The sequence below is a fragment of the Sturnira hondurensis genome, unplaced genomic scaffold (assembly GCF_014824575.4).
Source record: "Sturnira hondurensis isolate 20B ecotype Veracruz unplaced genomic scaffold, ASM1482457v3 Scaffold0021725, whole genome shotgun sequence".
In the NCBI taxonomy this organism is placed as follows: Eukaryota; Metazoa; Chordata; class Mammalia; order Chiroptera; family Phyllostomidae; genus Sturnira; species Sturnira hondurensis.
In genome coordinates this window covers 220,354-292,442 of record NW_028094356.1, presented here as the reverse complement: position 1 = coordinate 292,442, position 72,089 = coordinate 220,354, and positions in this window count along the sequence as shown.

The window sequence follows — 72,089 nt, the reverse complement described above, 5'->3', positions numbered from 1 at the left end:
TACATAATTAACTTAGCCCCGTGATTTATATTTATGTAAAGTACAATTTCAACAGGACATTAAAAATATTCCAAGGAAATGCACTAAATAAACTAACTTCACATGAAGCATAGCATATAGAACATATTAAACTCAAGGTCCTCTATTTATAAACCAATAAGTTAATATTTTTATATGTGAATTGTAGGAATGTAGGTAATATAATGTAACTGTCAGCCAAGTTGTATTAATGACTATAGTATAGAGGCAGTTAAGAGAAATGGACAGTTGTATGAAAGAGACTAAATATGTATTTCTATATCGAATCAGTTTGTAGGCCTGGCTTTTAGGGTGGTTCTTATCCCACAGACCTGAGTCACCTTTTGGGGTCACATTGTCACTTCCTGGATGCATACTTTTGAAAAAGTACATTTTATTCTGTTGGAAGGAATGAATCTCTGAAAATGATGGCTATTTGGGCCTGGCACTTCAACGCAATCATTTGAGTTATCTATGTGTGGATTTATTTTCACAGCTGTATACCCTAGTTGTCCTTTCTTTATGAAGGACAGAACTCAGTTTTTGTATCAATGTGCATGGGACCCAGCTGGTGCCTTGTGCTCAGGAAATATTCAGTAACTATGTGATATATGAAAGAATTTGTCAGAATGAGATGCCCATATTCTTTTGTTAGGTTTCTGGGAACATGCTTGTAGTTTCCTGGGCAACCTTTCTAGTGTCTCCTAACCACTGCCCCATAAGGATGTTCTTCCTGGTGTATGACTTAAGCCACTGCCACAGTGACGAAACATTGTTTGTCCTTGCTTTACCGTCAGACCCCCCCAGGTGAAATATCACACATTCTTCAGTTTGTCCTCAAAGTGTCTCAAGTTCGGCCCAGAATTGGGGCATTAGATGCTCAAGTACAAACAAGTCAGCACTGGGCAGAGCTGTGTCAGGGCAAGGCTGAGTGCTGAGTTGGAATCAAATAATGCAATATACAGATAATGTATTATAGACTTATATACCTGAACCCTACATAATTTTATTAAACTATGTCACCCCAATAAATTTAATAAAAATAAAAATAATTAAATCCATGTGAAATACTTTTCCTATATATTCAGAATTACATTCATCAGGAAACAATTAACCATTATATGTAGACTTTTTGTTTTTTCTTTATTTTTACATTTAAAAAAACCCTAAGGTATAAGTTACATACAATAAAATTTACCCTTTTTAGTAATGTGTAATTGTGCAAGTTTTGGCAAATATTGCATCAGAAACCATCACGATCAAAATGTAAGGCAGTTCTTTCACTCCAAGTAATTCTCCCATGACCCTTCACAGTCAAACTCTCCACCAGCCTCCAGTTCTTTTCAACCATTGATCTATTTTGTCTCCCTACAAGTTTTGCATTTTCAAGAATATCATAAAAATGGAATTACAGGATGTGCAATTTTGTTACTGGATTTTTTACTTATTATACTGCATTTAAGATTTTATTCATATTGTTGTGTGTAGCATTAATTCATATATTACTGAGTAGCAATTTTATTTCTTTGTGTGGTTATACCAGTTGTGTTTATTTATTCTCCAGCTAGAGGACATTTGAATGGTTTTCAGTTTGGAGAAATTATGAATACAGCCACTATAAGTATTTGTGCACAGATTTTTGTGAGAGCAAGGACTTCATTTCACTTGTATTAATACCTAGGAATGAGATTGCCAGGTTAGAGTAAGTGTAGAATTAACGTTGTGAGTCTACCAAAGTGTTTTCCAAAGTGGTTGTGCCATTTTGCATTTTCAACAACAGTACATAAGAATTCCAGTTGCTCTACATTCCAGTCAGTGCTGATATTGTCAGACTTTTCAATTTTAGACCTCTTAATAGGTACTTAGTGGTATCTCATTTGATTTGGCCTGCCTTCCTTCCTTCCTTCCTTCCTTCCTTCCTTCCTTCCATGTTATTCAATTACAGTTGTCTCAATTTCCTCCCATTATTCTCCCCTGCCCTACCCACCCTCACCTCCCACATTAAAAATATTATAATGTCCATCATTAATAAATTAATAAACAACAAGTGCTGGCAAGGTTGTAAAGAAAACAGAACCCTAGTACACTTTTGGGGGGAATGCAGACTGGTGTAGCCACTGTGAAAAACAGTATGAAATTTCCTCAAAAAACTAAAGTTGGGACTGCCTTTTGATCAAGTGATCTCACTGCTGGGACTATACCCTAAGAATCCTGAAACACCAATTCAAAAGAACATATGCACCCCAATGTTCATAGTAGCACAATTTACAATAGCCAAGTGCTGGAAACAGCCTAAGTGCCCATCAGTAGATGAGCAGATCAAGAAATTTACACAGTGGAATGCTACAGAGCAGAAAGAAAGAAGGAACTACTACCCTTCAAGACAGCATGAGTGGAACTGGAGAGCATTATGTTAAATGAAAAAGCTAGGTGGTGAAAGACAAACACCATATGATCCCACCTATAAGTGGAACATAATCAACAAAACAAACAAATGAGAAAGATAGAACCACAGACTTGGGAATAAAGAACAAATGGACAGTGACTAGAGGGGAGATGGGAGAGGGATAATGGGAAAGAGAAGGGGAAGGGGTAAGCAAAGGAATAGAAATGGAGGATTCACGAGCATGGACAATGGGAGGGGAATGACTTTGGGAATAGGGGGGACAAGGTAGGGGAGAGCCATAGGGAAAAAGGCAGAACAACTATAACTGAACTACAACAAAATATAATAAAATAAAATGAAAAAAACAGAAGTATGTAAGATTTTATATATATATATATATATATATATATACATATACATATACATATATATATATATATAAATAAGTTAAAGCTACTGGAACATTTTTCTCTGTAGTTCACAATCAGTTAATTCTCTCCTGAATGAACAAAACTATTTTAACTAACACATATAATTGTTTTAGGGAAAATAAAATTCCTCTAAAAAAACCACTGAAGAGCAATTAGTAGCTTTATAAACAAATTTTATCAGTTCAAATCCTAAAAATTTAGTTGGAACACAAAACTTTTTAACAATTTATCATTTTGTTGTGAAGTTTCAGTGCAAAAAAACTTATTTATATTTTTAGTCAATGAAAATAAATCCTCATGTAGATTTCAGAACCCTCCTTTCTTAGAGCTGGATGGTCCTAGTCTGTGTCTATGACTTGATTTAGCCATTGAGAAAGTGTCCAGGCTTGGATGATAAAACACTTGGAGAAAACTCCATATTTGTCTGAAATAATAATTGCACAGCACTTTTGTTAGAGTAATAACATTAGGAGCCATATGAAAAGAATGACATAAATAGCTGTTGGGCTCATTTCACAAATATTCCATAAATTTTCTTCTCTACATTCAGTCAACATGATATTTGGCATCAGCAGTGTCAGATAGCTGGCCTGTCATCTGTAATGTGATACTTTCAAAATTTTCTGAAAGATAAAACTAAAATGTTACAAAAAACAATAACTGGTCTTTTTGTAACAGGGATTTAGAATGGGGGGGGCAAGTAGGGATTTAGAATGGGGTCCAGAACTCAAGGTGTCCAGGAAATATTAGAAAGATATATAAGTTGTACTCACCCCTTCCCCCCAGAGGTGTGAGTTGGGGGAAGGGACACATGGAGCAGGAACATGGAGAGCTGTTTTGTACAACAGCTTTGCAGCTAACCCATGGCATGGTCATTGAACATATCTATAACCTTTAACCGGTTGCATTGATATGTTTAATAGCTGTGGCCATGCTCGGAGCTAGGGGTATGAAAGTGACTTCCACCCAGCAAGCTGTAGCTAGGGGCAGGTCCCCCTGGTTACAGCACCTGCGTGAGAGCTTGAAGATGATTGGCTCCACAACATGGAGCCACACCTGCCCAGTAAAGCTGGAAGGATAGTGCTGGCAGGTATAGCTGATTGCAGGAGGAGTCAGAAGTGGGGCTGCATGGGAGGACTGGCATGGGGATTTAAAACCCAGAAGAGGCAGCCATGAGGAGAGAGCCATATGCCGCTTTGCAGAGAGAGCCATGCGCTTTGCCAGAGTTAAGACCCCTGCAGCTTGGATAGGGGAATCATTGTGTGACTTTAGCAGAGAACCCCCACACCCTGCATCTTCGCCGAGAAAAACTATGCAGATTTGACCAGAGTGGGGACTCCCACAGCTCTGGTAGAAGAGGACCATGTGGCTTTTGGGTGCTCCCTTTGGCCATGTGGCCTGGGAAGCAGGAAAGACTGCCTGGAAGAAGAGTGAAAGAACTCTTGCCAGTGGACTATGAGAAGGTGCCACATGGCTTCAGATTAATTAGAGATCCTGCAGATTAATTAGAGACACAGCTGATTGTGCTGACAACCTGAATCATGGATGCCTACTTCTATTCCTGAGTTACAGTACCCCAAATTAGGGCAGGGGGAGAAGGAAGCACTGTGGGTGTCTGTGGGTATTCAAAAAGACTTTGATATTTTAATGAAGACATTAGGTCACTACTTTAAGTCTGTATAACTTTAAATAAACATTTCCTTTCCTTTTCACAAGTCTGTGGCATTGAGAGATGTCTTTCCTCTGGCTGCGGACAATGCAAAACTAGTGGGGGTTCCTTTTGGTAGTAGTATGTTGTGTCCCCCTTGGCCCTGTGTGTGTGTGTTCTGTAACAGTCTTCGGCGTCCCTGGGTGGGCCAGTAATTGCCCCCCCCACCTTCGGTCTGTTCTGTAATGTTTCTGGAGTCCAGAATTCCAGGTTCAAATTTCATTTCTGCCATTTATTGTCTCTTAACCTAAGGAAAATTTTCAGTATTTCTATGCTTCCCAGTTTTTAAATTGAGACAATGCTTATAAGATATTACAGCTAAGTGACATAGATAAAAGCACTAGTAGAGTGCTTGAAAAATTATAGGTAATCAGTAAAAATTAGTTTACTCTAAATGTGACATGACATTCTCAAACTCTTGAAATATAAACAGTTTTATGGAGCTTTAAGTGAAATGCTTCCAGAGAAAGCAGCCCTGCACTGACAGCCACGGTGCTCAGGCCTGAAAAATGTAGGATAGGTATTGAGGAGGAATAAGTTTTTCTCTCTCCTCTTAGTTCTTCTGCCTAAGTCTTAAATTGACACAAGACAGATTAATAGGAAAAACAGTGAAATTTAATTTATATATACAGGAAAAATCTAAGACTAGGAGCCCAAAGATAAATTGGGCAGTTGAGGTTTGTGTGCTATTTTGAGCTAAAATGAAGAGGGTAGTGGCTGCAGGCTTCAAAGGAGGAAGGCAATCAACATGTAGGCGAAAGCAGATGTTTGGCGAACAGATCATTGCAGGGAGGGAGGGCGTCTTTAACAGTGAGACAGAGAGAACTCTGATCAAGCAGGCCTTGCTAAGTCCTTCCTTGTCTACCACACTAGTTTATACACAGGGATCAGAAAAAGTAGCTTTACAGTAGTGTGTACATAAAACACAGAGTTTATTCTTGTATTATTATTTAGTAATTATTATAAACCTACTGTTGCGTTACCCTGTATATTTTATTGTAGGTAACTCTGGTTAACTCTTTTTCCTGGTATAAGCCCCTTAATTAAATTCTTTTAGTTTTGGGGAAGGTCAGAAGTTCTTCTTGAGTCTATTGTTTCTTAGAAATGAAATAATTTTTATGTAAGAGAGATAGACTCTTGGGGGGTGCTAGCAAGTTCTGCTTCCCTATATAGGTAAACTTACCCCAATATCTGAAGAGGAACTTCAGTGTCTTTCTTCACTTGCCTATGTTTTCTGTACCAGGTGCCTCCAGGTCTGTGCCAGTGACCCTTAGAAAGTGTGAAGTCATCATCGCTGAAAAACTAAAATGAAAATAAAGACAGTGGAAGTAGTTATACAATGTGTCCCAAATAAATGATCTCATTAAGTAGTTTGACTTCTGGATGCTTTGAATTGCCTGGATGACTCTTCTGTCTCCAGAGTCACTCCTGGCATCAGATCTGTGGGATTGTGAAAGTATGAAGCTTCTTCTCAAAAGTAACCTTGTACTTAATCATCAGCTTGCCTCCAGATCTGCCTTTTGATAGACTTGTAATGAATAATCTTGTTGCAAAATCTCTGCATGTTGACTCTCTAAAAGACTCTATTGATTCTTTTCATGTACTTATTCATAATTTTTTGTGTGAATTTTGGGAAAATGCAGTCATATTTGAAAATAGAAGTAAGGCTATATTCAGTTGAAGACATGGCTATTTCATACAATGGGTTTGGGATCTTAGAAACTAGAAAATGGCTTGCTACATGGTATCTTATTAATACTTACACATAATACATGAACTATTTTTAAATATACTTAGTACTAAGTAAAAAACAAAACAAGAAAGAAAAAGGCATTTGTATCTGTTTGGTTCACAACTCACTTTCCAACAAGCATTTTGTGAGAATATCAATGAAAGACTACATGAAAACAAATTAGATTCTAAAACCAAATGTCTTTATGACTTTATGTGTGTTTTACAGATTTCTCATCTTGTTTAGAAACAAAATAATAAAAAATGTAAGTTTCTCTTGCTACTTTGTTGTGCTTGAATGGTGATTCATAAGAAATTATTCTTCTTTACGAGCAGAGGGAAGCAGAGCAGTATAACATTATGCTTTACACCTCACAAGTTGCCAGGTGGTTTAATTAATCAGAAGCTTTGTAAAATAATAAAGGAATCAGAAAAGTATGATGAACTATAATTAATATCTTAGATTCTTTGAAGTTTGTTAACAGTTCCATTGTGCTTTGAAAATTAATCTTTCTTATTGCTTTTTATAAGATGTATTCATTTTTCTACACTGCAAGAAAAATAAGAACTAATTATTACACTATGTAGAGAAAAGGGGGAAAATTGATCCTGTTGTGTGATCTTAGGCAAAAATCAGAGTTCACCATAGGTTTTAAGTTCTTTGTAAAATCAGAATGGTGGCCATCAGTTCTAAAACTTTCATCTATGAGGACAATCCCTGCAGAGGGAAATCTTGTGCAGGTATACACCATTCTTTTTTTTTTTAATCTTTTTTTCCCTCCAATTTTTTAATTTAATTATTTTTCAAGTACAGTTTTCTGTCTATTACTCCCATCCCATCCCACCCGCCATGGTCCCCTCTCCCTCCCATTTCCACCCTTCTTAGTTGTTGTCCATGTATCCTTTATATAGGTTCCTCTAAATCCCTCCCTTATTTCCCATGAAATTCCCTCTCCTCTCCCCTCTGGTCACTGTCAGTCTGTTCTCTATTTCAGTGTCTTTGGTTATATTTTGCCTGCTTGTTTGTTTTGTTGTTTAGATTCCTGTTAAAGGTGAGATCATATGGTATTTGTCCTTCAACACCTGGCTTATTTCACTCAGCATAATGCTTTCCAGTTCCATCCATGATGTTGCAAAAGGTAGGAGCTCCTTCTTTCTTTCTGCAGCATAAAATTCCATTGTGTATATGTACCATAGTTTTTTGATCCATTCATTTACTGACGGACACCTAGGTTGCTTCCAACTCTTGGCTATTGTAAATTGTGCTGCTATGAACATTGGGGTGCATAGGTTCTTTGGGATTTACACCATTCTTTACAGTTATGAATGTGCAGGCTGTATTTTATTAAATGTGATGGAGAGCAGCAAGTTGATTTCAGCGGTGATCACTGCATCACAGCTCTCTGGAGTGCACCACAGGACACCTTTTTAAAGATGTGACTGGGGACATAGAGGAGCACTGGAATTCTGGTTATTCCCATGAAAATAGAACCTAAATTAAAATTCTATTCTCATCTCTGAACTGCTCACAAGACTCTGAAAATCAAGAACGACACTGAGACATCTACTGAGCTTGGTAATAGCCTCTGTATTCCCTCTGTCCTTCTTATTAGAGACCCCTACCACAATTGCTTCTGAAGTGTTTTCAAATGATGAACCCCCAAACCCCACCCTGGAGTGGCCACTAAATCAGAATTGCCCAGGGTGTGGTCTGGGCATATGGTTTGTTTTGGATGATCCCTGGGTGTAAACATGTTTAATAAAATTCAGTGCCCACATATAATCTGGACATTTAAAAAGGAGAAATATTATCAAGCCTTTTTTAAAACAACCAAAAGGCTAATATCCTCAAGAAACTGGCCACATTCATTATTGTCATTTGTTGGAAAAATTTCACACTAACTGTACAAAATAATGCTGTGAGACTCTAGGCTGGTGCAAAGAACAATTTGCCCAATTATGTAGCAGATATAATAAATATCAGGCTACAAAATAAACTACCAAAACAATTTTTGGAGGAAAAATATAAACCATTAGTGAAATAAAAACTTAAAACAGAGTGCTTTTTATTATCTATAGGTAAAAAAGAATTTAGATCTGTTGACTATCTCCCCAGGTTCAGGCACTGTGACAGAAACTTCTAATACATGAAATAATCAATATAATAATCACAACAAGTTAATTCCCCATTTAAAGGATGAAGAACTAGAAGGTAACAAGTTAAAATTCTTCTTCAAGTTTTGAAATATATCTAAAACTAGGTCTCATCACGGTAAATTTTGCCAGATGTGATACCAATTCTGTCAATCCCCATTACCTGGAAATACATGGACAGAAGGAAAAAAATTTTCCTTGTGCAACAATCTCCGCTGTTGATGGCACATGCTGTTGTTCTTACAGAAAGTGTCTAAGAGAAATACTTTTTTTCTGTAACCATCCCAAGGAGGAGAAGAAAGTTCTGGTAAGCAAAGTGAACAGAGAGCCTTCCTACTTGCCCCATGCTGCCTGGGGACATGGAGTGGACTCCAAGTCAGTCTGGCTTTCCTGAGAGTGCTGTTTGGATGTGGGTGTGGGTGTGGGTGAGACTTGCTCAGATATATGGGCAGGCAACAACATGAGAACTGAGTACCGGGCTGTGAATGAAAGGCAGGGCAGAGAAGCTCGGGAGCCCTGAAGAAGCTAGACAATGGGGTATCTTTTATTGTAAAGGATCAGTTGAGAAGATCCTGAGTTGGAACCCATTTGGACAGAAAAGAAGAATAAATTTTCATTCTTCACTGTGAGGTCATTCAATCATTGCACCAAAGAGGAAGAGAATATTATTTATGTGTGATAAGAAAATTAAGCACATAATATAATGTAAGTGAAACTTGCTTTTACACATGTGTTCAAGACCCTAAATCAAGAGTCATCACCAGCATTCATTAGTTTATGGTTAAATGTTCCTATACCAAATATATTTTTCTTTTACAATTAAAGATATTTTGGGTGGATTTATTACTATTATTTTGAAAAGCTATGGGTCAGCCTGGCTGACTCAGTGCCATTATTCCATGAATCACTTTGCGTTTCTTAATACATGAGAGTGGATCATTTGTGACCAGGGTCACTTAGCAATAAAAGCAATTGGCTGTAAACAACCTCAACTTGCAGATGAGGAAACTCAGCTGAGAGAGAGTGATTTCCTAATGGGCTCAATAAGTTTTGGTGGCAGAGTTGTGCTTAAAGAGTGATGATTTCATCTCCAGGGATCTTACTATTTTCTTAGGGGTTTTCAACACATGTTATTTTGAGCTTAGAAACAAGGGCAAAACCCCAGTTTCCTGGATTTGGTGCTGTTGCTGCTTCTGCCAAGGGTTGAGTTTGTTAAAATAGTAGCCAACAATTTCAAGTGCCCAATGCAAAATGTACCTTCTTCATGGATGAGTCAGCTGCTGGTATAAAGCAGATTAAGCCAGGTGTCTTAGATGAGGACTGAGAAAGGATTGTCCTTTCCAGCATGAACACCTTAACCCATTTGATCTTGACTAGCATTTCCTCTTTGAAATTCATACAGTAAACTTAACATGTTTAAACTTAACATTATGCTTTATGCATCTCAATGTCATCACAAATGTCCCACTGAAAAAGCAATGGAAGGTGTCAGTGGGAATCCCTGATTTTACTTGACACCCCCATCATCTGAAGGCTGTAGTAGTAAAAGTCAACATTCTTCAAGACTGGGCACTGTTTTGCAAAATATAGTATCTTCTATTAGTCAGAATCTATCATATGTTCATAATGACACTTAATTGACATTAAATGGTTTCATATTCTAAGAATCTGAAGTCTTAAAATATATTTGCTTTTTTAATTTTTATTATTAATTTTTAAAATTCTTACCTAAGGATATGTTTATTGATTTTGGAGAGAGAGAGATGTGAGAAAGAAACATTGATTGGGTGCCTTCTGTATACACCCCAACCAGGGATTGAACCCCCAACCTAGGTATGTGCCAGGGGGGACAGGGGCATTGGGATCCAACCCGCAACCTTTCGATGCATGAAGTGATGCTCCAACCAGCTGAGCAACTTGGCCAGGCTTGTTTTATTTTTTATTGTGGAAAAAATACATAACATAAAATTCAGCAATTTAACCATTTTAATTGTACAGTTCATTGGTATTAACACATTTACATTGTGCAACTATCACAAACATCCATCTTCAGAACTTTTCCATTTTCCCAAAGTGAAACTCCATGTTCATTAAACACTAACTTCCCATATTCTCCTCTCCTCAGCCTTTTTCAAACACAATTCTACTTTCCATTTTTATGAATCTGACTATTCTAGGTACCTCATCTGAATAGAATCACACAGGGTTTGTTCATGTCTTCAAGGTTCACCCATATTGCTCCATGGGTCAGAATTTCCTTCCTTTTAAAGGCTAACTAATATTTCATAATATGCATATCCACAAATTATTTATTCACTCATCTATTGTTGAACAGACGGGTCATTTACAACCTTTGATGATCTTGATTTATGCTGCTGTGAACACGGGCATACAAATATCAAAAGAGTAATTTTTATATCTCATTCATTTTATAATTTAATTATGCTTAACTTTAATTTCAAATTGATAAAGTTCTGTATTAATTTGTCATCCAATAACTTTGGGCTAGTTCAACAAATTCATAAAAAAATTTATTTGCCTTGGTGTTAGGAAGTCTTTTTTTCTTTTTAACAAAAAGAGAACTTTAATTCTTTCTTCCTTCCATCTGGAGACCAGCAGTGGGTTCATGTTGGCTACTATTATTGCTGTTATATAACAGTCTTGAGTGGAAGAGTCATACATTGACAAATAGATTGCACTCCTCATAATGTCAGAATAACTCATACCATTAATATAAAATGAGTAACTTTTGTATTTATAAGATTCAGTAGAAATATACCTTCCTTAACCATTCATAGTTCCACTTCAGGTAAAATCAAATTTGCCACAAGATCATATACAGGAACACTATTAGTTTTCTAATTTGCAAGGTTCCTTTAATATTACATTTTATTACTTCTTTCTTGCTCTCCACCCACCAAAGACAATGTAGTTTAAACTATACTCCAAGGGCTGCTGAATGGTACAATTAGGACAATTCAGTGTTGGGAACTGCTTTAATAATACTTAGACCTATGAAAGAAAACAAGGGAAGTGTCAAGGAAACAAAAAATTCTCTCCAGAGAGCCTTTCCATGAAAGTAACTAAGAATGACAACCAGAATTTTCAGGCAGATAAAATTTTGATTAGAGTAATGATAGTTCTAACATTGTAAAAATTTCAATAAAACAAATACACATACTCAAATAAAATATTTTAATATATTTTATTGATTATGCTATTATGGCTGTCCCAATTTTTTGTTAGAGGTCAAGTTGACCACATATACAGTTTGTTGGACATTTGTAAATGCCTCCTTCTGACATTGTAAGTATGGCAAGTACACTTAATGATCACTGAATCAATGGTAATGTGTTTTCCCCCATTTCCCAGCCCCTTGAAGTTGAGATCACATGACTAGTTCTATTTAATGAATTACGAATAGAAACATGTAAATTCCAGGCCATTTCATGTAAGAACTGGGAGGTGAAAGTAGTAAATTCCAGGCCATTTCATGTAAGAACTGGGAGGTGAAAGTCATGCTTTTCACTGTCTGTGTTCAGTTAACTAAACTACAAATATGTTTGAAGAATTTCCTTCCCTATATAATTCTGAGTTAGAATTTGCTCAAAGAGAAACACACGCAAGGTTTAAAACTAGAAGTCATGTTGCCATCTGAAGGTCTTTGTGTTTAGATAGTGAAAGACTAATCAAAAAAAGTACTCTCAGACCTCTGTCTGTCCTTCTGTCTCCTGAGAATACTGGCAAACTCAGGTCCCCTGATTAGGTACAGAGGCAGCAGCCTTTCACATGCTTCTCCACCAGTAACTCTGTGTAGCCCTATGATGGTAACTCGATACCCTGGCGTGTCAAAGGCCCTTGCAATCTCCGACTTATCCATATGTACCAATGCTCAAAGTAGAACTATTTGTGACTTTCCTCTGATTTTCTTAGCAACAACATCACTTTCTCATCAAGTGAGAAATCTGGACTAATGAATAATCATAGGGAGGGTAGCTTCTCTTGAGTACTGAGAACTCCAACCAACATTTTCCTGTACAGAAAAAAAAATCCAAAAAACTGTGTGTTCAGACAGTCACTATAATTTTGAAGTTTGTTACCATAGGATTGCCTAGTCTAACTTAAGAAATATGTTCAATATATTATTGGATTAAAACCCAACTAACATAGAATTTAGCACTCTATCCAGTAGCTTAGAGAAGGTTTCAATTTCTCATTTATTTAAATTGCTTCTGTAAGTTGAGAAAAATAAAAAGATCTGGACATTTAAACAAACTCAACATATTTCAAAGGCACTATGGCCCTGTGAATTATGTGCTCACAATATAACCCACAAACCCCGTTTTCTAGAAGATTTGCCAGAAGACAAGCCACCTGAGGAGAAAGACCACAGCTCATTCATCTTCACATCAAAAGCATCCACCACCTTACACAGTGGACGGAGTATACACAGTAACCAGTGAAATAAGTGAAAATCTGAGCAACAGGCCTAGACTCAAGAGACATATTTAATATAACATACTTAAAGCTGAGTGAGAGAGGAGCAGTTTAAGAAAGTTGCTCATAGAAATGGAGGCATCTCAAGAATTGGAGAAGCATTTCACTAACCAGCTGTATGCTAGAGGAAGGCTCATGTGAGCACTTCCCATTGAACAGAACTGAGCATGATAAGAGAGTTCTTGGAGGAGTTTTACATGTCTCATGCAGTTTGGGTGGCATTCTTCTTCTTGGTGACACTTATAATTAGTAGTCAATAAAAGTTGATTGGTAATTGTCACTGTATAGTTAAAAAAAGAAAACGAATGCTGCATTTCAGCATGCCTTGCTCTCAGAAGATGTCCTCAGTGGCACCATGTATGTAAAGGACTACAGAGGGAAAAGGAGAAGGCAGTATGTGGCAACCTCAAGATGATTGCTGGAATAAGAAGTGGACTCTTGAGGTCCTAGAGTGCTGGGAAGGAAACTGGAATCCCCCCTCCCTGAGACAGAGTGAGGAGGAGAGATGAAATTGAGTTGGATAATAGATTGAAGTTTTAAATCACATTGGCTAGACAATTTATAAATGCATATAATTAGGCATCTCTATATCAGATCAGATGGTTGTTCAGGAGCAGGAAAAAATACTATGGCTTCTGGTCAAAATGGCGGCATAGGCAGGCATGGGTTTACCTCTTTATACAACCACATCAAAATTACAACTGAAATATGGATTAGCCATCACTCAGAGCTTTCAGAAATCGAGTTGACTGGAAGTCTGACAACTACAGAATTAAAGAAATCACATCCATCAAGACTGGGAGGAGGGGCACAGAAGTGGAACAGGTGGGTCTCTCACCCATGTGTGGTGGATAAAAATTTGGGAGGGCTATCTCAGGAGCGAGGGAGTTTTAGCTCCATACCAAGCACCCTAGCCCAGGGTTCCAGTGCCAGGAATATAAGTCCCCACAATTTCCAGTTGTAAAAAATAGTGGGGGTTGAGTTGGACTAAAATTCTAGAGCTTCAAACAGTTTCTCATAAAGAACCTATACATGAAGGGCAGCAAGATGGCACAGTAGTGAATGGAAGCCACATTAACCTCCTACCAGGACCAATCTGGAATTACAATTAAATTGTGGAGAAATTATCCAGAACAAACAACTGAAAGAGACTGAAAGAGAGAGAGGCCATATAATCTCAGACAGAAGAACCACCTTTGGCACAACCTGTCTGGTAAGGAATGTGGTGGAGACTTGAGAGGGTTGGCTGAGCATTCACAGGTGGCAATGCCAGAGGGATAATTAAGTGGCAGTTTAGATCCCCCTGAGAAGAATCGGCTCTAAACCTTAGGCTGGGATCCCTAGCCTAGAATATCAGAGCACAAAAAAATATACAGATAACAACCTACGGCCAAAAGCAGCAAGTTGCTCTCTGCCAGATAGATGGCTGGAGAAGCAAAGAGCCATTTAAAGGGCCTGCACAGAAATTTCATTTGCTGTCACTTACCCAAGTTTCCAGCAAAGGTGGGAACAGAGCGGGCTGAAGATGCTTAAGAGGAGACTGGGGATGGAAGCTTTGGGGAGGGTGCAGAGAAACTAGCTTCAAGGAACCCCTTGCTGAGTCATCCCTCAAATGGTGACAGCCTTCATACTTAGGCAGACCATTCCCCTCTGAGTGGCAGCAACCTGAATGGAAACAACAGCTGCATCCACAAGAGAGACTCTGGTCAGATCTGTGTTGCTTAAGCCTGACTGCTGAGTGTAGGCAGACTAGATTAATAACTAAATGAGACAGCCACAAACACAAATCCCTGGCAAAATGGGGGTGGAGGAGTGGACTAGAGATGCTTCAGGAGAGTCTGGAGACAGAGGCTTTGGGAAAAGAAGTGAGAAAGCAGCCACCAGGATCTCAGGGCTCAGTTGTCTCTCACACTTCAGCAGCCATCCTGCTCAGGCAGACCACTACCCTCCAAGCAGCAGTAGCCTGAGGGGAAGCAATAGGCCTAACCCCAGGAGAAAATTTGCCCTTTCCTATGGGGCTTAAGCCTGAACTTGGGAGTGCAAAGTGACTGATTAACAACTGAAGGAGACAACTATAGAAAGCATATCTCTGGTAGTCTGAGAGCAGGCTGCCTAAGATCAGACGGGGTCAACATCTGACACCACTAGAATGGGATCCAGAAAGAAAAAAAAGAACAACAGTGGTAAATAAGAAAGGCAAAAACCACTGTGGTCTTCTCTATGATTAGTGATATTTTCTTTCCTGCATAGCTTTTTAACATTCCTTCCTTGTTCAGCAAGTTTGTGCATAATAGTACTAGACTTTTTACTATAGTTTATTTCTCTCATTTTTATAATAGTCTTAATCTCTTTACAACCTTATTAATACCGGTTCATTTGCAGTTGATACTGAGATTTCACGGTGAGTTATTTTGCGGATGTGGGTTTGTTCCCTGGGCTTTGTGGTGTTCTTCTGGCAGCATCTGCACAACAGCATACAAGATATGGTGGGCGGAGGGACCTTCACTCAAATAGCTGAAGGGAAGGACCCATCAAAGAATGACCCAACAAAAATCAAAACCCAAATACATCCAGAAAGTCAACATAAATGGCATCCAATGAGTAGCAAGTACAGGAGATAAAGGAGACCGCATCACTGAATTTCACAAGTCCCCTGTATTCCACACAGCAATATTTTCACCAATATGTCCTCTAGAACAAGGAACATAAAGGAACAAATGAAGAAATGAGATTTCATCAAAATGAAAAACTTCTTCACTGCTAAAGAATACAGCATTAAAGTGAAAAGAGAACCAACCATATGGGACAACTTATTTTCCAACGATACCTTGGACAAGGGTTTGATCTCCAAAATACATAAAGAACTCACATGACTCCCCTCCAGGAAGACAAACGAGCCAATTAAAAAATGGGCAAAGAGCTTGAATAGACATTCCACCAAAGTGGACATACAGAGCCCCAGAGACATATTAAAAGGTGCTCAGCATTACTAGCCATCAGAAACATGCAAATTAAAACCACAGTGAGGTACCACTTCACATCAGTGAGAATGGCCATCATAAACAAATCAACATTCAACAAGTGTTGGAGAGGTTGTGGAGAAAAGAGAACCCTAGTGCACTGTTGGCAGACTGGTGCAGTCACTATGGAAAACAGTATGGAATTTCCTTAGAAAATTAAAAATGGAACTGCCTTTTGACCTGGCAGTTCCTAAGAACCCTGAAACACCAGTTTAAAAGAACCTATGCACGCCAATGTTCATAGCAGCACCATTCACAATAGCCAAGTGCTGGAAGCAACCTAAGTGTCCATCAGTAAAGAATTGGTCAAAAAACTATGGTATTTACACAATGGAATACTTCACAGCAGAAAGAAAGGAGCTCCTAGCCTTTGCAACAGCATGGATGGAACTGGAGAGCATTATGCTAAGTCAAATAAGCCAGGCAGTAAAAGACAAATATTATATGATCTCACCTATAATTGGAACCAAATCAACAAAACAAACAATCAAGGAAAATATAACCAGAGATATCTGATATTAAGAACAAATTGACAGTAAGCAGAGGGGAGTTGGGAGGGGATAATGGGGGAAAGAAGGAGTAAGTGTTTTCAGGAACACCTATAAAAGGCCCAGGACAAAACCAAAGGGGTTAAAATAGAGGGTGGGATGGGTGGGGAGGGGGTGGACATGGAGACAACTGTACTTGAACAACAATAAAAAAAGAAAGTAAAAGAAAGGAAGAACCTATACACCGACTCACCTACTCAGACTTACTCTCTCTGAGCTCTAGCACTGGCATGGCAGCTTGAAGGGCATCAGTGGCATACATGGAGGCTAAAGCATCTGGTATTGGGGTGAATAGAGGCCACTGTACCCTTTCTGTCCCCCTACACAGAGCCATGGAGCCAGCAGGCTGATGCCATATTTGAGACTCCATCAAACGGGCTAACACTGTTTGACATACCCTGGAGGTCCCTAGAGACTCTGCCCCACCCTACATATGGGTCTACCCAAGCTGCTTTTCCAATGTGAATGACTGTTCCTGGCTCATGTATCACAAATTCTTAAATCCTATCAAACAAGCAACAGCTGGCTTCAGTGAGATCCAGGCTAGGCACTAGCAGCACCCAGACTGGTTCCACAGCTTGGCCTCACCTGGTAATCTGCCAGCCCAGCACACGTAGCAGCTTTCTCAGATTGCTTTATAGCTCAGGAAGGGCAGCCCCAGGCAAAACACAGTTGGGGGTTGACCACCTGGGAAACCCCAGGGCCAGTGCACCCAGTGGACAGCTAAAGACCACTTTGGAGCACCACCACCCTGACCCTGCTCAACTGACTGTCCATGAAGTGTGGAGGTTGATGGTGAATAGTCACAGCCAATCCTTATAGCTGACAGGCCTGGGTAAATTCCTCCCATAGATTTGTCAATAGCAACCAAGGCTGAACTACAAGAGGAGGGCATACTCAGCCCCATGAAGGGTGCACCCTGAATAACCAGCTGGAGTGACAGGAAAGACTGTGCCATGGGACCCTACAGAACATCCACTACATTAGGCCCCACTACCAAGACACAGAGTCAAAGCAGCTCTACCTAATACATAGAAACAAACACAGGGAGGCTGCCAAAATGAGGAGATAAAGAAACATGACCCAAATGAAACAACAGACCAAAACTCTAGAAAAAGAACTGAATGAAATAGAAATAAGCAGTGTATCAGATATATCAATGTATAAGAGTTCAAAACACTGATTATAAGGATGCTTGGGGAACTTAGTGAGGACCTCAGCAGCAATAAAAGATCCAGTCAGATATGAAGAATTCACTAATTGAAATAAAGAACAATTTACAGGGAAACAATAATACCATGAATGAAGCAGAGAATCAAATCAATGATTTGGAACATAATGAAGGAGCAACAACCAATCAAAACAACAAGAAGAAAAAATAACCAAAAAATGAGGGTAGTATAAGAAGCTTTTGAGACAACTTCAAGAGATCCAATACTCACGCTATAGGGGTTCCAGAAAAAGAAGAGAAAGAGCAAGAAACTGGAAATCTATTTGAAAAAAAATAGTGAAAGAAAACTTCCCTTATTTGGTAGAGGAAATAGTCATGCAAGTCCAAGAAACACAGAGTCCCAGTGAAGTTGGATCCAAAGAGGCTCACTCCAAGACACATCATAATTACAATACCAAAGGTTAAAGACAAAGAGAGAATCTTGCAAGCATCAAAACAAATGCAGAGAGTTACCTACAAAAGAGTTCTCATAAGACTGTCAGCTGATTTCTCAAAAGAAATTTTTCAGGTAAGAACGGACTGTCAAAAAATACTCAGTCTTGAAAAGCAAGGACCTACAAGCAAGATTAATCTATCCAGCAAGCTATCATTTAAAATGGAGGGGCAGATCAAGTGCTTCACAGACAGGGTAAAGCTAAAGGAATTCATCATCACTGAGCTGTTATTAGATGAAATGTTAAAGGGACTTATTTAAGAAAAACAATATCAAAACTCTGAACATTAAAATGACAACAAAGTCACAACTATCAACAACTGAACCTAAAAAATAAACACAAAAGCAATAACAAACTAAGCAAACAACCTGAACAAGAATAGAATCATAGGTATGGGGGTCATTTGGAGGGTTATTAGTTGGGAGGAGGAAGAGAAGGAAAAGAAAGGGGGAAATGGTGAAGGGGTCATAACTGGTATGAACAAAATAAACAGAGAATGTTAATAATAGTAAAGGAAAAGGAGAAGCCAAAGAACTTACAGGCATGAATCATGGATGTGAACTAAGTTGGGGCTTGCTGGAGAGAAGGGGCGTTCTGGGCAGATGGTGACAAAGGCAAAAAAAATTGAGACAACTTAACAGAACAATCAATAAAATATACTTAAAATAAAATAAAATGATTCTTTAAGAATCTCTGGGAAATATGATCACAAAAAAATACCAACAGAGTTTGACTTAAAATAATATCGAGGAAATACATTTCATTGTAATATCCTACTGCTCAATAAACTAGTTTTATTCATCACTACCATTAATACCACTCCAGTATTTTACCTGGAGTTTGTATGCAACACTATCACCACAGTCCCAAAGAGGAGGAGTCATTCCACATCATTCTGAGGCCACATGGGGGATGCACCATGATTGGTGAGGAAGCAGATGGTTAGGGAAAAACATGGGCAAGAGCTTTTATTGTGGTTTCTGTGGAAGAAACAAGTGAGATGTGGTAAATAGGCCTAGGATTACCTAATCTGAATAATTTCAGTAGGCTCTGGAGTGGAGAAGCTGTCTTCAGTTTTCTGAATAATCTGTATATATTTGTAAATTAAACACCATACTTCTAAATAAATGAGTCACACAGGAAATTAGAAAATAATTTAAACTGAAGAAAAGTAAGAGTACAACATATCAAAATTCATGACATGCTGCTCTCACTGGTGTGGCTTAGTTGGTTGGATATCATTCCTCAAAGTGAACAGTTCAATTCTGGTCAGGGCCTGGGTTGCAGTTTCAGTCCACAAATGGATTGCATATGAGCAGCAAATGATAGATGTTTGCTACATTGATATTTCTCTTTCTCTTATAAATACAAACATACATACATACATAAAGTTAAAAAATTGTGAGATGCAACTAAAGTAATATTTTGATGGAAATTTATAGGAATAAAAATTTACTTTAGACATGGTACAATAAATAATTAAAGTTTCTATCTTAAAAACTGGAAAAAGAATAGCAAAATAAATCCAAAGCTGGGAAAAGGAAGAAATAATAAAGATAAAAGCAAACATAAAATTTAAAAACATAGAAGGATAAAAGAAATTGCAATCATAAGCTATTTGTTGAAAAGAGCAAAAAAAGGCCATTTGCTATTTTTAATAAAATCTTTGTGTAAAATAAAAATGAGAGTAACAATATTTTGTTGTCTTGAACCAAAAATTTTAGTTATAGAAGGTATAAGTGTTATATCATTGAATTGATTTATTTTTATAGTAAATAATATATGTGACCTTGGGCAAATAATTTAATCATACTTATAAAATGTAATAATTATACTAGTTTATAAGTAAACTCCTTTCCATTCTAAAAATTAAGGATAAAAATCTTATTTGTAAAAACATTTAGCATATCCTTAGTAGACAATTTCTTTAGGCTTTTAAATTTCACCAGCAGGGATTGTAAAACAAATACATGTTTTAGTTTCTTATTGAAAAGTCTTTCCAACTGATTGAAACATATTTTCTAATAGTCACAATTTTTTATTTAACTTGGACTATTTGCTTCTTTTTAATACTGCACATTTTTTTGTGGTAGGCATTGTGAAACTCCATACACCAATTCTTTAGGGATAATGTTTGCTTTTATAAATAGTCACATGATTCTGGAGGGCTTTATAAATATCCTGTTGTCCTTGGCTCTGCATATCCATGGTGATTGAGGTAATAAATCTTTTGCTAAGGTAGCTGCCTCTCAAGGGTAGACTGGGATGCAAAGAAAAGGGGTATTAAGAAGAAGTAAATAATAAAAAGATTTTTGGGTGAAGTAAATAATAAAAAGGATGTTTTGTGAACTACTTCAAACCTAACAAAGATTCTGTAAGTATTTGAACAAGTGGCATCCTTCAATGCTTGAGGATTCAGGAGAACAGGCAGGGTCACACTCAGTGCAGTCATCTGGTATGACCTTCCGATTTACTGAGGTTTGTATTATCATGGTTTCCTTATTCATGCACTATGATAAGACTGTATGGAGATGGTACAATGTGAGAAGGAACTTGGGGTTTGGAGTCAAGTCAACTTGAAGTTTTAATTAGGCGCAAATACTCAGCAGCAAAGTGACTACCTGCAGGGTCAGATGCCTCATGAATGTTAGAAATACCCACACAATAACTTAAATGCCTTGAGAATTAAATACAATTTGTATATAAGGTTCCTAGAGCCCACCGAACTCCCAGGAGATCCCTCATAAATACTAATTCATTTCTTCTGTCCTTCCATAAAATAAGCAGATTGGTAGTTCTAAATAAAATATCGGCTAACACTGATACTTTTCTAATTTGATTTGAAAAATAAATGAAGATAAAGCAATCAAAGGATGTCACCCACCAGGGATATTTTAATTTTTCAAGGAAAAACTGAGAACCTATAAGAGCAAAAGTGTTTTACTATGAAGTAAATCCCACATTAAAAAAGGCTAAAGAACCAATGAGAAGAACCAATGAGATTACTAATTTATCAATCTTATGTCTCACATCTACTTCTTGAAGAGAATTAGACAAGCATTTTGAAAAAGTATTGGCATTATGGCCTGATTAGAGTGTCATCCCATGAACCAAAAGGTCTTTCTCTCTTTTCCTCTCCCTCTCTCTCAAATTAGTAAATGTATCTTCAGGTGAGAATTTAGCAAAAAGTATTGACATTATAGTCTCAAGTATGTAAAACTAATCTCCCACACATATAAACACATGCACATACTCATTTATGTAAAATTCTGGACAGACATGAATATATTAATTGAAGTAATCTCTAGAAAGTGCAATAGTAGAGTTTATTTTAATAATTAAAACCACATTTAACAACATTTTTACACAGATAACTTTAATAATCAGAAAAATATGAAAATATCTTAGTTATAGGCTTCCAGTTTCAGCCTGACCTTGATGGTTTTTATTCTTCATAGTTTGTTATGGTAAGGAATAAAAAAAGTGATCCTGGAAGAGAAGAAGAAAAGCAGACTGCTACTCACAAAGGCACAGACGCCTTAAAGTGATCATGTATTGAGATAAAGATTCCTTTAAAAAAATAATTTTAATTTTAATGAACATATCAAGGATATGTTCATTGATTTTGTAGAGAGAAGAAGGGGGAGGGAGGTGAGAGAGAGAGAGAGAGAGAAAGAGAGAGGGAGAGAAATATTGATGTGAGAAAGAAACACTAATCAGGTGCCTTCTGTACACAGCCCAACTAGGGATTGAACCCCCAACCTGGGTATGTGCCTTCACCAGGAATCAAACCCATTACTTTTTGATTTAGGGGACAACACTTCGAACAACTGAACCACATGGGCTGGAGCATAAAAATTTCCAGAGCAAATTTTCTTTTTAGTATATAGAATAGCTAACCTCTAGCTCTGTTATACAAAAGACATGCCAACACTGAGATGACATGAGAACAAACCCTGGAACCCATGAGAAAATGAATTCATTGATATGTGGAATCTAATTAACAAAATAAACAAATGGAATGGAAACAGAATCAGATACAGAGAAAAGACTAACATCTGTCAGAGGGAAAGGGGATTAAGGAACTGCGTGAAAAAGTGCAGGGATTAAATACACATGCAAAAAATCCTCATAGACACAGACTACAATATGGTGATTACCAGAGAGAAAGGGGAGTAGGGAAAGTCGAAGAGGATAAAGGAGGATTAAATAGTGGTGGAAGGAGATCAGCTTTGGATGGGGAATACAATACAATATATACATGAGTTATTAGAATTGTACACTTTAAACCTATATGAGGGGGGACCCCCAAAAACCAGACTTATTTTATGGAGGGTGGACTCCTTATAGTACTGAATTGCCCTGCTAGGTGAGTGTTCTAGGAACCCATCTGCAATAGCGAACCAGCTGGGGTTGTTGTGAGAGACTCAGTAAATTTTTCAGCTTCAGTAAATTTCTTTTTGAAGTCTTTCAATGCATTTGCCCATTTCATGGTGGATGATTTACAAGCACACCTGCCCATACTGAGCTGAGTGTTCAGCAGTTTTTGACTAAAACAGCATGACTCCTGTGCCCCACCCTCTCTATTCATTCAATCTAGTCCCAAGCAACTTTTTTATGTTTCCCCAGTGAAAAAGTCCTCAAAGGGAAATATTTTGCTGAAGTGGAAGAGGTGAAACAAACAAACAAAAATGTCAGAAGCACTAGAAGACATCAAAATCAATGAGTTCAAAAGCTGTTTTGATCCATGGAAAAAACATGTTCATGTGTGTTTTACATTAAATAGAGGGTACTTTGAGAGTGACTGAAGTTTAAACATGTAAGAATAAATACACATTTTATTATAAATAAGTTCTTGTTTTTTTGGTTTCCATCATATAATTTCATTAACCAATATCACCTCAATAAATTCAACAAAATATAATAATAATAAAAGAAAGTGCAGACTTCCAGACAAGATGGAGGCATAGGTAGACACACTGTGCCTCCTCCCACAACCAAAAGAAAGACAACAACAAATTTAACAACCAGAACTGACAGAAAAATCAAACTGTATGGAAGCTTGAGAGAGATGGACAGCCAGGTGGAGAGGACTCAGGGCCAAGTGGCAGCTGGTGGACTGGGTGGTCCCACATTCTCTTGCAGATAAACCAGGAGGAATAACTAGGGAGTGAGACAGATCTTGAAACCCAGGGTTCCAGCTCGGGGAGATAAAGCCTTAAAGCCTCTGACTGAAAATACCTTTGGGGACTGAGGCAGTAAAAGGAGAAACTCCCAGCCTCACAGGAGAGTTTGCTGGAAAGACACACAGGGTCCTAGAGTGTGCACAAACTCACCTACCTGAGGATCAGCACCAGAAAGGCCCAATTTGCTGTAGGTAGAGGGAGGCGAGTGACTGAAAGCCAGTAGAGAGCAGAGGAACTAGCACTGTTCCCTCTTGGACCCCTCCCCGACATAGAGTCACAACACAGCAACCTGGGTTGCCCCACCCTGGTGAACACCTAAGGTTCTACCCCTTACTATGTAATAGGCTCACCAAGACAAAAAAAAAAAGAGGGGCAAAATGAAAGAACAGGTCAAAGCTCCAGAAAAAATACAACTAAATGATGAAGAGATAGCCAACCTATCAGATGGACAGTTAAAAACACTGGTTATCAGGGTGCTCCAGGAACTCACTGGGTACTTCAACAGCATAGAAAAGACCCAGGCAGCAGTGAAAGTTGCATTGTGTGAAATAAAGAAAAATCTACAAGGAACCAACAGTGACAGGAAGGAAACCAGGACTCAAATCAAGGGTTTGGAGAAGAAGGTAGAAACAAGAACACCCTGACTGAATAAATTTAATAAGAATGGAGAATAAATTCTCCATATATTCTAATTGAATAAACATTCAACCAGAACAGAATGAAGAAACAAGAATTCAAAAAAAAAAAGAGGCTTAGGAACCTCCAGAATACCTTTAAATTTTCCAGCATCTGAATCAGGAGTGTCAAAAGGAGAAGAGGAAGAGCAAGAAATTGAAAATTATTTGAACAAATAATGAAGGAGAACTTCCCCAATCTGGCAAAGGAAATACACTTTCAGGGAGTCCAGGAAGCTCAGAGAGTCCCAAAGAAGTTGGACCCAAGGAGGAACATACCAAGGTACATCATATTACCCAGGATGAAAGAGAAGGAGAGAATATTAAAAGCAGCAAGAGAAAAGGAGAGTTACCTACAAAGGATTTCTCATGAGGCCATCAGCTGATTTCTCAAAAGAAACCTATAGGCAAGAAAAGGCTGGAAAGAAGTATTCCTAATCATGAAAGACAAGGACCTACATCCAAGATTGCTCCATCCAGCAAAGCTTTCATTTAGAATGGAAGGGCAGATAAAGTGCTTCCCAGCTAAGGTCAAGTTAGAGGAGTTCATAATCACCAAGCCCTTATTATATGAAATATTAAATGGACTTCTCTAAAAAAAGAAGATAAAAAATATGAACAGTAAAATGATAACAAACTCACAGCTATTAACAACAGAATCTAAAAAAACAAACAACAAACAAACTATGCAAACAACTAGAGCAGGAACAGAATCACAGAAATGAAGAACACAATGAGGGTTATTAGTGGGGGAGTGGGAGGAAAGCAGGTAAAGGTACAGAGAATAAGTAGCATAGATGGTAGGTAGAAAATAGACAGGGGGAGGTTAAGAATAGCATAGGAAATGTAGAAGCTAAAGAACTTAATATGTACAACCCACGGACATGAACTAAAGTGGGGCGGGAGGGAATGCTGGTGGGAGGGGGTATATAGGGCAGAGGGGAGTAAAGGGGGGATAGGACAGTTGTAATAGCATTATCAATAAAATATATTTAAAAATAATAATAAAAAAGAAAGTGCAAAGATACAAGACAGGCCAAAGTGGAAAGTGCAGCTGGGCTTAATGTTGAAAACACAAAGTAACAAAATTCATAAAGACAGGGAAGTCCATCCCTGTCACAGATGGAGAGACTAACCACCACCATTCAGCTCCTTAGCCACAAGCCTTACATTTCCCAAAGTATGAAGCTCCGATGCCTGAGAGAAAGTACATAAATGCAGATTCACAGAGCAGCACAAGAGACAACAAAAGCTCAAAACTGGGCAAAGCCACAGAGAAATTTTTGGAAGCCAAGAAAAGAATATTCAACAAAAGTTATATAAATCCACAGAAGTCATAACAATAGATTATAAAGGAAGTGCTAGTAAATTATGTATAGACTTAGTACATTATACTAACAATTGGAAAGAGAAAATTTTAACCCAATTCTATTACTCTGAAATAATTGATTTCTCTTTTTACTCTTTAGTGTGTGTATTTGTGCAAGTTCCAAGAATGCTGTTTTCCCTTCATTGCCAAGGATTTTAAACCTCAGTAATTAAATGTCAGGGTTTCTGGTTTGTTTTCCATTTAGGATTGTTTGCTCATTTCTGGCAACTATGTTTGCACAGTAAGACCGCTACTATAGTTATGTGTTTTTGGTTTGGTGTTGGCTGAAACCAGGAGGGACCTGCCCTTTCAAAGACTATGCTGAAGGTTGGATTTTTAAAACTGGCTTTGCAGGTCTGAGGTGGCATCACGGGTGGGCTGTTACTTTTATATTTACATCTAAACATTGAGCTCATGATAACTCCCAGCAGCCCAGGATATTCCGCTGCTCTCACTATGCACATGCAAAAGCCTGATCTAGGCACTAGGGAAGCTCAACCAAGGATGTCTGGCCAGACCACATTGTTGCTGACTGTAAAATGGGGTTAAGAAGGCTGCATTCTGGTCTGACCTCTTCGGAGTTTTTTTCCCCCTATTGGTAGAAGGAGAGATCAGATTAGAGGAAATGAAAGCTCATGCAAATCCCAGTGCTATGATCACACTTGGATTTCTAGATCTAGACATGAGTAAAATGCATACACTTTGCATTTCACCATTACACCAAGAACCTCTGTTAATGTGCTGAAGTAGAATCCAATGTTAATAAAGAAATAGGCAATCAAGTGCCAGTCTGTACTCACTCCAGGACAATGATAACAATGAAAATGTAATGGAACATCAACGTAATGGAATTCATTAGGCTTGGATTCTGCGAATCAAATCTTTTTTTAGAAATTAAGCAATTAAGCAAATCTTTTTTCTAGAAATTAAGCAATTTGAGACTGGCATAACACAATTTGGTTGTATATTACTCTGTTTAAATAATTATAAACCACAAAAGATAGTCTCTTAGCATTAAACCATTTAAGAAAATAATTAAAGTAATGAAGAGTATATATAATCTAGCAGAAATTTACAGTGTATTATATGCCTGAGTTAGCCTTTAGAACAAAAATAGCTGTAAGATACCTACTTGTCCCTAGAAAATTAACTTGGACTTAATAAATTTGTTGAATTGAAGATTAATCAATAGCTATATTTATTGAGATATAATATTGAGGTATAAAACACTATATTAATTTCAGTTGTACAACATAATGAAAATTGCTTAGCATAGTTTTAATTTATAATTTTTAGTGTTCTTTCTTAACAATTTATATTAATGTTTTAACATTGTTTTCCTTTTCTTTTTTTAAATAATTTTTTAATTTAATTCTTGTTCAAGTACAGCTTTCTGTCTTATATTCCCAGCCCTGTCCCCACCCCATGCTCCCCACCTCCCTCCCATTTCCACCCCCCACCCTTAGTTATTGTCCATGTGGCCTTTATACTTGTTCATGTGAGTCCATCCCCTTTTCCCTTATGATTCTCTCCCCTCTCCCCTCTGGACCCTGTCAGCCTGTTCCCTATTTCAGTGTCTTTGGTCATATTTTGCTTGCTTGTTTGTTTTGTTTAGATCCCTGTTAATGGTGATATCATATGGTATTTGTCTTTCACCACCTGGCTTATTTCACTCAGCATAATGCTTTCCAGTTCCATCCATGATGTTGCAAAGGGTAGTAGTTCCTTCTTCCTTTCTGCAGCATAAAATTCCATTGTGTAAATGTACCATAGTTTTTTGATCCAGTCATTGACCGATGGGCATCTAGGTTGCTTCCAACTCTTGGCTATCGTGAATTGTGTTGCTATGAACATCGGGGTGCATAGGTTCTTTTGGATTGGTGCTTCAGGGTTCTTAGGATATACTCCTAGCAGTGGAATTGCTGGGTCAAAAGGCATGTCCATTTTTAGTTTTCTTAGAAAATTCCATACTGCTTTCCATAGTGGTTGTACCAGTCTGCAATCCCACCAACAGTGAACTAGGGTCCCCTTTTCCCCACAGCCTCTCCAGCACTTGTTGTTTGTTCCTTTGTTTATGATAGCCATTCTGACTGGCGTTAAGTGGTATCTCATTGTGGTTTTAATTTGTATCTCTCTGATAGCTAGTGATATCGAGCATCTTTTCATGTGTCTCTGGATCCTCTGTATGTCCTCCTTGGAGAAATGTCTGTTCAAGTCCTCTGCCCATTTTTTAATCGGGTTGCTTGTCTTCTTTGAGTGGAGTCGAGTGAGTTCTTTGTATATTTTGGAGATTAAACCTTTGTCTGAGGTATCATTGGCAAATATGTTTTCCCAAACAGTTGCTTCTCTTTTTATCTTGATACTGTTTTCCTTAGCCATGCAGAAGCTTTTAATTTTGATGAGATCCCATTTGTTTATTCTTTCCTTTATAGTCCTTGCTCTAGGGGACATATCAGTAAAAATATTGCTGCGTGGAATATCTGAGATTTTCTTGCCAATGCTCTCCTCTAGGGCTTTAATGGTTTCACGGCTTATATTTAAGTCTTTTACATTGTTTTTCAATCAAAGTAACTTGGGACACACAAGGCCATAAATGCTACCTCATAAGTGTGGTTGGGTGGGTGATGGTTCTGATAGCATTGACTGCAAACTTTTGCTGATATTCTTTCACAGAATCAAGGAGTACCAGGGTCTTCAATTTGATGAAATGCAGCACTATTTCTAAAAATAATACATGCATTTTGAAAAATAAAATAAAAAATACTTTCACATGTGAAATGTTTCCCTGGCTCCCAACCCTAATCTCCAAAGATTTAATAAATTCTGAGTATAAATATACACATATATTTCCTTTGTTTTACATGCTCATATGTGTGTGTGCATGCTATTCTTGTAGAATGTGCCTTGTTTTTCACTCAACACTGTTGTTTTTTACATTCTCTGAAACGTCTTAGGTTTCACCATATTTATTGAATAATCACTAGACAACTTTAGAAGATAAAACTCTTTTAGGATTGTTTTTGAAGAATCTATACTTAAAATTAATATTTAGTTTGTGCTTGACATTTAGGGCAGCTTGCCACTAACTCCTCTTAATTTCAAACTCAAAACTCAATACCACTCAACTGTCATTTTCAGAGTTATTAACCCTTAAATGAGTCAGTAACTAGGAGAATCCATTACTATCAACTTTTTTAAGTGAAATAATTCACAATATAAAATTATATCTTTCTCATATGATATAGACCACCTTTCTCCAGGCTTCAAGAATAATGTCCTTCAAACCTGTATTCTCAGGCTCCTTGAGACTCACCACTCAGTTTTTTTTTGACAACTTTTTCTTCCTTATTATTTTAACCACTATGCTGTACAACTGAGACTAATATAAAATAATGTTGAGTATAAACTGTCATTAAAATACAAATTAACAAACCCATAACTTGGCAATAAGGTTTAAGAAATGGTTTTAACCAAAACAGAATCAACTTAAACCTATTTACAAAGGTTTTCATCATATATATTTCTTCACAGAAAATACAAAATTTAAGCAAACCATTATGACTTTTTTCTCTGTAATTATTCTGTACTTCACATTTTTCTTTTATGAGAAGAAATATGTCATCTACATATTTGATTGCTAATTTAGTTGGACTGTTTGCTAAATGTTAGCAATCATAGCAAAATAAGAATGGTGCAAAAAAAGTTGCCTAAGACTATGTTTTGAGGTTTTTGTTACAATGAGTATTCTTTTGTATATCTATGTGTTCCTGGGACATGTGCATGAGTATTTATCTAAGAAAATTGTTCAGAGCTACAATTTGGGGATTAATGGATGTTGTGTACATGGTCCCTTTTGGTAGATAATGCTAATTCCATTTAACCTCCAAAAAGGTGAGTTATTTTACATTTTACTCAGTATTGGCAAGAGTGTTCCTGTTTTCCTGCACTGTTGAAAGCCTTTAAAGTCAGTAAATAAGAGGGGGAAATCATCTAAATATAAACACTCTGAATGACCTGGGGAGAGTGAACACAGACTCCTTTACCAAACTCTTGAATAATTAAATCATATAGATGTAACTTTGAAATCTAAGTTTCAAAAACTTTGGCCCAATAAAAGCATATTCCACTTAGTAGAATGTGTGGCAAAATTTGGGGAGCTTGTTATCTTCAAAGGGTGGTATTGTCAGGGACTATGAGTTGAAAATGGATTGGAGAAAAAAACAGGAATAATGATCTTAAGTGGCTTCTGAGAGAAACTGGGTTCTGCCTAATCTTCAGGTTGGAAAATGGGAAGATGATTTTGACATTTCTTAGTGTATCTTCCCACGAGTCTTCAGAGGGAAGAGAATATTGTCCTGCATGCCTGACATAATTTTTAGATCTTTGTTATACTGAATGGTTAATGATACAATTCACCAGGACAACCAGGAAAACTTAAATGATTTTATGTATGCAAAAATATGTAAAAGAATATAAAAACATGACATTAAAATTTGTACTGTTGACATGGCTAACAAATGGAAATCATCTTTAAAACTAATATTTTACTAATTTGTTTATTGCCTAGCCCCTAATTTTATTTGGTTTCCCCCCTCCAAAAATTTGGTGGTTTCTTTAACTAATCTTTTACTGACTTGTTTATTGTCTAATCCTTCACTTTGGTTGGTTTTTCCAAAACAAGTATGATGCTTCTGAGACTGAGGATTTCAATTTTCCAGAGCTGGTGCCATAACTGATGATTCACTGGTGAGTAGATTCTCCCATTAGACATGAATCCCCTTTACTTCAGCGTGTGGGATTCAGTAAATCGCCTTTACTCCTTTTCATTTTCTGGAGGCCAGTTAGGCTAAGCAGTTATAACAAAAAGTATCTCCTTAGCCCAGCTTCCTGGCTCTCCTTTCCTTCAAGAATGGAAAGCTTTTGTCTTCAAAGGCATATCTAAGAATAACTTTAGGGCCCATATACATTTCCCTAAGATTTAGAACTTGATACTGCTAATCAGGCAGTACCCAGCTTCCACAGTCTGAACTCCTAATGCCAAAGTGGAGGATGAGAAAAGAAGAAACTTGCATTTGCCTGAAAATAAAGACTGACTTTAAAAGAGTGTGTAGAAAACATGCTTGCTTTCTTCAGGGTTGCAGGCAGCATTCAACTATAGAATACAGTAAGTTTTCAATTTAAAGAAAATGAGCAAATATGAGATGAAGAAAGATCAGGTTCTTTTTGTCCTACTTAGCAGGTCACATTACCCCTGACAACCTTTGGAGGAAAGAAGAACTTACACATTTTAATGTGGTGGGGTGCTCTACCCACAGAGGTCCCCTGCTGCCTTGGATGAGAATAAGTTGATGTGGACTCTGGCCAGCAGTGTCCATGGTGTTGTGGATGAGAGGAACAAATTCCCATGGACCACTTAAATCCTGTGGAGAAAAAGGATGGCATGGCCACTCTCTCAAGGGAGGAGCACCTTGATCCTTGCCTTGATAAGCTTTTATTGATTTTCTAATATCATACATCAGAGAAGGTTTTCATTCATTATGCTCAGGTTTGCTTTAGGTAATTACTTTTTACAGATAGCAAAGGAAAGGATGTTACTGATTACTTCCTACATATTAACAAGGAAAAAATGTTGCAAATGCAAGGGAACAATAAGAATAATTGGTCTGGTTACACTTCAGTCCTTGGGAGAATTAGCACAGACTTCAGGAAGTTACTTTAAAGATATGCAGTAAGCATTTTCTGCTTCAACTCAGGGTGAGGGAGTTTTAGCAAGCGTAAGACTCAAAGTAGCCTAGATATAAAGCAGGTCTGGTTTTCCACGGGAAAGCCAATCCATCAGTTTGGCATCCTGTGTGTCAGCACGAGCCTATGGGCTTTCCAATAGGGCTGGGCTACATTTGCCATTCCATGCAGACAGGTTCCCTGCTTGGGGAGGAAAGATGACTAAGCTTTAAGAGGAGAAGGGTCTCAAACATCTCCTTCCTTGTGTCTTTACTGAGTTCAGCTCATACAGAGATACATTGTATTCACATAAAGCTCATCAATTAATGTCCAAAAAGCTACAGTCATGAAAAACTGACATTGTTTACAGATAATAGTTGAAGAAGCACAGGGACTGTCTCTGGTCAGGATCAGTGAGATATGCTCACGCCAGAAGGTTGTTGAGGCGTGTATCATGAAGTAGGGAGCTTCATTCCCTATGCTTTGAGCTCAGACGTCTGGTTCAAACCAACAGGGTGGAGCAATCCTCAAATAAAACAATATACATTCTTTCTTTCACCAGATTTGCCCCCAGGAGCCAGCCATTCCAGTACAAAGCTGCAGTTGCCTCTGGCACTGTTTTCAGGCTGAGTCAGGTGGGAGGAGCAAAGCAGCCAAGAGGTTAGGAGACTTCTTAAAGATAGAAGGAGGACTCAGACTATGACAAAGCTGAGGGGCAAGGGTCTTTCTGCCCCTTCTCTATAGTCCCCTAAGTCCTTCCCTGATGGCCCTTTTTGTGGCTGTGCCTGGCTTAGGTTGTCCCTCCCTCGAGGGATCTTACCTGTCATTGACTAACCAGCCATCTTTCAGGGCCAAGCAAGGTGAAGTGAGGGAGGCAGGGGCTGCGCTCCAGCCAAGAGGATAGGTTCTATTTTATTAGTGGCTCATGGTCCCAAGGCCTTTTTACTCAGCCCTAGCCATGGCACTTTTTTGTCCATTAATGAAGCTACAGTTCCTGAAACCAGGCAGGATGGCTCCCAACATTAGTGTGTCTTGTGCTGCATGAAAATCTATAGAACTGACATTCCAGAGACTTCCCTGTTGAAAAGACCATGGAGTGGGTCTGAAAGAGAATGGATGAATAATGCATTAGAAAAGATATGTTTCTTCCTAAAGAGATCTAGTTTCTAAAAAGGACTTATTGAGAAATTTTCCAGTCTGACCAGTATTCCATTTTTCAGTTTGAGGCTGGTATTACTCACATTATTTTCAGAAATTAGTTTGACTAAATGTTCATGAGGGCTTGTAATCTGAATAACCCTGGACTGCATGACAACAGATATGGATTCTAACTATAGATTCATTATTTCATGCATATTTGACCATAGATATCTCAAGATCAAGAAACTTTTTCTGTTTTTGCTCATAAATTTATCCCTAGTTATTGATAAACATTAGCTGAATATCATAAAAATAAGCTTATTATACTTTCACAAACTGAAAAATAGAATTATTTTTATTATATTTAAAAAGTAAGGACCCTCTATGGGCAATGGGCATATCCAGCAAGCAGAGAAACCTTTGAGGACAGAGTGCAACTCAATAACACTATCAGGGAAATGATATAATTGACTTCTATAGACTAATTCATCTATTAATCATGAAATACACATTCGTTTCAGCTCACATGAAACATTCATTAAGATAGACTACTTTCTGTGACATGTTTTTGAAAAATAATAAATCCTAAAATACCTGTTCTCAACTAACAATGGAATTAAACTAGAAATAAATAATGTAATGATTGCAGGAAAGGCTCAAATACTTGGAGGTTAAATAATACACTTCTAAATAACACATAAAGCAAAGTAGAACTCTCAAGCAAATTTAAAAATATTTTGAACTAAATGAAAATAAAACATCAGAATTTGTGGGATGCAGTGATGCAGTGTTTAGAAAAAAATTTATAGCATTAATTACATTTATAAAAAATAAAAAATGATCTAAAATCAGTAATTGAAGATTTCAACTTAAGAAGAGCAAATTAAATCCAAAGCAAGCAAGAAAGGCATGAAAGGAATGAGAAAAAAAGATACAGATTAGAGCAAAATTAATAAAATTGAAAACAAAAAAATCAATGAAATTAAAAGCTGGTTCTTTAAAAAGAACAATAAAATCAATAACCCTCTAGCTAGCCTAAGGAAAAAAGAGAGGGTACACAGATTACTGATACTGAAAATGAAAGACAAAAAAATAAAGTGAGAGGTATACAGATTCAGGGACATTAAGGGGATAAAAAAGGAACACTATGAACAACTCACCCACAGATATGACAACCTAGAAGAAATGGACTAGTTCCTTAAAAAACACATCCTGCTAAAACTCAAAGGAAGAAATGGATCTGAATAGGCCTGTATGTATTAAATTAATTGAACCAATTCTTAACAACCTTTTGAAGTAGAAAGCACCAGATCCAAATGGGTTCACTATTAAAATTTACCAGACAATTAAAGGAAGAAATTATACCAATTCTCTACAATCTACAACAGATAATGACAGAGGGGATACTTTCTAACTTATGGGACTGGTATTACCCCAATACTGAAACCAAACAAAGACATTACAGGAAAAAATGCATACTACTATCTTCCATGAACATAGATGCAAACTATATAGTTCTCAGTGAAGAAAACTATATAACTCTGATGAAAGTAATCAAAGAAAAAATTTGAAAAATATTACATGATCATGGATAGAATTCGAAATGGTCATGTCAGTTCTTCCCAACTTGGTCTGTAGATTCAACATGATCCCAATTAAAATGCCAGCAATCATTTTATGGGTACTGAGAAACTGATTCTAAAGTTTACATGAAGAGACAGAAGGCGAATAGTGAATTCGGTGCTGAGGAACCATAGTCAGGGGACTGACAGTACCCGACTTCAATACTTACTGTAGAACTGTAGTAATGAAGATAGTGTCAGGTATTTTAAATTTTTTAAATTTTTATTTACCAATTTTTTTGAATTGGTAAATAAACCAATACAAATACGCATTAAATGTTTTGAAATAAATAAAACTAAAGAAAGGGTAATGTGTCATTATTCCTTGCTACAACACCATCTGGATACCATTTTAACTTTATAACCAAGGTCTTTCATTCCAGCTATGGCATCTCTGTGCCAAATCACCAAATAAACAGAGCAAATATAATTTTTTTAATCCTCACCAGAAGATACTTTTTAAAATTTTATTGATTTGAGAGAAAATGAAAGAAAGAGGAACAACGATGTGAAAGAAACATGGATCAAAATTAAGAACACTCTGAAAGTAACCAGAGGGGAGGTGGGAGGGGATAATAGGGGAGGGGAGGGGGAAGGATTTTCAGGAACAACTATAAAGGACACATAGATGAAACCAAGAGGGGGTGTAAGCAGGGGAGGGGGGGATAGCTGGGATTGGGGGGTATGGTGGGGTACATGCAGACAATTGTACTTGAACAAGAACAATAAAATAATTTCAAAAATAAAACTGAAATACAAAGTACATTAAGGAGTCACTGACTGTGTTAAAAAAGGATTCCTTGTACATGTATGTTCCAATTTCTAATCCTTGGAAATTGGTTGTGAACATTAACTGACTACACTAAAATTTAATATTTTACCAGTAAAAAAAAGAAGTATGGATTAGACGCCTCCCAAATGCATCCTGACCAGGGATTGAACCCGCAACCTAGGTATGAGCCCTGACCAAGAATCAAACTCCCAACCTTTTGGTGTATGGGACTATGCTCCAACCAACTGAGCTACCTGGCCAAGAGAAAAAATATTTTTTAAGTAAACACACATGCACATAATTTAACACCACTATCAACACCAGTAAAAATAATAAAAATGCTATAATCTGGTCCAAAAGTGATGTGTAATTGTTTAAAACAACAAAAGATGTTTATAATAATTATTTTAATGTTGTTATAAGGAGCATTCAATGACAGTTATACTAATTAAAATTACATTTTTATAAAAATTTATAATTTTTATCTAAAATTTCAGAGGTTAAGTTCAACTGACTTAACAGTCAGTAGTTTTTAGCTGTGAATGATGCTGTTATTATGCTGCTTTAGCTATTATTATGCTGCAGTTAAGGCTTGAAGGCTGAGCCACAATTAACCTTCCCTCTTAAAAAGTGGCTACAAACTAGTCACTTAAATCCAGGCCAAAAATTTGTTGGTGGTGTTGTATTTTGTTTCTTCTGTTTTTGTTGCTTTTTTGTGATATATTTTAAGATGGTTGAATTTGAATGTTTTTATGTGGAAAATGAAATTTTAATGTATTTGTTCCCTGCCACTTCGGACATTTGGGTTTATAAATCTTTCTTCAAAACACATTGGGACTCTGTTGCTGATCCCACCAGTGTCATCTCGTGATCAATCACAAGGTCCGGGAGAGGCTAAGGAAACTGAGCTTTTGTTAGTCCTGGCCTTTACATGTAGCCTCCCTTGAACATAAGACAGGGGGCACAGGTGCAGGAATATACAACCTTTTGGCATCTCTGGGCCACACCGGAAGAAAAGTTGTCTTGGGCCACACATTGAATACACAAACACCAATGAAAACTGATATGCAAAAAAAATTTTAAAGAAAATTTAAGGTTTTATGCCGGGCCTGATTCATAGCCATCCTAGGTTGCGTGTGTCTCAAGGCCCAGGGGTTAGACACCCCTGGCAGAGCATGGTCTTGAAAAAAATGCTCTCAGACACACTAACCCCTGGCAATCATTCTTGAGTCTTTCAAATGTGATTATTCAATTCCTCGTTTCTCGATTTTTATTCTTCCTTTCTGCTTTCACACCAGTATTTGGGAGAGAAGTTCTTCTTCTTTTGTCAGACTTAAACCCTTATCCTACATTTTTAATCTGTATTTTTCATCTTTTGGAACTTCATCTTGCCCTTGAATCACTCTACCCCAAACAGCTGCAGTGAATTCTGTTTTCCCCATTCTTTAAAACAAGAACATTCCTCCTTAACCATATAACCATCATTTCATTTCTTCCTTTTTAAGCTCCTAGTTCATTTCATCTCTTCCTTTTCCCTTGAATAACTTGAAAGAATGTTTTTCCCCTCAACTTGTGACCATTTTTCAGTACTTTCCTTACTGGAAGCAAATGCCACCATAGCCATTCTTCTGAAAGTGCCTTCCCAATGACCAGCAAGGATTACAAAATACAGTGAACTTTTCTCAGAAAAGATTACCTCTTTGCCACTGTCATACTGTTTACAACTGCCTTTTCTTCAAAATCTTCCTTCAGTTCTCTGACATTGTCATACCCAGATTTATCTTATGCTATGATCATTTCTGGCTCATTGTTGGACTCCTTAAATATAAGCATTCTCCAACCCTTTGTCTTTGGCTCTTTCCTATTCCTTTTCTACATCCCTCTTTAGTAATTTCATTCCAATCACTTTAAATTTTGAAATTACCTAATGAGTTGTGGCAAATGCAGAAATGTAAGACTATAGAGTATATTATTAAATAGATCTGGAAAGAAAGAGGCAACGTTTTTTATTATTTGATCATTTGATTGTGTCCATAGCAGTCCAAGTGACTTTGTAGATAAATTATTAAACTAGGAGAGTCAGTAACATCACTGAGCCCAAAGTCAATACAGAGAATTCAATTGGGTTTTATAACCTGCAGAAAACAGTTAAAATGTAATAAATACAATAATAAAACAACTATCACAATAACAATGGAAAATAACATTCCTAAGGAAATCTAACAGAAATGTGAAAGATCCTCAAAGACATTTAACAAAACAAAATAAATGGAGTAATAATATTGTGTTAACAAAAGAGAAGTATAATACCAAAGTAGCAGCTGTCCCTAAGTTATTTTCCAAAAAAAATCAATTTAAATCAAAATGCAACACAGTTTATCAGGGAAGTTAAGTTGATTCTGAAGTTCATATGGAGGCCAAGAACAGACAAAATTATTATATCTTGACCATTAAAGGCCAAGAACAGACAAAATTATTTTGAAAAAGAGAAGAATGAAGGAATACTTGTTCTAGAACTGATATGATGCTATAGCAATTTAAAGAGTATGATGTTAGGCACATAGACAAATGGAACAGACCAGAGAGCCCAGAAATAAACCCAACTCTCTACAGTCAATTAATATTCGACAAAGGGCACAGTAACATAAAATTGAGTAATGATAGCCTCTTCAACAAATGGTGTTGGGAGAACTGGACAGCTATGTGCAAAAAAATGAAACTCGAGCACCAACTTACATCATACACCAAAATCAATTCAAGGTGGACAAAAGACTTAAATATAAGCCATGACACCATTAAAGTCCTAGAGGAGAACATTGGCAGGAAAATATCAGATATTTCACACAGCAACATTTTTACTGCTATGTCCCCTAGAGCAAGGAATATAAAGGAAAGAATGAACAAATGGGATCTCATCAAAATTAAAAGCTTCTGCGTGGCTAAAGAAAACAGTATTAAAATAAAAAGACAACCAGCTGTATGGAAAAACATATTTGCCAATGATACCTCAGACAAAGTTTTAATCTCCAAAATATACAAAGAACTCACACGAATTCACTCTAAGAAGACAGCTAATTAAAAAATGGGCAAAGGACTTGAACAGACACTTCTACAAGGAGAACATACAGAGGATCCAGAGATGCATGAAAAGATGCTCAATATCACTAGCTATCAGAGAGATGCAAATTAAAACCACAATGAGATACACCAGTATCTCATTACACCGATCAGAATGGCTATCATAAACAAAGCAACAAACAACAAATGTTGGAGAGGTTGTGGGAAAAAGGGGACCCTAGTCCACTGTTGGTGGGATTGCAGACTGGTACAACCATTATGGAAAACAGTATGGAATTTTATGGAGCTGCCTTTTGACTCAGCAATTCCACTGCTGGGATTATATCCTAAGAACCCTAAAACACCAATCCCAAAGAACATATGCACCCCAATGTTCATAGCAGCACAATTTACAATAGCCAAGAGTTGGAAGCAACCTAGGTGCCCATCAGTAAATGACTGGATCAAAAAACTATGATACATATACACAATGGAATTCTATGCAGCAGAGAGAAAGAAGGAGCTCCTACCCTTTGCAACAGCATGGATGGAACTGGAAAGCATTATGCTAAGTGAAACAAGTCAGGTGTTGAAAGGCAAATACCATATGATCTCACCTTTAACAGGAAGCTAAACAACAAAACAAACAAGCAAGAAAAATAAAAACAAAGACACTGAAATAGAGAACAGGGGGGCAGCGACCAGAGGGGAAAGGAGAGGGAATTTCAGGGGGAAAAGGGAAGGGATTTAGAGGAACTAGTATAAAGGACACATGGACAACAACTAAGGGGGGTGGAAATGGGAGGGAGGTGGGAAGCACGGGGCGGGGGAGGCTGGGATGGGAGTTATAGAAAACTGTACTTGAAAAATAATTAAAGAAAAAAAAGAGTATGATGTTATTACAGGAGTTGACAAATTGACCAATGGGAGGAAGCAGGGAATACTGAAAGGTTATATATATATATATACATACACACACACACACACACACACACATATATATATATATATAGGTTATATATATATTTATATATGTGTATATATACATAAACTTGGTATGTGGCAGCCATACATTATATTGAGAGAATTAAATATCCATATTAAAAATATACCCCTTATACATCATATGTAAATATAAATAATCTATACCTATACAATTTATTTGTTTGGGTGAAAAAAATTTGATACAAATATGGTAAAAGTTAACAAATTTTTACCCAAGTAATAGGCATGTGAGTATCTATTATATACTGTCCATAGGTTTGTATGTTTGAAATGTTTACATTAAAAAAAGACAACAGCCCTGGCTGGTTTGGCTCAGCTGTTTGGAACACTGTCCCATAAACTGAAAGTCATGGGTTTGATTCCCAGTCAGGGCATGTGCTTAGGTTGTGGTTTCACTACCTAGTCAGGATGCACATAGGAGGCAACCTATGGATATTTCTCTCTCACATCAATGTTTCTCTCTCTCTCCCTCTGTAGAATCAATAAGCATGTCCTCGGGTGAATATTTTAAAAAACAGAATAACGTATTTTAACACCTTAGTTATTGACTATTTTTAACTGGTGATGAGACAAAGTGTAGATTAAAGATGACTGATTCTTACCAGCATTGTTTAATAAAGGAGAAGGAAATTATCAGGATGTGCTCCTTAAAAATGTTTTTAAAATTATTTAAAAACATTATTTTTCAAGTATTACTGTAGAATCTTGAGTAAAAATTTTGCATTCAATGTATTATTAATAGTGAAGGTCAAACTTAAGTTCACTTATTTGAACAATGCTGTACTTTGCTTAATAAGAAATTTAGATCTTTCATATATCTTGATTAGCTTCCTTAATCCTCTGATGTTTGTTATTTGACACACAGTTTTATGTTTGTACATGCCATTTGATTTGTACTTGTGATTAAACTAATGTACTTGTTTGCTCAACAAGATCCTGTAAGCCAGAAATCTAGAACTAACTTTATGTTCCCATTAGCAGAATAGTAAAAAGAATGCAGATGATCAAAACTATTTTTTACAAATATAATAATAACTTAATTATTAACTACTCCTATTCTCAATAATGAAACACCAGAGTCAGTCAAGTATTTCTATCTCCAGCTCTAAATCTCCCCTGAAATCCATACTACACTGGGTTACTATATAGGTGTCTTAATCTCAAAACAGCTATAACTTCTCACACTTGTACCCACTGCATCAGACCTATTCTTCCCCAAATTTTCCCTATCTCCTTAACTCATTTCTTTATTCATTCAGGAGTCAACCCATAGCAATTGTATTTAATTTTTATTTTTCTCTTAACACAATAATAGAACTCAGTAAATTATGGCAGCTTGACCATTAAAGTAAGTCTAGAATCCATGCCCACTGCTCGCTTGTTTGTCCAAAGTATCATTTTCTTTATCTGGATATAACAACAAGCTGACAAATGACCTCCTTGCTCCTCTCATATCCTTCCTTATCCACTTTTCATATAACAGCCAGAGTAATTTTTTTAAAAAATGGAAGCCACATCAAATAATTGGACTTGCGTTCTAAAAAAACCTAAAATCTTTTTCTTGGCAAAACTTTCCAGCCTCTACTACTATTGTACCCCCTTTTCTTCCCTTTTCATTAAATTAGATTAAATATGCCAAGGAGAGGTTAAAGATGTAAGAAATTTTGCTGGAAACTTGACTTTCAGGAAGCATTGTGCAAAAGGACTCCAGGAGATGGCCCCATTTCCTGACACAGATGATGAACATTTTACATATATATTTATGGAAACTTAAAAAATAATTTGGTGATTCAAGTCCAGGGAATGAGGGCTGGCCTGGGCATGCCAAGCTTCTTGTAGAGACAGATAAACACAAGAATAAAGGACCTCAGGAGATCACTACAGATGGTTGCAAATCAGATAATGGGGATAAGATTGTGCATATTGCAAGGAGGGTGGGGTGGTCCCCTGGGTACGCAGACACACATTTCTAGGGGTCCCACCTGGCTGCTGCTGATCATCATCAATCTGCTCGAATCTGTGAACACATTTTATGATGCCTGCAACTAAGTATTATTCCAAGTGTAAGGGAATAATTTCTTTTATTTATTTATTTATTTATTGTTTGTTTGTTTGTTTGTTTGTTTTATTTCTTTTTATTTAATTTTCTTTTATCTAATTTCTTTTATTTAAAGAAAAATGTTTGATCATATAACCTCATATTTTTATAAGGGGGACCCCCAAAACCCCAAATTTATTTATAAAAAATTGTGTGTTTATTCTTACATGTTTAAACTTCAGTCACCTTCAAAGTACTCTTCATTTGGTGCAATATACCCATTGAGATGGTTTTTCCCACTGCTCAAAACGGTTTTGAACCGTCAATTTTGATGTCTTTTAGTGTTTCTGCCATTTTTTGTTTCACCTCTTCCACATTGGCAAAACATTTCCCTTTGAGGACTTTTTTCATCTGGGAAACAAAAAAAATATCACTTAGGGTGAGATCAAGTGAATAGGGAGGGTGGGACACATGGGTCATGCTGTTTTTGGTTAAAAACTGACGAATAGTCAGTGTGCTGTGGTCAGGTGCATCTATAAATCACCCATCATGTAATGGGCAAACATGTCGAGTCTTCGAAAAAAATTCGCTGAAGCTGAGCACAGCTTTTTTTTTTTAAAAAAAGATTTTATTTATTTATCTTAGAGGGGAAGGGAAGGAAAGAGAGAGAGAGAAAGAAATATCAATGTATGGTTGCCTCTCAGGGGCCCCCTGCCAGGAACTGGAAACTGGCCTGCAACACAGGCATGTGCCCTGACTGGGAATCGAACCACAATCGTGTGGTTCACAGGCCCATGCTCAATCCACTGAGCTACACCAGCCAGGGCCTGAGCACAGCTTCTCACGATGCCAGCTGGCACACTAATAAAGATGTGTTGTTAGAACACTAACTAGCAGGGGAAACCTGTACTATATAAGTGGCCTGCCCTCCAGAAGATAGTTTCAGTTTTTTGGGAGCCCTCCCCTGTATATGCCAGATAAAATTCCATAAGGCTGACTTTTATTGATAGTCTATTGTCTACAGTAGACTAATACAACTACAGCTATGTTTAACATCTCTGTTCATTGATACATTTCCCTACTTTGTATAACATATCCCCCTAATTCAAGTTTTATGCTTACCTAGACAGAACTTGGCTCCTTGTCGATTATAGAAAGTACTATTTTATGGTATGGTTAAGAGTATTCTGACCTACATAAATATATTCAAGATTCTTGAGTTGAATACATGAAATGAGATGGTTTATTTAACTCAGCAAAATTAATTTCAGATTATAGGATGAAGAGAATATTGTTGGTCCACTGGGAACCACGTGACACAAATTTGATGACAGAACCAGCAACAGTGGTTATTAAGGGCTATTCAAGAATACAAGACTGTAATTACCCCATTGTCACTGAAAATCATGTTTGTCACTGCTCCATGTAACTGTCAATAATGAATGAATAATACGATCCCACATGCATAGGCATGGAGCCTTTTTTATACAAATCTCAACTAAGGGACACATTATTTTTACCATCATCAAAATAAATTTTAAAAAGACAACTATAATAAGAACAAAAAAATAAATAACACAATGTGTTGAGTATATTTGTAGAACTATGAGGTGGCAGACAAAGGTGATTTTGAGAAACTTGGGAATTTGAAGTTCTCAGCCTTGTCATCTCTGCCACAACCCCACCATCCTATTTCCTGGAATCCCACTTTTTCTCCAGCAGTGTCTTTTTCACACTGAAGACATAATGAGTGGAGTATCTCATTACCACCGCAATAGCAACCTTCATAATCTAGTCTCAATATTGGTCCTCAGCTTACCAGCTCTGGCACCTTAGGAGATGAGGAATTTATCATTTCCACTCATATTTTTGAGATAGAATTTTACAGCCTACAGTTCCTCTTTGCTTGTGTAAGCTTTGTAGGGCATTTATAAAAATCCAAATATATGCACAAGTTTAATAATCACTATTATTTCTTTAACAACTAAATTAGTCATTTGATCTCTTGTTATCATCCAATTTTATTATCTCCAGCTACCACCAGTGTTAGTTTGAATATTCTTTATGAGAGCACATGACATAGATTACCAATCCCCATCTCACAGCAAGAAATTTATCCACACACACCTCAAATACATGACCACTACCAATTCATAATCTAACTTTGAGGGTCTGCTTCCTAGAGCCATACCTGCTACCAGTTACTTTAGCAGAGGTCCCAAAACATATGGCTCTGTAGGAAATTTGAGCATCATTTTGTCAATTATTTTGCATAAAGAAATATGGGAAGAATAGAGTGAACACACCGAGGACCTGTGCAGAACACCAGGGACAGTGAGAGCTGAGATCAGGTACCAACAATAAACTTGATGTCCAGGAAAGGAGCAGTTATTAGAATCCGAAGAGAGAGCTGTTACCAACATATTGTCTGGTGGGTACAATGAATGAAGCCAGGGTAAAAAATACCCCAAATCACCCTTCCTACACCTTTCTCATTTCCTACCTGAAGCTCTCACTGGACCAGGGAAATTTAGTGAAAGCCATAGATGAAGAGGCTCACCAATATGGACACATGGAGCAGCCTTCTAGTCCACAGTGGGATGGTCAGTGCAGAAGGTACCCAAGTGACCATGTGATTGCTCACAAAACTCTCATGTGCACATATAGAAATGAGTAAAGCTAGTAGCATTTCAGACCAGTACCTCCTGCTCAAAAACAAAACAAAACTGTGTCACTTTAACCAAATGCATTCTAGTATGTGCTGCAGGCAAAATCTGAAGGAAAACTCTAGATGAGCTACATACATGTCAAAAATGGATTGTTATAATAGAAGATTTTAAGCATATCTAAATAAATGGTGACTAGGCTGTAAGGGCTGAAAGATAAAAAACATGTTTCAAATTTTTAGCAGTTTATTCAAAAACGGATATTAAATAATAGTTAAATAATAAATAATTTAGTAAAAATTTGAAACGGACAAAAAGAGGAAAACATGTACTCTAACACAGATATAACTAAGAACATGGTAAATACTCTTGCAGCCTTTTCCTTTTTCCTGTGCAGAGTTTCTTTTTACTGTGTCTGCATCGCATGACATGTTTCTTTTACAGCACTGACTGAGCTGGGGAATTAAGGAGTAGTTGCTGAAGGCTACTTTCAAGGAAGATACTTCCTTAAGGGCTAATTGTACTCAAAACTCACATGATTACCTGTGTATTTACAATTACATATATTCCATGTTATGTTGACCTTGTGGGAATTATCACAGTTCAAATGCTAACTCTTACCTAGGACTATCAGTGCAATAAGAGAGAGCTTTTGGCACAGAGTACAGCCACATTATTTCTTAAAGGATACCCTGGAGCCAAACTCTGAAGACTATAGCCACTACAGTAAATGTTCACAGACCTGCCCGAGGCTCCATTCTGCTAGATTTCTCATCTCTGTCTTATGTTGGGGGAGAACAAGGCAGCCTGGGATCATACTGGTCATCGGATTAAGCTCTGCTCACCAGCCCAGATAGACTCTTTCCTGAAGGAAAATTTCTCTTTAGAGTCTTAGATGTCCTTTCTTTCCAGAGGACCTGATCAAAACCATCTCAATCCATAAAAAACATTCTTTCCTCCCAAGACATTCTTCTGGAAATTGGTTCACTTCTCACAGGAACAGTGGTATACCAAGTGGTATTGCCAACTTATCAGGCCACAAATCATTTTGCTTCAACCTGCTCCAGAGCAGTGGGTACTGCAATGGCTTATGAGTCCATGAATAAAGAAAATCATTAATATAAGTGGACAAAATCGTAAAATTTTGCCCCAGAGTTATGGTTCACAGCCTTAAATCCTACTTCTTTAGGCACCTACTTCATACACAAACATGACTATATTTGATCTACTTTACATCCTGCTTTGTTTCACTTAACAGTATATTACAAACATTTTCAATGTTTTTACAAACTATAATAAATTTAAATGGCTATTAATATGCAAACTACTTTTTACTTATACCTAATAATATATATAATACCTAACATATCATAGGAAATGTTGGTATAGTAATTCTACTATTGATAGTTAACTTGATCATGCTGTCGTCTCTTGACTTAAATACATTAGTATGTGGAGATTTGGGTGAATTTCTTTAAGAAACAAAAGGAAAGCTGTTTATAATAGAAGAGAAGTCACAACTTATGGGCACATATAGCCCATCTTCCAATAAAATTGAAGGTTTTTGATGTGATACACAGTGGAAGTTGTGACAGGCTCGCTTGGCTGGGCTACATGATTCCCAGGTATTTACCACCAGGCCATTCCCCAGGTACTGTGGTTTCTAGTTGGTATGCCTTTAATAACCTTTAATAACTCCACCTTTAATAACTTTCTGTTTGTTTTACATATATAATTTCCAGGATTTTTAGCTGATGATAATGGCAAGTATAGGAAAAAATGGGTCTACTGCATCTTTATGCCATAGGATTTCCTATCATTATTTAAAGTACTTTGCATCAACTGTCTCTATGAAGAAAGAGTAGAGTTTGGAAGAGAAAGGTGGAGAGAAAAATGAAAAATTCTGGCTTCTCCATGTCATAGCAACATAGAAACAGACCAACTTGAATCCCTGGTTTCAAAGCCTCCTGCAAGGCCTGGAAATTTCCTTCCTATCCAGCATCACAAACAACCTCATCTGTTCAAGGGTTAAACACAAAGGGAGGGGAAGGGGGTAAGGGAATAGATTAAGAACTACTGTTGGGCAAGAAGGTAGATCCACTATGTCCCATGATATGGACTAAATAATGAAATTTATTAAGGAAGTATATAAGCCAAAGCCCACAAATGAAGGCCTCAGCCACCTGTTCCTTTCAACAACCCACAAAGAGGAGAGTTGGACTCAGGCACTGATGGGCACATTGTATGTCCTTGAGTGGAGGAGTCCCGGTGTCTTTGTTGTTCTTCCTTCTTACCTGGTAAATGGAAGATGAACAGAGAATTGAGCTCCAATCAATCTTGGATTTATTGCCTGAGAAGATGGCTTGGAAAACCTCTCTCCAGCATTAAAGAACTTGGAGTCCATGGAATTACAATGCTTTCTTCAATCTTGTGGAAAGTTCAGTTCAGGTACAGCCTCTCCAGCCAGGAGAAAGAGAGATTTTCCCCAAGATAGCATGTGCAGGCAGCTCAGAGTGAGATGCAGACATTTTTTCCAGAGAGCTCTGCTCATTGGAGCATATTCAGTCTAAAATATATTTCATAACCAGTGCTACATTCTAAATACAAATCCTTTCAAATTATTATAGAAGGTGGCCTCAAGTCAATATTTCCAAAAATAAGAGAGTTCTGATGAAGTTGATTATCTTTAAGTTCATCATAAAAGTGAAAATAATAGTTTCAGAATCAGCAGTCACACAGCCGTATGACAGAGCAGGAGTGAAATCCATGTTCCAACTGCAATAGCAGGCACCCTAAACTGCCTCTAAGCAAGAAACATGGTCATGTGTTTTATAAGTTTCTAGAAAAAGCCATCATCCTTCTTTCAACCACTGTAGCAAATCAGATCCACATAATTAAAAAAAAAACATTTGATCTTAACCAGAAAAGTTAACTTTGTTGTTCACAGCTACTGCCTCCTTTGCTAAATTTAGTTGAGCAAAATTAAATCTTTGCTAAAATTTACATCATTTAACTATGATGAAACTAGCAGTTAAACTGGTATTTTAGTCCTGTGTAAATGAAATAATTAACAGAAAAGTAATTTGTTTTTCAACTGATTGTCATGAGGCTATATGAAAGAGTCAAAGGAAGAGATAAATGAAGTTATAAAACAAGAGGCTGTTGGTACTAACTTCAGTATAAATCAGGAATGACTAGAATCAACATATAACAAACATAACATTCACTCATTTACCAAGATATATTTATCATATCTCATATTTCATCAGAAGGGCTGAAAGAAGGCCCTTAGCACATGATTGCTGCTTAATTGTGGTGTACATGGACTGAAACATTTCCAAGGTAAAGAAATAAATTAGTGATATGATCACATATAAGAAACTAACAAAGGGATAACATCAAGTCTCTCTTTCCAGTGTAGATATGTCACCAACCTATAGAAATACAGCAGTGAACATGCAATATTTAGAGACATAAATTTGGCTCTACTGAGACATATCCTGACCCGATTTTGGGGGTTTCTTTCAGAATTAAATTAAGTTGTCAGGCAACAAAGATTGACAAAGATCTAATTTGGGGGGAATAAGAGTGCACGTGTGAAGTATGTGTGAAGAGGAGATAGATACACAAAGCCCCTAGATTCTAAATGGTTTGATGCAATAAATTGCCCTGTGCTGGTGCACATAATAATGGGAAGTTGTTAATGGAATTGATGTTTTAAAATATTGATTCTCACAAAGCAAGCAATCCTTTTCCTTTTTTTTTTTCTGAAGGCACAATAAAGAGAGGAGAAAACGGACCCATGTTAAGTGCAGAGGTCAGAGGCCAGGTGTGACTTCTCAGTGTGTACCACAGCATATCATTAGAGGGAAACTGCTGGGAAGCATATTCCCTGATGGTCCTGCTGAGCAGATAATACGTAATGTGGCCAGGACTGCATCGTAGCTTTTACAGCAGCATCTACTTCTCACAGAATGGAAAAGCCAAGGACCAGCAGACAGATGCCTCCCAACGAAGGGCAGCAATGCAGAAGTGAGCAATGAATGCACCATTCTTATTGTATGTGTGTGTGTGTGTGTGTGTGTGAAAAAATCAAAATATTTACCTGTAAAGGTCAATAATTGCTAAAGTATATTGTTTTCTAAATCTCCAAGTAGATGTTCAACAAGGGTCTAACTATTTTACCTCACTCATTCCTACACAAACACACACACACACCTGATTTTTAGGTGCATGGTTGTTACCTGCTGCCATCAACACAAAAATCTGTGCCAGACCGAGGTGTTCTAATTGGATACAAAAGTAATAAATGTAATGGGATATGGTTAACCTGTTAGTCTACTCAGCTGTAACAGCTGGTTGAAAATTTAAGGAATTCCAATAAATCATCCCCCCCAAAAACAGCAACTGCTAATTGAAAGTGAATTTCAGAAAAAATGAAATATCTGATGGACAGCATATTAATATTATAGGTATCATCCTATCATTTCTTTAAACTTTACCCTAGCTACTATCTCTCTCCAATTTCCTCTGTAGAGTAGTATTTCTTTTTTTATTATATATTTTTTATTGTTGTTCAAGTGCCCTTGTTTCCATTTCCCACCAAGCACCCTCTGCCCCACCCAACCCCGCCTCCCACCCTTGAACCTACCCCCTTTGTCCATGTGTCCTTTACAAGTGTTCCTTAATGTCCACCCCCCGCTGCCCTGCCGCCCATTATCCTCTATTATCCCTCTCCCTCCTCCTCTCTGATTACTGTCAAGTTTGTTCTTTATTTCATTGTCTCTGGTTGTATTTTGCTTGCTTGTTAGTTTTGTTGATCAGGTTCCACTTAGAGGTGAGATATATATGGTATTTTTTAAAGGTGAGATTTAGTTCTCCTGTGTCAACCCCATTGAGGTAGCTATCATTTCTCTTTCCCACCTGGCAGAATCTTTTTAGGAGAACTTTGTTCTCCATTTCTCTGAATTGGCTGCATTTAACCATCTGCATGCCTGTTTTCCCGGAACATCACTTTGCTGTCCTCCTAAGAATTCTCTTTGTTTCTGTCCTGAGCTGGTGCATTCATCATGGTTCTCCACAGAAAATAGAACCAATAGGATACATAGAAAGAGAGAACATGAGAGAGGGGTTTATTTTAAGGACATGGCTCATACAGCTGTAGAGATTGGTAAGTCCAAAATCTGCAGAACAGGACAGAAGGGAGACTCAGGGAAGAGTTAATATTGCAATCTTGAGTCCCAAGGTAGTCTGGAAGCAGAATTCTTTCTTCTGGACACCTCAGTCTTTTCTCTTAAGACCTACAACTAATTGGATGATGTCTACCCACATTATGGAGGGTAACCTGTTTTACTCAAAGTCTACTGATTTAAATGTTGATCATATTTTTAAAATATTTTCCTAGCAACATCCATTTCTAAAGAGCAAGGTTGAATGGCATTTTCCTAAATTTGTGTTTCACTCGATAAAGTTTTCATAATTTTTTTCTTGGCTCATTGTTGGCCTTATGGTAATTTTTGTTGATAAGTCCAACACTTAGTATCACCTTTTCACATGGGCCCCTACATGCATGTTGTGCAAGTCAGCACTGTACCTGGACTCCTGGTATTCATAGATTTAGCCTTCTAAGTTTTCATTCACAAAACCAAACTTCAAAGGACAGTCAGATACTGTGATTTTTGGTGTGTCTAAGGAGAAAAAAAGAGACTGTTGGGTGAGAGCCTGTATATAAGCCACGAGTCAGCTCATTTAATCATCATATATCTTGTCAATATTGTGCATATTTTAGATTAAAATATGAAGTTATGTTGAGGAACTACAAATAGTGAATGAATGTGCTGCATCCAAAGTAGATCTCATGACCATGCCCAGCACATAATTGAAATTATGAATTTTCTTACACAATCACTTCAAAGGTCAATTCCTAACCCTTCTTTTTAAGAATTTTCCAGACTTATTCTGCATACCAATGAATAAACTTTTTATCTGTTGAAGGTTAAATTGCCTTAATGCAGAGTAAAATGATACTTTTACATGTTTCATAAATTTTGCAATCTATATAACTTGGAGCCATCAACAACTTCTATAGTTAAAATATTTTTACTGAACATTGCAAATTATTTGTTTTCCAGATGGAATCCACACCTTAAAACATCCCCCCCCCCCCCCACCGGCTTCTTTTCTCTTTCAGTTCTCTCTAGAATTCCTTAGTGACGTGCTGGCAGAATTCTTCAGGGCACCACCCCCTCCACCACTGCTGCCCACCTTGTTTCTGACCACTCTCTACCCATGGAGTTTTGAGTAGTACCAACCACAACAACGGGAACTGAATGAGGAGTCATGTGCTAGTGGGTAGAAGAGCCCCTTGTCTGGCCCCCAGCCATGCAGGCAGATCCTCCCTGAGATCAGTAGTGAGGCAACCGTGCTTGTCACTTGCAGTCAGCCACAGAAAAGAAACAGTCCCATTTTCCTACCTAATAAAAAAAGCCACCAGCCTCACCCACTACACTAAGGGGAGAGACATTGACAATAAACAACAAAAGAAGAAGAAAAAAAATTTAAGGTACTTTTATGCTTAAGGCTGGAACTCAAGCTAGAAAAACAAAAGCTGTCAGCTTCCATTGAAGTAGAGTTACCAGAAGCAATGAGTAAAGTCTTCAGGAAGAGAGTAGGAGGGTCCTCATGGAGAGAGAATGAAAACTCCAAATAAACTTCCTAGGAATAATGAATTATGTTTCTGTTTTCTAAAAAGTTAAATTTTAAAAATTAAAAAAGAAAGGTGTATGTTAATTAGCTTTTTTAGCATTTTTGAGGATTGAGAGAGTGATATGCCACAGCAGAAAGTTCAGTTCCACAGAGCTGGAATGTATGAGTGGGAGAACATAAGGTATGGAGAACAGTTCAGGAAATCTGATGAGCGTGTAATAGGGAGCCCCCAGGGGCAGGGAAGGAATTATTAGACAAAAAATTAGAAAAAAAAGAGAAACTACCCTAAATTGTAGAGTCTTCAGATCAGAAGTATTCATCATGTCATAGGCAGTATTAGTGAACACACACACTCTTCCACATGCCATGGCAACATTTCTGAAATGCAAGAAGAAAGAGAAAGGCCTCACAAATTTCAGAGAGAAAATTACAAAAGAAACATAGAAGACACACTTTCTAAGTCATCTTTCAATAAAATCAAGTCTAAGCTAACAATGGCATGACTGGAGTTTTATAAAATGTTATTTTAGAAAATTATTGAAACAAAGATATAACTTAAGAGAGTCTCATAACAGCATGAGACTAAATATTCTGAATTGTTTTAACTGAGGATTTGGAAGAAAGTAGAAAACAAATGTTTTATAAAGGTTTCATCTCTGTGTGTGGAATGTAGAAGAGGAAGCAAGTAAAACATCTTGGCAAAAGAGTGTAGTTATATTTAACACTTCTAAAACATTACAAAAACGTAATGCTGGTTGTTAAAAATTAGAAAATGATAAATCGGAATCAAATTCTACAATTAATAAGGGTAAAAGGGAGGAAAGAGAACCTAGCCCAAGACAGTAAGAGTAAGATAAAAAGAGGAAAAAAGTAACATAAAAATGTTAAAGTAAAATATAAGGAATAAAATAAATCCTATGTTACCAAAATAAATGTGAAAAACATTAAAAGTAAATGAATTGTTTAACCTAATAAAAGAGAAAAAATCATTAAAATAGAAACCAATAAAATATTGAAATAATAATAATAGCAAAAATTTAACTCTTTGAAGACTAATGAAATAGGTAAATGATCTGAATAAGGACATAAGAAATTTTAAGGAAACAATATTAAGGAATATAACTGCAGACAAGGCAGCAATTAAGAGAATTACAAGACAATTTGACATACCACTTTATGGCAACATATTCAAATAGCTAGAATAAGGCTACCTTCTGCAATGGCCAACACACTTTCTCTTAGCACTCTCTCATGTTGTAGCTACTAGTCACATGTAGCTATGAGGCATTTGAAATGTGTCTCATAAGTTTGGAGTACTAACTTTTTAAATTGTATTTGATTTTAATGAATTTACATGTACCTACTCACATATGGTCAGTGACTACTGGTATTGAATGTAGGGCAATACAGAGGAAATGATGACTACCCCCCAAACATGACACTTAAAAAAATCTGAGCAGTCCAATATTTATTCAAAAGATCAAACAATCGAATATCTGCTAATTAGAAAGGCAACAAGCCTAGACTTAACAGGTGAATTCTATCTGCCTTCAAAAATCAGATGATTCTTATGTTAATGAATTTCTCTATTTTACACAGGTGGGAAATCTTGATACTACAATTTAGCAAAGATAATTTAAAAAACAACACAATAAGCCAATTTCGCTAGTAAATACTAATGCAAAACTCTAAATATTAGTAAAGTAAATCCAGAATCATATTAAATGAACCATAACTAAGTTTTCTACTAAAATTGTTCATGTGTCTTGGCTGGTGTGGCTCATGCATTGTGTACCAGCCTGCAAACCAAAGGGTCACCAGTTCAATTTCCAGTCTAGGGCAAATGCCTGGGTTGCAGGCCAAATCCCCAGTAGGGGGCATGCGAGAGGCAACTACACATGAACACTTCTCTCCCTCTCTTACCCCCTCTAAAAATAAATAAATAAAAGCTTAAAAAATAAAATAAAATAATTGATGTGGCTCAACAGTAGAAAATCTGTCAACATAATTCACTGAAACATTAAAGAGGGTAAAATATACGATTATAGCAATGAGAGATCATGTGGTAAATGCAAGTTATTTCCTAACAAAAACTGCATTTGAAAATAAAATTAAAATGCCCTGGCCCATGTGGCTCAGTTGGTTGGGTGTCATCGTGAAAACCAAAAGGTGGTGAGTTCCATTCCTGGCCACGGCACATGGCTGAGTTGCAGGTTTGGTCCCCAGTTGCAGCACATGCAAGAGTCAATCAATCAATTTTTCACTCTCACATCAATGTTTCTCCCCTTCTCTTTTTCCCTCCCTTCCCCTCTCTCTGGAATCAATGAAAAACTTTTTTAATTAAAAAAATAAAAAAATTAACTAAACATGGTAAAGTGTACTTTACCATGTTTACCATGTACTGTCCAAATCAATATCTAACACTAGAAATAGTGAAACACTATAACCATTTCCATGAGATTATGAAAAAGAAAAAAATTACCTTTAGCTATCATTAATTCAAAATTATGTTAGACTTCCTAGACAAAGCTTCAACGCAATAAACTTTAATACCATAGATTTTCAAAAGTAAGTTGAATTATTCTTATTGCAAATGAAGGTATAACTCCAATGGTTTTTTAAAATAAACATATTACAATAAATCCAGGGAAATTTTTATACAGGCTTAGCATGCAAGAAGAGCTCAAGAAGTCAGGGATGCCAGAATCCTCAAAAAATCAAACAAATCTGGCCTCCAAAATTAAAAATGTCTCACATGTCAGAAAATGACATAGTTTTTTTTAAACGTATTTTATTGATTATGCTATTTACAGTTGTCTCATTATATGCCCTTTATTCTCCTCCACCCTGCAATCCCCCCCATTAGTTCATGTCTATGTGTCATACATATAAATTCTTTGGCTTTACATTTTCTGTACTATTCTTAACCTCCCTCTGCCTATTTTGTACCTACCATTTGTGCTACTTATTCCCTGTACTTTTCCTCCATTCCCCACCTCCCCCTACCATTGATAACACTTCATGTGATTTCTGTTTCTGTGATTATGTTCCTCTTCTGCAGTTTTCTTAGTTTGTTTTTGTTTTTGTTTTCAGGTTTGGTTGTTGATAGTTGTGAATTTGTTGTCATCTTACTGTTCATATTTTTTATTTTATTTTACTTAGGTAAGTCCCTTTAACATTTCATATAATAAGGGCTTGCTGATGATGCACTTCTTTAACTTGACCTTATCTGGGAAGCACTTTATCTGCCCTTCCATTCTAAATGATAGTTTTTCTGGACAGAGTAACTATCTTGGATGTAGGTCCTTGCCTTTCAAGACTTTGAATACTTCTATCTAGGCTCTTCTTGCCTGCAAGGTTTCTTTTGAGAAATCTGCGGATAACCTCATGGGAACTCCTCTGTAGGTAACCCTCTCCTTTTCTCTTGCTGCTTTTAAGATTCTCCCCTTATCTTTGATCTTGGGTAATGTAACTATGATGATGTGCCTTGGTGTGTGCTTCCTTGAATCCAACTTCTCTGGGAGTCTCTGAGCTTCCTGGACTTCCTGGAAGTCTATATCTTTTGGCAGATTAGGGAAGTTCTCCTTCATTATGTTTTCAAATAAGTTTTCAATTCCTTGCTCTTCCTCTTCTCCTTCTGGCAGCCCTATGATTTGGATGTTGGAGTATTTAAAATTGTGCCAGAAGTTCCTAAGCCTCTCCTCATTTTTTTGAATTCTTGTTTCTTCATTTTGTTCTGGTTGAATGTTTCTTTCTTTCTTCTGCTCCAAACCCTTGATCTGAGTCCCAGTTTCCTTCCTGTCACTGTTGGTCCCCTCTACATTTTTCTTTATTTCACTTTTCATAGTCTTCACTTTTTCCTGTATTTTGTGACCATACTCAACCATTTCTGTGAGCATCCTGATCACCAGTATGTTGAACTCTGCATCTGATAGGTTGCCTATCTCTTCATCACTTAGTTGTGTTTTTTCTGGAGCTTTGATCTGTTCTTTTGTTTGGGCCATATTCATATTTTTTGTCTGGGTGTACCTGTTACATACTAAGGGGCAGAGCCTTAGGGTTTTGCCAGGGTGGGGCAACCCACGTCACTACATTGTGGCACTGTATGTGGGGAAGGGGTCCAAGAGGGAACAGTGCTGCTTGCTGGGCTCTCAGCTGTCTCTCAGTCACTTCCCCTGCTACCCACAAGCAAATTGGGCCCTTCTGGTGCTGATCTCAGGTGGGTGGGTTTGTGTATGTTCTAGGACCCTGTAGATCTCTCCAGGGAACTCTCCTGTGAGGTGGGGAGTCTCTCCTGCCTCCGACATACCCACATATTTTTTTTTAGTCAGAGGTTTTTAGTCTTTATTTCTCTTCACTGGAACCCTGGGTTGTGTGACCTGTCTCGCTCCCCAGTTGTTCCTCTAAGTCTATCACATGCAAATGTGGGACCAGGCACTCTACCAGATGCTGCCTCACCCAGTCCACCTGCTGCTGCTTTGCCCACACTGGTCCTGCAGCCATCACCTTGCTTTGTGTCTTCTAACCCCCAGCTGCCTGTCTCTACTCCTTATATGGGTCTGGATGAATGTTTCTTCTTTAACACATTGGTTGCCAGATTTCCATACAGTTCTATTTTCTGTCAGTTCTGGTTGTTTTATGTTTTTAAATATATTGTTATCCTTCTTTTGGTTGTGCAAGGAGGCACAGTGTATTTACCTATGCCTCCATCTTGGCCAGAGGTCCTGAAAATCACATAAAGTGAAATAACAATGACTTAGAAAAAATTATAACTATGATAAAGTGTATTTTACTCAACTTCTTATCAGTTTTATAAAAGGATAAGTAATCCCTGCCTGGTATAGCTCAGTGGTTTGAGTGTGGGCCTTTGAAGCAAAGGGTAACAGGTTCTATTCCCAGTTAGGGCACATGCATGTATTGCAGGCCAGGTCCCCAGCAGGGAGTGTGCAAGAGGCAACCACACATTGATGTTTCTTGCTCTTTATCCTTCCTTTCTTCTCTCTCTAAGAATAAAATAAGTAAATAAAACCTTAAAAAATACAGTGAGCTTTAATGAGATTTCTTAATTCATGGAATGTAGGACCACATTTAAAAAAGTAATCCAATAGAATACTGAATTTAACAAACATTTACAAGACAGAAATTAAAATGAAAAATGAACAAATAAAAAGATATTTAATTACACGAGTGGTCAGAAATATGCAAATTACAACTACAGCGAGATACCATTTTTTTACACATTAAACTGCATACAGTTAAAAAAATAAAAACAGTAACATACAATGTAGGTAGAATGCTGATTGCTAGTGTTTTGGAATTAATATGGCAAAATTTATTAAACCTAAAGTACTATGACTTGTGCCTGTGGAAACCCACTTTGAGATTTATCCCACAGATATAAAATGTACCATATGCTCAGTACCGGCTTTATTGGTATAAAGCTAGTATCATATCAATTGATGGAAAAGCTATGAAATGTTCTGTGACTATTTAAAAGTATGTGTTTGAGCTATTTCTTGTTCTGATATAATGTACATGTGTATTGTTCAATAGAAAAATCAAATTGTTAAAGTATATAATATGATTCTGTTTTTATGGGAAATAAATCCCTCATGTTTGTTTCTGGGAACCTGAATAAAGGTATAGAAAGACATACTAATTAGGCTATGTGTTTGTTGTCATTGGATATTTTTCTATTTTAAACTTTCTTTTATTATGTTTTTTAATTTTAAAAAGTAAAAAAATTATACTGTGGCAAATGAAACAATGTAGTACAAAGATATACAAAGGAGAAGATAATTATACCCTTATCCCATGTTTCTGCTCCTTTTCTCCAATGCTGCCTTTGTGGTAAAATATATATTTTGTATAAAAATGATTTGGTGATGATGAACCCCTTTAGATTTTTCTTGTCTGGGAAGCAGTTTATCTACCCTTTGGTTCTAAATGATAGCTCTGCTGGGTATAGAAATATTGGTTGTAGGTCCCTGCTTTTCGTCACTTTGAATATTTCTAGCCAGGCCCTCTGGTCTGCAAAGTTTCTTTTGAGAAATCAGCTGACTGTCTTAGGAAACTCCCCTGTAGGTAACTAAATTTTTTTCTCTTGCTGTTTTTAAGATTCTCTCTTTATCTATAACCTTTGTTATTTTAATTATGATGTGGGGCTTTTTGCATCCACCTTGTTTGGGACTCTCTGTGCTTTCCTGGACTTGCATGTCTATTTCCTTCACAAAATTAAGAAAAATTTTTTCATTATTTTTTTCCAAATAGATTTCCAATTTCTTGCTCTTTCTCTTCTCCTTCTGGTACCTTTATAATGCAAATACTGAACCTTTTCAAGTTGTCCCAGAAGCTGCTTATACTATCCTCATTTTGGGGATTATTTTCTCTTTATGTTATGATTGGTTGTTTTTTGCTTTCTCATTTTCTAAATCATTAATTTGGTTCTCAGCTTCATCCACTCTACTGTTGTTCCTCTGTAAAATGTTCTTTGTCTCAATTAGAGAGTCCTTGTTTTTGGCTGGATCTTTTTTTATGCTACTGAGATCCTCACTAGGTTTTTTTGAACATACTTGTAACCAGTGTTTTAGACTTTGCATCTTATAGATTGTTTATCTTCATTTCACTTGGCTGTTTTTCTGGAGTTTTGATCTGTTCTTTCATTTTGGCCATGTTTCCTTGTCTCCTTGTTTTGGCAGCTTCCCTGTGTTTGTTTCTATGTCTTAGGTGGAGCTGCTTTGACTCTGTGGTAATGTGGCTTAATGTAGTAGATGTCCTTTAGGCACAGCCTCTCCTATTACCCAACCTGGGTACTTGAAATTTGGCCTTTGTATGGGCTGAGTATACCCTCCTCTTGCAATTGAGCCTTGGTTGCTCTTGGCAAATCAATGGGAAGGATCTACCCAAGCCAGTCAGCTTCAAGGACTGGCTGTGACCACTGACCATCACCCTCAGCCCTCCCAAGGGTTAGCTGTGCAGGGGCAGGGTGGTGGTGCTCTGACATGATCTGTATTGGGTGTGTTGGCCCTGGGGTCTCCTGAGTGGTGCAGGCCAAGGTCAGCCTCCACCTGTGTTTTGTCCAGGGCCATCCTGCTTGAGTTATAAAGCAATCTGAGGTGGCTGCTATTTGTGTTGTGCTTGGTGATTCTAAGGGGTGGTCAAGCTGTCAATCTTGACTGGCTGCTGCTAGTGCCATGCGAGGGTTCAGTGAGCCCTGCTGTTGCATGTTTAAGAGGATTTAGGAGGTTGTGAAACATGAGCCAAGACCAGACATTCATATGGAAAAGCAGCTTGGATGGGTTCATAAATTGAGTGGGGCAGAATTGGTGAGAATCTCCAAGGCAGTTCAAGCAGTGTTAGACAGGTTGATGCAGTCTCAGATATAGCACCTGCCTGTTGACTGTGGTGGGAGGGTTCAGAAAAGGAACCATGGCCTCTGTTCCCCTTGATGCCAAACACCTCAGTTTCTCCTTGTATGCCACTGGTGCCTTTCAAGCTGCTACCCTGGTGCTGGAGCTCAGAGGAAGTGAGTTCGGGTAGGTGAGTCCATTAGTGAGTTCTTCAAGAGGAACTGTTTGGGGCTCCAGAATTTTCTTTCACAGATTCAATTCCCACTGGTTTTTGCAGCCAGAAGTTGTAAGAAGTTTTTTTTTTCTGGCTCTGGAATCCTGGACTAGAGAACTAGGGGTGTGGGGTTGTGGCTTCTAGCTCCTGAGATATCCCTCTTGAATTTTTATCCACCACACATGTGTGAGGGACCTGCATGTTCTGCATCTGCATCCCTCCTACCAATCATGATGGATGTTGTTTCTTTAATTATGTAGACGTCATATTTCTATTAGCTTAATTTCTGGTAGTTCTGAGTGAAGGTTGTTCTATATTGTAGTTGTAATTTTTATGTAGTTGTGCAAAGAGGCATGCCATGTTTGCTTACACCACCATCTTGACCAGAAGTCTAATAGTCTTTTCTATTTCTTAAAAGAAATCAAATGTGCTTTTAGAAACAGAACTTGGTGGGTGGATAACAAACACTTGTTATGTTTTTCAACTATAAGTGTAGAGGGGTAAAGTTTGCTTGATAACAGAAGTAATTTCAAAAGGAGTTTAGACTCACATGGTGTCTTCCAGAAGCAGTAGTTATTTTGTTCTCTCACTCCTAGTAATTACATGTCTTCCTACCTCAGGCACCTGTGGCCTTCTACATTTTCTTCCTTCCACCCTTACTTTCAGATCCCATGTTGATACTAAATATAAATAACCGGAGCCAAAGCCATAGATTAAAGTTCTACTGAGTGAAATTTCAGGCTCCCAACTATCAAGCAGAGGGTCACTTACAAGGTGTCAAGTGGGGGAAGAGAGTTGAGTGCATTAGACTCAAATCTGTCTGTGCGCTTGTTTCTTCTTCTGTTTACATTACAAGTAGCTGAGTCAATTTCACTACTGGGATTGTATCCTAAGTACCCTAAAACACCAATCCCAAAGAACATATGCACCCCAATGTTCATAGCAGCACAATTTACAATAGCCAAGAGTTGGAAGCAACCTAGATGCCCATCAGTAAATGAATGGATAAAAAACTATGGTACATATACACAATGGAATTTTATGCTGCAGAAAGAAAGAAGGAGCTCCTACCTTTTGCAACATCATGTATGGAACTGGAAAGCATTATGCTGAGTGAAATAAGCCAGGTGTTGAAGGACAAATACCATATGATCTCACCTTTAACAGGAAGCTAAACAACAAAACAAACAAGCAAGCAAAATATAACCAAAGACACTGAAATAGAAAACAGGCTGACAGTGACCAGAGGGGAGAGGGGAGGGAATTTCAGGGGAAATAGGGGAGGGATTTAGAGGAACAAATATAAAGGATACATGGACAACAACTGAGAAGGGTGGAAATGGGAGGGAGGCGGGGAGCACAGGGGGTGGGATGGGATGAGAGTAATAGACAGAAAGCTGCACTTGAAAAATAATTAAATAAATTAAAACAAACAAACAAACAAACAAAAAACAAGTGGCTGAAACCATTGCAGCTACCCACAGCTGTAACTATCATAAATACAGCCATGATATGGTCTCTGAGGGAAATAACCTCTGTATAACTATATAATACATAATTGTATAATGCAAACCTGTAACCAGTGCAATCCAAAAGCAAAGCAAACAGACAAAAAAGCAAGCAAAAAGTAAACTTATAGATACAGAAAATGGACTGATGGTTGGTGGGGGTGGGGGCAGCAAAATTGGTAAAGGATGTTAAAAAATACAAACTTCCAGTTACAAAATAAACAAGGCATAGGATGTAATGCATAGCATGATGACAACAATTCACAATACTATATTAGTATTTGAAAGTTACCAAGAGAGTAAGTCTTAAAAGTTCTTATCACATAAAAATTTTTATAAGTATATGGTGAAAGATGGTAACTAGACTTGTTTTGGTGACACTCTGCAATATATACAAATATCAAACCATTATGTTGTACCCCTGAAGTTAATATAATGTTATAAGTCAATTATACCTCAACAATTTTTTTACAACTCTTTTGCTGTGGTCTGAAAGACAAAGGTTCCCGTATGGAAAATTAGATCCTTTCTAATTAAGTAGTCTCAAGAAGTAAGATCAGCACCAATACTTATGCCTTTGAAGACTTCATTCCCCGAAAGAAAATACCTGGGCTGGTTCAGCATGTTTTCTTCTATCACACAGCAATGGCTTGCTCCCAAATGGAGAAATCAAAATCTATCAAAATAGACTTAATAATAAGAGCAAGATAGCAAGATCAGTCAAAATGGTAAAAAGTCAATGGACAGAAAACAAAAAAAGAAATGGGAGTCATAAAAAAGGAATTTTGTTTTTGGAGCAGGAAGAATCACACATCAGGGCTGCTAAGTTTGGTCAAAAACATGTGGAAACTATGTTCCTGGTCAGCTCACTCTTGGCATCTGAACAATAACTGTGGATGCCAGGTCAATAGGAGGTCCTCCTGACCATGGTGCTTCCAAGCAAGAAGAAAGGGAAGCATCTGAGCCAGATTCCAAAAAGAGACAGCAATGTGTTATGTCCTCACTGTGTTTGGTTATCTCTCAATGAAAATAAATCTGGTGCCACCTGGATCACAACCAGAACAGGTGATGACATAGAGATGGATTCATTCTACTTTCTGTTCTCTCATAACTCTTATGGGAAAGAAAAGCTGTTATAGCATGATTATATCATTTAAAAACAAGAGCAGAAACAGCATGCTGACATGCATTTTACCTCACAGATTTAGGATGTGTCAGAGCACATTAAAATCTGTCGGAAAAGCACAATTTGTGAAATACAAATTAAGCCCCAGTTCAGCTCAGCTCAGTGCAATCAATTGGTCACATTCTTGCACAGATCCAATCAATAATATGACAGCATAAATATAAGGGTACAAACTAATGTCTCTCCAATGGCCACATAATAAGGGTGTACATACTTGTGGGCAGGAGTCCTCATTAGAAAAAATATATTTCCTGGTTTGGAATGCCAGATCTCCTCCAACTTGTCCAAATAGCTGAGACCTGCTAGGATTTCAGGATGCAAAGAGGAAAATTTGTTTGACTCATGGAAATGTAACTATAATAACAGTTATAAATTATTATTGGATACATATAGTAAGCAACAGGTACTGGGTTAAGTTTGTCACATAAATTACAAAATTCTCACAAAACGCAATGGGATAGAACCCAAAGATCCAGTTATTGACCCTTGGTAAACCCTTGGTAAAAATTGGAATTTGGAATTCCAAATGTTTTGAATTTTAGAAAGGCAATATGATACATAGACCATATATTTTTCTAACCCTACTAGAAGGGTTTAGAGCCAGACACTGAAATCAGACAATAATATTTAAAAATTAAAATATATAAATATTTAAGCTAGAGTGGGGACAAATGAAGATAAAAGCAGGTAATGTTTTGCTACCAAATAAAATTATTCTAAATTTTAAAAATATTTCTTGGACATTTTGGATTTTAAACTTGTGTATGAAATTTTTAGACTCAGTTTTTCTTATTGTTTATATCTAATTTTAGTATAATACATTTATCACAGTTAATGAACTAATGTTGATATATAATTATTAACTAAAGATCACCTTTTATTTAGACTTTTTTTAGTTTTTACCTAATATCCTTTTCCTTTCCCAGGATGTCACATTACCTTTAGTTGTCATGTCTCTGTAGGCTCCTCTTGGATGTAACAGTTCCTCATATTTTTCTTGTCTTTAATGACTTTGAGTTTGGAGGAATATTGGTCAGGTAACTTGTAGAATATTTCTTAGTTAAGATTAATCTGATATATTTCTCAGGGTTAGACTGGGTAGGGGGCTTAGGGAAGAAACACCAATGTAAAGTATTGTTATCATCATAGCATGAATTGGGTACATACTACCAACATGACCCATCACTGTTGACATTAACCTTAATCTGGCTAAAGTAGTGTTTGCCCTGTTTTGATATTTTATAGTTATGCTTTCTACCTTTCCATCTTTCAGCACGGTACTATTTGGAAAGAGATCAGTATATCAAATCCACATTTAAAGAATGGAGAATTATATCCCACTTCAATGAGGGTAGAATATGTATGTAAATTATTTGAACTCCTTCTGCCCAAGAGATTTGTTTATCCTCCCCTATTTATTATTCTTTTAATCACTTATCAACTCATATAAATTTATTTTATACTTTGGGCTATAATCTAATATTACTCTGTTTATTTTGTGTAAATGATTTCAACTTTGGTCGTTGGGAATTCTATCAGTAAACTCATCTTACTCTCTACCCCAGCTGTAGAATCAGCCATTTCTCAATGAGCTCCAGTTCCTTATATTGGGGAATGATATTAGGAACCAAGATCTGGGTGTTTGCTGTGTTTGTTTCTATCAGAGGGATTTTAGGGCCCTTATTTAATCTTCAGATGTGGGGAGAGAGAGGAAGGATCTAATTTTTAAGCCAGCATTCCCAAGTATTTCTAAGAAGAGAAATATCAAATATACAAAGTAGCTGATGACACATATCTAGGATTCTGCACATTATTTGCATGTAATGCTGGCATCATCTCTTCTTCATATCTTATTTTCCTTTGAACAATAAATATTAATACAGTAATTTTATGCTTTCTCAGGAGAGAGGCAGAATTGTGTATCTAGCAAGAAGAAGCTATTAAGAAGCAAGGCAGAAGAAGCCTCTAATGACAGCACTAAAGCAACACACATACAGGTACCATGGGAAACCTAAAATCCTACAAAATTTGGTGTTGGGTATAAAATAGTATGTTTTGATGTTGAGATATGGGGACAAAAATGGAAGAGGCTTGGGGAAAGTGTGTTGTTTTCTTTCCTGCTGAATTGAATAAAAAATAGTTCCAGTGACTTAGCATGTGACAAGCTCTCAGTTATTATCCAAATGAAAGTAGGTTTCTGGAGCATGGCAGATCTGTAAGCCTGATGTTTGTAGAAATGACAGCCTGTCTGAGAGAAAAGCTTTTAGCATATTCTCAGCAATAGTGAAATGTGAAATGCAAGACATCACCCTGTTCCATTGAATGATTTTTTATGGAAACCTCAGGTATGATCATACTATTTTTGAGGGTGAAGGAAAATTTAGCACGGCCTTAGTGTATTTTGCTTTGATGTTCATTATGTACTTATTTTATATAGGAACCAAATTAAAATTCACAGAAATGCACAACAGGTAGGATACTAAATAAAATCACTATGTCGTAGAGTACTGAAACAATACAATTCTGGGGTTGTAGAGAGTAGAAAATAAAATTTAGGCAAAAGCAGATTCAGTATAAGTATCTGAATTATCATGTGGGCAAAGTAACTGGTTTGATGCACAAAAAACATGTCCCTGCTTGGCAGTACAGTCCCAAGTTCCCTGTTCATACTCAGATAAAGTGTTCTCAAGATCTGGCCTGTCACAGAACACACCACACCACTGAAATGCTAGCACTTGGACTTGAGGCACCAAATCCTAACTTCTGTACTCTCAGGAGAAAGCCACTGGAGAGATTCTAAGAGCCACCAACAAAAAGCCCATTAGATTCAATACAGTAGAGATAATCATTACCAGGCTGGACTCTTCTTTCAAATATAAAACAGTGAATTACAAAACATCCAAATGGGAGTGCGGGACACATTCCAATCCTTCCTAATTTAAACTGCAAGATCTGTGCCTTTGCATAGAATGTAGGATCTGCTTACTAACCTATTTATCTGGGAGTCTGCAAAAAGAATGACTTTGTGCTCTGACTGCTGATTTCAGGGCAGGGCTATTCCATAGGTACTTTCAAAGTCATTATTCAGAGTCCTAGCTAAGTGCCCTTCATTCTGAAGATGTGAATTAAAGAAGGAACAATGCTGATGGCAGGTACTAAGTGCAGGTTCTTTCACTGCCCTGACAGCTATGAATTGGAGAGGAAAGACATTAGAATGCAATCAAATTAATGGAATGCTATTTTCATGTCAGCAGATACAATTTTGTGGAGGTTTTCTAAACAATTCCAAACCCATCAGCCTTGAGTACTGTGTTATTATTATAGTTCGTTGTGTCTGTACAGCTTGTTATTCCAGGACAAGGCCCATTTCATATTCGTTTCTACATGCCTGCTGCTTTTCATGGTGTCTCACTTGTGGAATTATCTCACTTAATAATACTTAAATATGAACACGTGAAAGCAGACACTGAGATATCGATTATCATGAGAATGACATTATTTTTTTCCCCACCTTGATTTCCCCCATCACCAAAAATGATTAAACTTATTAACTGGTTTCATATGACAGACAGTATTGTGAGTGCTTTGCATCCTGATTTATTGAACCCTTCCAAAACCCCAACAAGGTTCTACTATCTTTTTTTCAGGTATTGCATGTTTTATTTTATTTCTTAATTTTATTTTTTTAATTATTTTATTGTTGTTCAACTACAGTTGTCTGCATTCCCCCTCCACTCCCTGCTACCCCAGCCAAACCTCCCTCCCTCCCTCCCTTGCTTCCACCCTCCCCTTGGTTTGTCTACTATCATTTTAAAACATAAATAAACTGAGGTATAGGGCCATTCAATAACTTGCCCAAGATACTACAGCAATTGAGTGACTGAGCCATGATTTGAAGTCGCACAGCTCCATGTCTGAGTCTATGTTCTCAGTCAGCCCACTGTGCTGCTGAAGGTGTGGATGAGCTTACAGAAGAACGAAAAACTGACTCCACTCAAAATTTTTGGCATTTTCAGTATCTAAGCAGCTTACATCTCCTCATTAATACAACTTTTTACCAAGATCCACTTTATTACTAATCAACTTAAATGTCTACATATTTTTATAAATTTAAAATAAATCTTTCTTTTAACACTCACCTCTGCAAACTTTAAATCTTTCTAATAATGTGAGGTAGCTTTTACTTGAAGATACTATTTTAAAACAATGTTTCCATCTGTCCACTTGGAAATCTTAGTATTTGAGGTACATAAGTGAGTAAAATATTCAAAAACAAAATTAACAGTCTTTTATGTCTATTATATATGCATAAGATATAATTAAGCACTTTTTACTGCAATGGAAAGAACAATGCCTGTTTCCATCATTAACCCAACACACAGATTGTAGTTAGAATTCTCTGGTTATAAAGTGCCTGCCCTGGCTGATGGCAGGAATTTGAAATCTCACTTCTTCTTCTCATTTTGAATTTCTATAGAAATTAATTAAACTCACTTGAAAATCTTTGCAGCACTTAAATCTCATTTTTTTCTTTATTTTTACTCAGATGTGCATATTTTTATTTTTTATTGTTGTTCAAGTACAGGTGTTTCCATTTCCATGGACAAGCTTTGTTCATGGGTCCTTAATACATGTTCCTTGATGACCCTTCCCCTATTTCCCATCATTATCCCTCTCTCCTCTGGTTACTGTCAGTTTGTTCTTTATTTCATTGTCTCTGGTTATCTTATGCTTGCTGGTTTTGTCGATTGGGTTCCACTTATGGGTGAGATCATATGGTATTTGTTTTTCACCACCAGGCTTATTTCACTTAGCATAATTATCTCCAGATCCATCCATGATGTTACAAAAAAGTGTTGTTGATGGTGTGATGGTGTCTTTTCTTGTTATTGTTGTTCTTTGCTTTATATGATGACTGGTTTCTATGGCCCATTTAGCAGGATAAAGCACTGTTGCATTGTTTCAAAAGCATTAACCATGGTCTTAGCAGACACGCTTTCAACTACAACATATCTTATGTGTAACAGTCAAATTGCTTAATTTCCTTTATTCCAGGTCCCTCACTTGTCCTATGGGAATGATCTATTCTTCATAAAGATGTTTGTTCATTGATTGATTGATCCCATCAGTCAACAAAGAATTTTTGAGCATCTGCAGGTAGCAGGTACTGTTCCAGACACTGAAACCTATACAAAGTGAACCAAGTCTCCTCTCCTTGGCAATCACGTGGATTATTATTTGGCTTAAATTAGAAAAATGTAGGTAAAACCCTCAGTGCCTGGTGTATACTAATTAAAAATACACTAGCTACTTTAATAACTAACCCAGAGTATGCTGTTTGCTCACACAAGTTGAAATGAATGAGCAAGCTTATTTTTTACCCTCAGGCCTTGATAATCTCTGAGGAACCAGAGGCTAACAATTGCAGAAAAACAGGGAATTGGAGGGCATGCTGAAGCCCAGATGTCGGTGATTAATTTTGCTTAAAGCTGTATGGAAAATTTCATGGAGGAAGGTATTTGATATTTTATACTTGAGCGGAATATGAGGAAGTGGAATTTGACAACTAGACAAGAAAAAAAAGAGCTCTCTTGGATCTGCATGGCGGGGGCGTGGCAGGTCACAGGAAGATCACAGAGGCACGTGCCAGGCCCTGAGGTTCTCACAAAACTTGGGATACATCTCGAAACACCTTTCTCCCCATGTTCAATTTGGGTGCAGGGTGTGGTCAGCAGCTTCTACAATGACATTCATCAAATACATGTCATCAATTTCCTTTCTCCTCCAGTTTCTCAGGGGTACTTCTTGTGTCTCAGCCACACACATATGCACACAGTTGACACTGGAAGCTGAACATTCTGTAGTAGTTTTCTGCTAGTTTGTGCTGATTGTCCTATAGCAAATAATGAACAAATTTGTTTTCTGTCTTGTGGGGGAAAGAAGTATCACAGGAAAATAAAACAATACTAGATGTTTGGTGTCTCAAGTTTTAATCTACAAAAAAACCTCATTCTTTGTGCACCATCTGCCATAATAGGAAAAACAGAAACAAAATAAATGCTCCCTGTTTATTCAAATATGCCATTCTGAAGCCAGTTATAACAAAGAAGCCATCATTCTGTACTTATTGTACCTCAAGTTTCTGTTTGCTTCCTCTCCTTCCTTTTCCTTCCCTGACTTCGCATTCATTCTACGTTTCCTTCTTTTAATTTTTCCTTTACTTTTTCAATTTTTCTTCCTGAAAAATTACTGTTGTGGAGGGTTAAAAGCAGTGTTCATTTAGGCTGTTTTTCCAGCACGTGGCAGTATGCTTGTTTACCATGTGGTTATAGCCCATGAACTGTGTGAAGTCCAAGGGGAAATCTGTTATTCCTTGAATCATCTGCATTAGCATCTTTGCTGGGGAGACAATGGCATCTTCATGCACCATGCACAACTGTCACCAATAAGAAAGAATAAAGGACACAAAATGTTGAAATATCAGCTTGAGAACATGAACACTTGCTAATAAAATATTTTTTGTATAGCATATGCATTTCATATTCACAAATATAATGATCATGCATATTTTCATGGGGAGAAGCATATGTTAATTTTGCTAGTACTAATATTTAAAATGTAGCATATATATAGTTTTTAATGATTTAAAAATAAAATCTGATTCAAACTAGCCTCCTATCCTCAAGTGTTGATTTAGGCTTTTGTCTGTTCTGCCAATAATAACACCAACCCCCATACACTGTAGCCACACTGCATTTGACACAGTTTAAGGAACAGGCTGCGTCATTTTGCCCTCTCTGGTTCTATAATGTTGATCTCTATGCCTGGCAGGTTTCCCATGTCAGCTTTCCCTCCCAATATCATTTCCTCTTCCATCCCTCTGAACACATACCAGCACTTGCATGTACATACAGTTTGCATGGGTAGCACCTACAAGGGCTTAATAATGTTTACAAATAAATTAATGAATTGATGAATATAAGTGTATTATGGATACATTGCTAAGTTGCAATTTGATGGAGGTGAGGAACAAGTGATAGACACTGTGATCATCCCAAATCTGTGGGCTAACTTGTTCTCTTGTAAGAATTGTAGCTGCAATGATCTGTTTTGTTCTCTCCCCCCTCAAAACTATTTCCCAAATGCTGACTGATCATTTGGCATTAACAAACTATAGCTTTCTTTCTTTTATAAGCTATTTTCTCTAATGAGGTATTATCCACTGCAAGTGCTCAGGGAAGTTATGTAGGACTGAAAATAGATGGTTGAATTTAGTAGTTGGGAGGTTATTGTTGGTTTTTGTGAGAACAATTTTTATTGTTATGAAGATAGTCACATTGTGAAAGGATGAGAACAAAAGGTCATGTGAAGAGTGATTGATGATTTCTGTTTGAAAAAGGAAGTTTATAAATCAAAGAGTCTGTTAATGCCAGATGATGAGACAATTATTCACCCTCTCTCCCTGTGTTTAGAAACTCTATTCTGGTATCTGTATCCCACTCTGTCCAGTGACTAGTAATCCTATGGCATTCTTACTCTTTCATTTCCTGGCTAGTCCTTTTGTATACTTACTCTGTGTCAGGGATCCAGCCTCAGGCCTTCTAATCCTGGGACAAATGCTCTTTCCTGGAGATACACTCCCATTTCTTTACTTATGTGCAAATTTTAATTATGTCATTACTTTTCATATAGTTCCCAGACTCTAAATTTAAATTTCTAATTGTCTCCTAGGAAAATAAACTTCGATATTGCACCACTTCAAAGTAACATCCAGAAGAAAATTCTTAACACACCTGCCTCCACACAGAATACCATGCACATATCTCCATCAGAGAGAAAGTGTGTCTAGTGTCAATAGGATGGACTCTGAGGCCAAATGCCTTTTACAATATGACAACCTTTACTACTAGTTCTATGACTTTGAAAGGCTGACTTATCTGTCTGTGTTTCACTTTCTCACATGTGAAATGGGCATAATGATAACACATTAAAAATAATGTTATAAAAACATAAAGAGGTTATACATGCTAAATATTTAGAAGAGTGTTGCTACAGGTAGAATGTTTGTGTCTTCCTAAATTCATATGTTAGATTTTAACCACTCAATGTAATGGTATTTATATTACATTGAGTAATGTAAATACCTCCAAATAAGGAGGCCAGCCTATGGGAGGTTAAGTCAAGTCACAATGGCAAAACCCTTATAAATGGGAAGTGTCTATTTAAAAAAAAAGACATTACAAGAGTGGCATAAGAGGAATGGCAGTGTGAGAAGTCCCCTTGGTCTCTTTCCTTGAAATTTCGACAATTTGAACAGCTACAACTCAACAAAGGATTCCCTGTTTAACATACAATCATGTCAGAGAGATTTGTGCATGAAGCATCTAAAGCTGTGCAAGTGGAACAAATAGGGAAGTGAGGAGGGAGGTGTGTTCAGACTGGCCATGAGTGCAATCCTGCAGCCAGGAACTGACAGTGGGCTCCATCCAGAGAGAGGAAAAGGATAGCTGAGGCTGGTGCTTCCTTCAGCTGGGAGAGGCTGAGAGGCTCAGTGGGCATCCCTACAGGAGTGAGCAGTGTGAGTTGCAGCTGAGCTGAGAGACCTGGGCAAGGACACAGCGCAGAGGTTCTTCTATATCTGTCAGGCAGTTGGCATTCCAGAAAAAGAAAGAAAGTCTAAGTAATGGAGCCATGCTGAAGGCAGACTTCCAACACCCTCTTCCTGATGTCATTGGTGTAAAGGTGCAGAGCACAATATCTGCAAACCCAAGAACTGTTTCTATATAATCACTATCTTCCTAGAGAAGAGGGTACACTATAACTGAGCTCTGATAGGGGCACATAACTGGGTAATCCTCATGGGGGTCTGAGGTTGTCATTACTAAGAAGGCAAAACAAAGGAGGTGGCCAGGGTTCCCCATGCAACCCCACCCCCAAGCAGTACAACTACACTGATGACAGCTGCAGCGTTCAGCTTTGGAATTTCACAGAGCAAAAGAAAGGAAGGAAAGAAGGAAGGAAGGAAGGAAGGAAGGAAGGAAGGAAGGAAGGAAGGAAGGAAGGAAGGGAAAAGAAAGAACAAACAACAACCAAAAACAAAAACTTATGATTCAGCACCACCTTCTGGAAAATAATAGTAAGATCTTTTTTGGTCTACTTGTACACAGATGCCTAGACAGAGAAGAAATCCATCAAACCATGAATAACCAAGGTAGTGAGACAGTTCAGAAAATGAAAACTCTCAAGAAAGCAAACTTGAACATATGAAAATATGTGATATAAATGATAAAAATTTCAAGATTGCTATTCTAAAAATGCTCAATGAGATGCAAGAAAATACAGATAGGCAATTTAATACACCCCTAAAACAAAGAACAATATGAATACTTTACTAAAGAGATTCAAACTTTATAAAAGAACCAAACAGAAATCCTAGAAATGAATAATTTAAATAAAAATATCAGATTAGGAATTCACTATCAAGCATGGAAAATAGAGTGGACCAGATGGAGGAAAGAATTAGTGATATCAAAGATAAAAATCTAGAAATGATGCAGAGGGAAGAAGAGAGAAACTTGAGCACAAGTGACATGTGCACTGACAGGCAGTGCCTGCGGCATCATGGGTGATACATGAGACAAATTCACATAGACTACCGAGTCCTGTGGGGGAAAAGGGCCAGCAAGGCTACTCCCTCCAGAGGGGAGAGCCTCAGAACGGCCTTACCACTCTCTCAAGGGGAGAGTGGCTTGGGGTGATCGGGGGAACTCTCTCAATGGGAGAAAGAGCTACTGCAGCAGCGGGCAACTCTCTCACCAGGGGAGAGAGAGCACCCAACCCTTGCTTAGTCAGGCTTTTATTGTTTTTTTGCACTCAAGTTCAGGTACAGCTTATTAATCATTGTCAAGCAGTAAACAGTAGATAGTATACAAAGAACTATTAGGGCTTCTTCTAAATCAGGGCCTGTCAGCTAAAAGGCTATAGAACTTTGGGAACATAAACTGCTTTTCTGCTTGGTCCCTTGTCATCTAACTAAAAGCATTCTTAAACAAGTCAGGTCTCACAGGGTTTCACATATTCCTTCTCAGGCCTAATTTCCTAGAGAGCCTACCATTCCCAACACAAGGTTTGCACCGCCTCCCCAATCATAGGTTTTTAGGCTTAAGTGGATTAGAGCCAGAAAGTGCTTTTCCCAGAGGACATGGGGACTCTGGCTTTGTCAAAGCTGGGGGGCAAGAGTTCATCACTCCCTCTTTGTCACAGCCCCCAGAGTCCTTCCATGATGGCCTTCCAAGTGACTATGTCTGGCCTAGGTTGTCCCTCCTCTGAGGGGTCTCACCTGTCTCTGACCATCCGACCATACTTTGGGGGCAGGGAGATGAAGCAGGGGTAGCATCTGCTGCCAGAGACAAGCCTTGTCTTCTCAGTGGCTCAAATTCTGGAGGTCGCTCATAGCCTTAGACATGGGAGACAGTTTGCAATTCCTGAAACCAGACAGGGAGGTCCCCAACACACAAGGAAAGAATAATATAACTAGCTAAGTTATCCTTTAAGTATGAAGAAGAAATAAAGACTTTTCCAGACGTACAGAAGCTGGGGGGATTTATCACCACAAGACCTCCATTGCAGGAAATACTAAAGGGGATTATTTTACCTGAAACAAAAAGTAAAAGGACACAACACTATGAGTAAGATCACCATCAAACCTAAAGCACAAACAGGGATAATTTGTGACAACAAAACATAAAAGGGGAGGGGGTTAAGGTCTGAATTTTCAAAGGAAGATGGAGATCAGATGCACTAAAGAAAAAAAAACTACTGTAAGAATACAACTTTGTTTTTAATAAACCTAATGGTAACCACATACACACACATAACTGGGACACATAGCTAAAAGAAAAAAAAGGAAAGAAGTATAGAATGCCACCAAATAAAAACAACAAACAGAAACACAAAGGAAAAATATCAGTGGAGTCACAGGGTTAAAACAAAATATTAAATGACTATAAAAAATTCTCATACATCAATAATTACCTTAAATGAAAAGGACTAAATTCATCAATAAAGAGACAGAGAGTGGCAGATTGGATCAAAAAAAGAAAAACAAAACCCAACCATATGCCCTATGTTGTCATCAGAAGACACATTAAGCTGTAAAGACAATAGTAGATTCAAAGTGAAAGAGTAGAGAATAATTCTCCAAGCAAATAGCATCCATAGAAAAGCAGTAGTCATATGTATATCTGACAAAATAGATTTCAAGATAATAAAGGTAACAAGAGATAAAGATGGATATTTTATAGTGGTAAAGGGGATACTACATCATGAAGACATAACTCTTTTTAATATGTATTCACCCAATCAAGAAGCACCAAAATATATAAAGCAATTGATCACAGAACTGAAGGGAGAAATGGATCATAATACAACATAGTTGGGCACTGTAACATTCCACTGACAGCTCTACACAGATCATCCAAACAGAAAATCAACAAAGAAATACTGGCACATTAGACCAAATGGACATACTGTATTTTTCAGACTATAAGATGCACCCCCCTACCCAATTTGGGAGGAAAATGGGGGGTGCATCATATAGTCTAAATGTAGCTTACCTGGCTCACTGTGGCGGGGCAAAGGGGTGGTGGCCTCTTTTATTTATGTTTAATATTTCTGGTAAATATTTTACCACATTTTTTGCTTCAAAATTTTTTTTCCT